General features: G+C 32.0%; 4 protein-coding genes across 6 annotated transcripts in view; 3 read left to right on the forward strand and 1 right to left on the reverse strand.

The window, feature by feature from the left end:
- Positions 1 to 1,086: 1,086 nt before the first annotated feature.
- Positions 1,087 to 37,264, reverse strand: LOC140449472 (uncharacterized). Of its 2 annotated transcripts, none has more exons than XM_072542653.1 (3): positions 36,882 to 37,264; positions 11,443 to 11,591; positions 1,087 to 2,846 (listed from the first exon to the last, which is right to left on the reverse strand). In XM_072542653.1, the coding sequence occupies exon 3, from the start codon at positions 2,841 to 2,843 to the stop codon at positions 1,281 to 1,283; it is 1,563 nt and encodes a 520-aa protein (XP_072398754.1). In that variant the 5' UTR covers positions 2,844 to 2,846; positions 11,443 to 11,591; positions 36,882 to 37,264; the 3' UTR covers positions 1,087 to 1,280. The 2 variants fall into 2 exon arrangements, with proteins under 2 accessions (XP_072398754.1, XP_072398753.1); XM_072542652.1 differs by lacking the exon at positions 36,882 to 37,264 and adding an exon at positions 18,145 to 18,350.
- On the forward strand, positions 20,714 to 40,898 carry LOC140449473 (uncharacterized). The gene is made up of 2 exons (XM_072542654.1): positions 20,714 to 20,963; positions 38,014 to 40,898. The coding sequence occupies exons 1-2, from the start codon at positions 20,804 to 20,806 to the stop codon at positions 39,237 to 39,239; spliced, it is 1,386 nt and encodes a 461-aa protein (XP_072398755.1). The 5' UTR covers positions 20,714 to 20,803; the 3' UTR covers positions 39,240 to 40,898.
- Positions 40,899 to 41,827: 929 nt separating this feature from the next.
- On the forward strand, positions 41,828 to 45,595 carry LOC140449471 (uncharacterized). The gene is made up of 2 exons (XM_072542651.1): positions 41,828 to 42,795; positions 43,693 to 45,595. The coding sequence occupies exons 1-2, from the start codon at positions 42,789 to 42,791 to the stop codon at positions 45,348 to 45,350; spliced, it is 1,665 nt and encodes a 554-aa protein (XP_072398752.1). The 5' UTR covers positions 41,828 to 42,788; the 3' UTR covers positions 45,351 to 45,595.
- Positions 45,596 to 51,175: 5,580 nt separating this feature from the next.
- The window catches only part of LOC140449481 (uncharacterized), a 21,372-nt gene continuing 458 nt past the window's right edge, over positions 51,176 to 72,089 (forward strand). Inside the window, exons 1-2 of one of the 2 annotated variants that reach the window (XM_072542662.1) lie at positions 51,176 to 51,476; positions 71,055 to 72,089. The exon at positions 71,055 to 72,089 is cut by the window's right edge and continues 458 nt beyond it. In XM_072542662.1, the coding sequence (XP_072398763.1) occupies positions 51,392 to 51,476; positions 71,055 to 72,089 (1,120 nt within the window). In that variant the 5' untranslated portion in view covers positions 51,176 to 51,391. Of the gene's footprint in view, positions 51,477 to 65,510; positions 68,674 to 71,054 lie in introns of those variants that run through there. The other variant, XM_072542661.1, reaches the window with a different exon arrangement.

Consider the following 72,089-nt stretch of genomic DNA (forward strand, 5'->3'; position numbering starts at 1 on the left):
TGTATATGGTTATTTTTGTTTTTTGGCTTAAGTTTCTGCTTCTCATATGTCTACTCAGTCCAAAATAGCATTTGTTTGCTAGGATTATTCTTCGCTTGATTTCTTTCGTCATGACGTTCTCCTTGGTGATCAGGGAGCCTAAGTATGTGAATTTGTCCACCACTTCAAAGGTAGAATTATCAACCGTGAGTTGGTGGCCGATGTTTCTGGCTCTATTGTTGGGTGTTGATGCCATTATCTTAGTTTTATTTTCATTTACTTGCAGGCCCATATTTTTTGAGGCGTGTGACAAGGTGGTATACATTTCTTCTAGCTTGCGTGTTGTGCGGGCAACTAGATCAACATCATCTGCATATGCCAAAATTTGGGATAATTTATTAAAAATGTTTCCTCTGCTGTCTATTTGGGCATCCCTGGTCGCCTTTTCCAAAGCTATGTTGAAAAGGAGACACGCCAGCGCATCTCCCTGTCGCAGCCCAACATGCGTTTCAAATGCCTGTGATTGTTCGCCCTGTATTTGGACTTTGCAAACAACTTTACGCATTGTAGCCTTAACCAATCTTCACTATCATAGGCCGATTTAAAATCTACGAAAAGATGGTATGTGTCGATATTAAATTCATTGGTTTTTTCCAGTATTTGCCTTAGCACAAAGATCTGGTCTGTTGTTGATCGACCAGGCCTAAAACCACTTTGATATTCGCCAAGAAGCTCCTCTGAATATTCACTCAGGCGACCATATAAAATACTCGAAAATATTTTGTATGCTGTATAATTGGTTATTCCCCTTAATACAGTTTCTACATTGATCGCCCTTTTTGTGTAGAGGGCAAACGATCCCAATACACCACTCTTCTGGGATTTGTTCCTCATTCCAGGCTCTCAGTATGATTTTATATATTTTATAAATTCCTCTGTACTTAGAGATATATTCAGAGATAAAGACGTTGGTAGTAAATTTCTTGATGTACAGTAGTGAAAGCATATTCAGGGTTTGTGAAGTTTTGACTTACCGTTATTTCTGTATGTCCTGCTAATTTCTTCGCGCGATTTCGGCTGGAGATAACAGGTTTTAATAATAAGACAAAAGTTTAAATAGTTCTTTATTTATAATGAATATTTTAAATTAGACACCATTAAAGTGGTACTATATAGTACGTTTGGAGTTACTCAAAATCACACTCTTTTAGAAAGAAATATATATCTAAATCAATCAGTACAACCAGATCATTTCATATAAAAATATATGCACTTTAGTACGGTAATATAAAGGAGCAAGTTCATGTCGTAAATGATAACGTAGGACTGATGTCCAAATTGAAATTATTGGAGCGTATATATTGTTTAAAAGTATCTAGCTGATCTAAAGTAATGCCCTGCCAACTTTCCAACTCCGATAAAACCTTCAAGTTCGTGCAACTGGCCATCAACAATTCTACGGTTCTCATATTCATGTCACTGCTGTAAAGCACTCTCAATTCTTCGAGCCACTTCATGGGGTTGGTATTCAGGACTTTCACCATCACCGCGTGCGTAATTCCTGTGGAAGAACCCAAATGAATGTAACGAATGTTGTATGCGTGATTCAAGATAAATTCCAGATGACTCACTGCGCTGTCTACGACCCAAAAGATTCTTTCCAAATCTAGGAACGGTTGTACTTTCAATTTGTGGTACGGTACCACGCTGTTACGGAAATCACAGTTATAACACACTAGATTTTTTAACTGGGGACAACACTGGCTTATATCAATCAATACTTTATAGTCCATCTCTTCTACATGCTCCAAATGAAGACTAGTTATATTAGTACCTCTAATTTCCAGGAGTTGCTTCAGGTAATCTCCGTAAAAAGCACAAGAAAGCAACTTCAGGTCTTTCAAATTATCCAACGATATCAAAACTGTCAAATCGGAAATTTGTACGTCGTGAAATAAACTAACATACTCAATTTTAGGAAACATATCGACCAACAATCTCAAGTTTTCAGTACTAATATCCCTCGTCTGTATCTTCCTCAATTCGAAAGGACCTTCACTGGGAAATTTATGATACAAATATTTTATCACTTTTCCGAAATCGTCGCATCGTCCGATATCTTGCAACTTTGGAAGTCCTACGATGAGCTGAGCCAAACCTTCAGTCGTCACTGAAGTTCTGTGCAGCTGTAACTCTTTTAAATGCCTACATTTCAATAAAAAAGGTATACATCTATCGGTTACGGAGCCAGAAGAAGTGAGATCGAGACACTGGATTTGCTGACAATTATCACCGACTGTTTGGACTATGATGTCCGTGCTGTCGAAGCACAAACACAGCGATTTTAAATGCTTCATCTTTGCTACACTTTCCAACAAACATTTATCAAACTCGGACGTTCGCCAGCCTCCGGAACACGAACCTAAATTCAAGTTTTCTAAGCCGGTAAGATTATGTAAATTTTTATATAAAATATATCGCATTATCTTGGGCCACTGCGAAAAATCGATACTCTTTAAATGACAATTCAAAACTACTTCCGTTAAACTAACAGCGACGTTCATTTCCGTGAGGAATGTAGCTATGGAAGTATGCGGAAAATACGTCTTCTTCGTATCCTCTATCAATACCTTCACAGCTAACAGTACTTCCACAGCCATTTGATCGTACAGGTAAAAAGGAACATGTGAGGATAAATGATCATTTAACCAAATGAGACTCATCTGCAGACTAGATATTACTTTCTGGGGTTCCTTGTATATACTTATTTTGGATAAAATAAGCGGAGCCACGTGTACAACTAGAGTACCTATGCTCTTTAGGCAAAGCGACTGAAGGCTGGGTACATCTCGATGTTTTGGCATTATCTAAAAATAAAAAAATGGTTAACTGCTAATATAGACCAGGACAGATATGTTTTGAGGTATAAGTGAGAGGTGGCATTCTGATTAATATTTTTTATATTATATTCGCCTAACAGAAAAGTAGAATATCATCACTACGGACGAGTGATATATTCATTCCCAAAATCTAGAGATGCTGAAGAGATATCTCCTTGTTACAAAATCACTTATACTGTAACTGATTATATACAAAAGCGTATCAAAAGTAACAAGTAGAAACTCACAAGTAACGACAATCTACACCTCTAAACAAAGACGCATAATTTGCAGTTTTAGCAGATATGGATTCAGTAATCCTTACTTTATGTCTGTTGAATATATAATGCAATTTTTACTTATATGTGTGTGTGTGTGTGTGTTGGTATAATTATAGTGTCGGTTTATAATTATAGTGTTATTTAAATAAACTTAGAACTGTGAACATTTTTAAGATGTTTGCTGTTTTCTCTCAACTGAAGTAAGTAAATTTAATATTATTTTGACTCTATTATAATAATTGTTATGATGATAAAAGGGTTGCAAGTGTCAGTCCATAATTGAAAAGATATATTAAAAAGGTCAATACTCACAATATAATATTTACTTTCAAAGTTTTTCAGAAGCGATCGGTTTCGAGGCTTTCAATATTTGCCTCATCCTCAGGCCCAGCAAAGAGATTGTTTTGTTAAAAACCAATAATGTAGATATCGCCAATAAGAAGTTTTCCGCTTACATCCAGGGTACTGTCTGTCTTCATCTATTCCTTATGACACTATCATTGTAGTGAGGTGATATGTTGATCATTATATACGTATGTAAATACAAGGTCTTACTAAGTAAAGAGCTTTAGGTCTTTGCCTTGTAAGAACCTGTGACAAAAACAACAAAAAAAGGACATCATACTGCATAATATGTGATTTTCCATCTTCCATAAGTTTTTAAACTATATAAAGTCCGGATGTGGCAGCTTATACTGTATGTGTATTTGTCTTTAACTACTTTTAATTTTATTACAAACCAGAAGATAATCCTACCTTTTTAATAATAAAAAAACTTTGACAACAACATAAATAATGATCAACATATCAGCTCACTACAATAGATAGAGTCATAAAGGAAAAGATGAAGACAGACAGTACCCTGGACGTAAGCGGAAAACTTCTTATTGTCGATATCTATATTATTGTTTTTTAACAAAACAAACTTTTTGCTTTGCCTGAGGATTGTAAGCCTCGAAATCGGTCGCTTCTGTAACACCTTGAAAATAAAGATTTTGAGTATTGACCTTTTTAATATATCTGTTCAATTATCTGTTATCTATGTATTATCTATTATTTTATTAGAATATTAGCCTGTAAATAATATTTTGCAGGTTTTTATACACAGTCACTAAAACAAATTAATATGTCGGACACGGATTCTGCCGATGAACTCGTAAACATACCTTTAACTCCCCCCAAAAAGAGATTGAAAAAAGGCCATTTAAGCGTAAACGTTAAAGAAATAATTGTAAACGTGTATAAACACGAGTTACAAGAAAATCTGGCGTTAATATTGTCCGCTGTTGAGAAAAGAGTAGCCGATAAAGTTGGAGTATCGGATAGTTCTGTGTTTAAAGTTATTAGAGCGATAAGAAGAATAGTGCATCAATTCTTTTTTAGAAATGAAATTAGCACGATAGATACGAGTTCTACAACAGGTCAACGACGACCCAATCTACCTGATTTCAAACGTACTATAGTTGAGCCGCTGAAAAGAGAGAATGATCATGTGAATGGCACGTACTCTTAAATATTCCTCTTCCTATGTTACCGCCTTTCCCACGTTTACACCGCTCAACAAAAACGAACTAACAATATTGCTATAATATATTTATACCGTTTTTTAGAGGTTATTGATTTACATTAATTTTAAACATTTTCACAAAATTCACCAGCCAGCGAAAGTGAAACACAAATCATGATACATAAAGCATTAAAGTTATAGTATCATGACACAAATAATGACGGTGTAAACAGTTTCCCATAAGGTCTAGTTTCGAGCGCCTGTCGATGAGCGCCATTGAGTGATCATGCGACCTTGGATTCCATGTTTTAAGCGGCCAGGGTATACTTTTTACAAGCTTTTGAAAAAACTTCAATTCAAATTTGAAAAACGTGGCAGGAACAGTATGCTTACAGACAGAGATGACCTTGTAATCTGGAGAAGAGAATTTTTAAGGCAGATAAAAGATTATAGGAATGGCAATCGTAAAATATATTATTTAGATGAGCCTTGGATTAACGCCGGTCATACTAAATGAAAAACATGGATTGATAAGTCAGTCACCTCATCAAGACAAGCAATTTTGGATGGACTCTCGACAGGTCTGAAAAATCCATCATGTAATTCCTGGACCCCGTTGTCCAAATATTTTTCCTAGCAGGGTGGCTTATAGAAGGGCATATCTGGATTCATTTCGCATAATGTGTCCAAAGTACTGTAACTTTCGAGATTTTATGGTGGTCAGTACCTCTAGGTTCTTCTTCATTCTTCTGAGGACCTCCTCATTGGTGACTCGGTCAGTCCACGGGATTTTAAGTATTCTCCGATACAGCCACATCTCAAATGCTTCCAATTTTCTGCACATATCTTCGTTCAAGGTCCACGATTCAACGCCATAAAAAGAACAGATTAGACGTAGCATCGCAGCATTCTTACTTTGATAGCAAGGGAGAGGTTGTGGTTCTTGAAGAAGGCCCCCATCCGATTGAAGATGGATCTAGCTTTTGACGTGGAAATGAGTAGCAATGATAAATAAAAGATACGAAATTATTCGAAATTACATAAACAAAATGGAATATTTTAAAAATGAAAAACTGTAACCCATTTTACTCATTGTACCTATGTAGTTTCCCAGTACTTATTTTTCGTAATTGGGTATTGGATATGCAATATTGGGGACGATCTATCAATGGATTCATATATAGTTTTGTCTCCTGAATCAAAATCTGAAAACGGCATTTTGATATGTAGAACCATCTTCGACATAACCGGCATCAAAGTCAAAAATAGTGACGTCACAATTCTTCTAAATATACATTCGTTTCTGCTGACACAAATAAATGTTAAATCGAAATCGAAACGTCGACTTAATAAATTTTATTTTTTAATGTCTATCTACCCAATAATATATGTATAAGTATTTTCCCTAACTTTTACACAAGAAGAGGTCTCTTTTTTATATCATTAATGATAATATTATTACTTATTTCCAAATATTGGTCTTAAAGCGTAAAATGTATAAAAACAACTTTCTATTTTTTGCCTTTTGGTTAATACCACAATTATCTAATGATGTGTGAATGACAGTTTACAAAAACTAATATTAAAGTATACTTCTTTGGAAGATTAATCATTGATTACTATTATTTTAACAGTAATCCTAAAAATTATAAATTAATTCATTTCAAATTTAGATGTTATAGACTGCTAGAATCTTAATACAACCCTGTACAATTATATAAATATCAGGTTTCGCGTGTTCTGTACATGCATTTGTTGACGGCTATTTTTATGTTAAATGAATTTAGGTAGATGTGAGCGGTCGCATTCTGATTAATATTTTTTATATAATTATTTAACCCTTTACCGCATCATGTGCCATAAATGGCACAAACAAAAAAAAATATTTTAATGTTTTAACTCAATTTTTGTCATAGCTGCATGGCAGCCCATATCTGGCACGTACTAATAGTGTACGCGAGAGATATGCGGCATAGTTCTGACGGCGAGATAGGCAGCCGTGCGCAGGTTCAAGTTCATTCTTGTTGAAATTCTGAACCACGTGAAACAGTGCTCGAAGTTAGAGGTTATTTTTCATAGTAAAAACGTTTTTTACGACGAAAAAACATTGAAATTTATTGTATTGTGATATTAGATATCTGCTAAGGTAAGTACTAAAAATTAAGAATGTTGAAAGTCACTCGAAAACGCCGAATTCGGATTGTAACAGTTTATGGTCTGCTGGTTTTGTCTTTACGTTGACTACTGAACTTTTCCATCGTTTGCTGACAAGAATATAATCTATTTGATTTTTATATCTTCCCCCGGTGAAGTCCAAGTTGATAGTCTTCGGTAGGATTTCTAATTTCCAATAAATATGTAATTCAATTTATAAAACATAAAGTAGAGCAATTCGTAGGAATATCTGAAAGAATTGCAATGATTAGGCTAAATGTAAACGACATTTAAACATCTGCCTGAAAATTATTCAAGTATACGCTCCAACCGCAGCACATCCCGATGAAGAGATAGACGAATTTTATGAGAAAATTGCAGAAACTAGCACGAATTATCCCCAGACGGAAAAACTCGGAACGAAATAGATTACATACTGTGTAACAAAACAGATATCATACAGGACGTAACAGTAATAAATACTGCGTCAGTAAGTAGCGATCACCGAATGGTTAGAGCTAAATTAGAGATAAAAAACAATAAAAATATAAATAAATTTAGAAAAACTTGGAATATAGACACAGATAAACTAAAATCTTAAAATCATTTTCATGGTAATTTCTACCCTAAAGAAATTCGTGAATTAATAAAAGAAAAAAGAAAACTAAGAAGAAAATGGCAGCAAACGAGAGCCCCTCGAGACAAAACTAACCTAAACAATGCCAGCCAGCAACTTACAAGAGAAATCCAGAAAATTAAGAATGAATCTATTAAATCTTATCTGGAAGAGTTAACAAACGACTGCAGCACAGAGTATTCGCTTTGGAAAGCTACAAAAAGAATTAAAAGGCCAATATTACATTCTCCTCCAATAAAACTGGAAGACGGTAGTTGGGCCAGAAATAATCAGCAGAAGGCAGAGAGATTTGCCACTCATCTAGAGAACACATTTAAGTTGCAAGATGACCAAGACGATGACCAGGATTGGCCTGAACGAAAGCAAATAGATGAGAATATCAAGCCAACTTCCCCAAAAGAAGTAGCTGAGTTAATTAAAGAACAAATCGACCCAAATAAAGCACCAGGTTATGACCTCATTACCGGAAGACTGCTAAAAAATCTACCAAGAAAAGCTATCGTAAAATTAACAAATTTAATAAATGCTGCCTTTAGACTACAATATGTTCCAGATTTATGGAAGATAGCTGAGGTGATCATGATACCAAAGCCTGGGAAACCCCCCAATGAGGTGACATCATATAGACCAATATCACTCCTACCTGTGATGTCCAAGGTGTTTGAAAAACTCCTACTGCGAAGAATCCTACCAATAATTGAAGAAAAGAAAATAATTCCAGATCATCAATTTGGATTTAGAAATAAGCATTCGACAATTGACCAGGTGCATAGAATAACTGCTATAATTGAAAGATCATTAGAGAAAAGAAAAGTCTGTTCTGCAACCTTCCTAGATGTGGCACAGGCGTTTGATAAAGTCTGGCATAAGGGTTTGATACATAAACTTAAATCATTCATGCCTAAACAATATTCAAATATATTACAATCATATCTAGTGAACAGACATTTTAGAGTTAAACAAGAAGATGCATACACTGATCTCAAGGATATTGAAGCAGGTGTTCCACAAGGGAGTGTATTGGGTCCAGTCCTATATCTAATATACACGTGTGATATACCTGAACTAGAAGACGACACCATAGCTACCTTCGCAGATGACACTGCTGTCTTAGCGGTAAGTGACACCGTCGAAGAAGCTACAGAAAAACTACAAAATTCAATAAACAAAATCCATGAATGGACCAAAAAATGGAAAATTAAACTGAATGAGAATAAATCAGTCCATATAAATTTTACCAATAAGAGAATTAATAATATTCCTATTAGAATAAATGATGTCCAAGTACCTATTGCAACATCAGCAAAGTACTTGGGGATCACTCTTGATGCGAAACTTCGCTGGAAAGCTCACGTGAAGAAGAAAAGAGAAGAACTAGGCATCCGCTACAAGAAAATGTATTGGTTAATGGGAAGACATTCCTCTCTATCCATAAATAATAAACTCCTAATCTATAAACAAATACTGAGACCAGTATGGACCTATGGCTGCCAACTCTGGGGCTGTGCCAAGCCTAGTAACATCAAAGTAATCCAGATATTCCAGAATAAAGTACTGAGGAACATCGTAGATGCGCCTTGGTACGTTAGGAACAACGACCTTCACCGGGACCTCAAGATGGAAAACGTCAATCAAATAATCAAGAAATTTGCAGGGAGCCATGAACAACGACTCCATCATCATGTAAACGTCGAGGCTATCCAGCTCCTCGACAATACGAACCTAGAAAGAAGGCGCAAAAGAACAAAGCCTTTTGAACTGGTATAATAAGTGAGTGAAAAGCAGAGTAAAGTGTTGTGCGAGTATGCATGCTAAATTTAATGCTAGTTATTAGAAATAATAGGAAAGATACTAGTGAGTAGACACCTAATTTTAAGATTTCATTAGTAATTTAAGTTAGAAACAAATTGATAATTGGTCTTACTGACCAGATTTTAATGTAAGTACACTTCTGTGTCTTTAGTAAAAAAAAAAATGGTAATTTCAATGGTAAAATAGGTCAAATGCTTCCTAGATCTGTTATCTGGTGGCCAAACTTGCAACCAGAAATTGAGGTTCTGGTGAATATTCATGTCATGTTTGCCAGGTAAATAGAAAAAGCATGAAAAATATTTAATATCATGGTCTAAGACTCAAAATGTGTTCTCACGTGTTCACATTGATTTTTATAAGAAAAATGGAGTCATGTTTTTGCTCATAGCGGATAGTAAATCAAGATGGCCTGACATTCACATAATGTCAAAAGGCACTAAGTTAACTCAAACTGTTGAAAAGTTGAAACTAACATTTTCAGTTATAGGTTTACCTGATGTAATTGTGTGTAATGGTGATCCACCTTTTAACTCATTAGATTTTGATAAATTTTGTGACATAAATGGTATTACTCTCTTAAAGGCACCAGATTACCACCTACAATCCAATTGAAGTGCGGAAAGGCATGTTGAGATTGTCAAAGAGGCATTGGATATGTATGTTTGTAGCCAATCAACTTTGTCAGTAGAACAACAACTTGTAAATTTTTTGTTTAGTTATAGGAGTCCGCCAACAAGCTCAGATATTAGCCCAAACGAAATGATTTTTAAAGTTAAGCCGAAAACAAGGTTAGATTTGTTAAAACTTAAGGTGCCGTGCATTTCTGCGTAGGCGTCCACCGTACATCGTCTTGTCAGGTGAGATGTTAAATAGTCAGGATTAAATAATTCTGTTTTTAGCAGCATTGCGAAGCATTTCATAGCTGTGGATTCCTGTCCATTGTCGAATATTGCACAGCCATGACATTTTTTTACGTCCCAGACCTCTCCTACCCTCTATCTTCCCTTCGACTATCAGTTGCTCGTTGCAAGTATATCTTTGTCCTCCTAATCTAGTTAAGTAATCTTAAGTAATACTTAAGTAATAATTAAGTAATCTAGCGTGTACAATTTCAGCTTTCAAAATACTTGGGCCATACAAATGGTCTCCCAGTTGTGGTGGTTTTTTCATTCTATCATCATTGAACAAATTGGCTGTGTACAATTTCCATTAAGTATATCAGAGATAAGTATATCAAAGAAAAACAGTCAAACAAAATTGTCAAATGTGCAGGTACTTTGTTTTCGGCTGGCGATAATGTGTTAGTGGGGGGTTTAGGCCCATTGTGTCGTGAAAAGTGGAAAGTCGAAGAAATTTTGGAACACATAAGCGCCGTGACATATTTAGTTAAGGTGGAAGATAAAACGTTATATAAACATGTTGATAGTTTAAGAAAATATGTTGAGAACAATGAAAATGTTATAGATAGAAAATCCTATTCACATATAACTGATGACGCTACTAATAATAAAAGTGTATTACCTGAGAAGGTTGATTGGCCCACACAGTACAATACATCATTAGATAATAATGTACCACAAACGGTAGTTACAGACATAGGTAACCAAAATGCAAATGACAGTCCTACTGTGCAAAACCAACCAGAGGTGCTTGTACGACGTAGCCGTCGTATAAGGCAAATACCTCAAAGGTGGGATTTGTAAACATAGGTTTAGATTTTTATGCGAATATAAATTCTTTTATGAAAGGAGAAAATGTTATGTATTTTGGTACCCATGCTAGTGTCAGATATTCCTTGGGTTGGTAATACATATGTGAAGAAGGGTTGTTGTGACATGGCGGCCAGCAGACTTAGAAGTTTAGTTGTTACTGTTAGTTGTACGGTTTCAATTTAATACTGATTAAATGGTGTTCTCGTCAACTAGTCAACAGTTTTTTTATAGAGAGCAATTAAATGGGCAAAAATACGTAGATTTGTTGCGAAATAAAGTAATGTCTGCGAGAAGTAATACTGTTGGTAACACTTTTCATAACGATTTACCATCATTAGACTATTTTTTTGCGGGTGTATCTTTAAAATGTATACAAAACAAAAATGATCATCTGGATGATCTTAGTAACAGAATAGTGACCACACCCAGTCAAATAACAAAAGAATTTATGAAAATTATGTTTAACTTTGATTATACTTACTGTATATATTTTTTTAACCTCTTGCCACAACTATCATGAATTTCTACTCCTAGGGACAGCTTCGTAGCTTATTTATATAAAGTGTACTGGTGTTATTTTTTCACAATTATCACAGACAACCTTCCATTTTTGTTAGTAAATAAGTTATTCTAAAATCAAACAAACAAAAATACATCAAAATGAATATATCCTAGCTGTAGAGACAAAAATAAATGAGTTTGAGCATTAATTAGTGAATGGGGAGAAAAATTTTACAAGAGAAAAAACCAAGTGTGGTAGAGAGGAACAGGAATCACCCAGACGTGAAAAGAGACTCACGACTTTAAAGCCTGCTGTATATGGAGCAATCTGATCTGTACCTAAATAGTAATCACCCAAAATTCTATTATGGAATTGTCAAGGATTTACTAATCTGTAGGAATTTGCTAAAGATTATAATGATTTTTCGATTTTATGTCTAAAAACTTGCTGTTGCTTAGACCTCCAGCGTTCCAGAAGATGACTTTGAGGTCTGCGTCGCTGCCCTGAGAAGGGCCGTTTCGAGTATGGATTCGTACACTCATGGATCAGCGCGCGTAACGACGAATCGCTGCTGCTCATTTAGCGTTACCCAGGGGACACGTGTGATCGTACCTTACTTATGAGCAAAAGTATAAACGACATCTGTTCAGAAGATTTCTCGATGTTGGAGCTGGAAGCGGCTCTCTCTGACACAAAAACGAAAAAGGCAGCAGGGATTGACGAGTTGTACCCGGAAATGCTTAAATATCTGGGAGCCGCAGCCAAAGGCACCATTCTGAATTTGATTAACCTAACATGGAATTCAAGAGTCACAAGTCAGTGGAGGAAGAGCGAGGTCATACCCACCTTAAAGAAAGGAAAAGACCCGAGCCTGACTGATAGCTACCGGCCAATATCCCTCACAAGCTCCTTATGCAAAGTAGCCGAAAAAATGGTTCTGGGCAGACTAAACCGAGCCTTAACCCATCTTGAACTGATTGACGACGCTAAAGCTGGCTTCAGGAAACACAGGAACACCATGGACCATGTAGTCGATTTTGCCCAAAAAGTCAAGGATGCTTTCCACCGTAAGATGTCAACAGTAGCAGTGCTAGTAGACCTCAAAGCTGCATACGACACAGTATGGAGAGGTTTGCTGTTACACAAGATAGCGAAGTCCGGAGTTGACGGCAAACTATTCAATTGGATAAAATCCTTTCTCGGGGAAAGGTATCAGAGAGTCAAATTTCACAACCACTGTTCCAAATTCAGACTGCAAAGACAAGGGCTGCCACAAGGAGCTGTCATCAGCTGTCAATTGTTCAACTTAATGATAAACGATGTGCTCGAAATGATTAGAAAGACACCTGGTGTGGAAGCCCTCCTGTATGCTGATGACCTCCTAATATGGGCATCAAGTAGCAGTCTGAGAGCGCTCGAGGGAGTAATGAACCAGGCTCTGAAAAATCTAGAGAAATGGGCGGATAAAAACTGCCTAACAGTCAGTACAACCAAAACCGTATATCAAGTACTTAGCCTTTCAACAAAACAGACTGCTGTCAAGCTGACGTACAAAGGAGTTGATCTGGAAAGACAGGACGTAACAAAATACTTGGGGGTGTACATAGATAAGAAAATGAAGTGGAAACCTCAAATCGACGACATTGCAGAGAAAGCCACAAAGAGATGTCGACTGCTCAAACGTCTCACAGCAACAAAGTGGGGCGCCACGCAAGATGTCTTGGTAGCAACATACAAAACCTATGTCCGGCCGATATTAGAATATGGGAGTGAAGCTACAATAACTGCGAGTACAAACACCACCTCCAAGCTTGAAGTCGCCCAGAGCACTTCCCTTCCCGTCATCACCGGTGCTCCAAAATCAACACCGATTACATCAATGGAAGCCCAGACCGGTATTAAACCAATACAATGCCGCAGAGAGCAACACGCGTTAACATTCTGGGAAAGGCAAAGACGAATACTACCACAAAAATGGGACGAGTATAGACAAGCAACCTCACGTCTTAAAACACAAACCACTCCGCTTACAGTAGCAAACCAAATCATGGAAAAATACCACATTGTCCTGTCGGAAGCCGCCCCCTTCCCAGCGCAAACCACACTGGCCCGCTGTCTACCAAACACAGAATTACTGCTTGAAAACCATAACGACCCGAAGCACTTATCGTCAGACATTGCCCTAAGGAAAGTCGCCCTAGAGACGATACACACCAAGTACCCAGCACATGAGTGGCTCCACATCTACTGCGATGGATCCTCGATGCCGGACTCGGGAAGAACAGGAGCAGGATATGTATCAACGTTCTTCAAAGGCTCTATTGCTGTGGGTGCCCCTCTCACCAACTGCGACGGCGAAATTGCTGCTATACACGAAGCTGCAAAAAATCTTGAGAATTTCCAACACCCCCAAAAAGTTGCCTTCTTCATCGACTGCCAAGCCGCAATCCTCGCCCTGTCGACAAATCGATACACCGACTGTGCCAAAACAATATCTTGCCGCGTCCAACTATCGAACTTGATGGAAAAAGGGTGGCTGATTACTATCGTACACATCAGCAAAGTCCACCATTAGAAGAGGAATCAAAGCGAAGATAAAAGAGCAGCAAATACAAGCCGGTGCTGGAAAATCTTGGGCCCACCTAATAGAGTCACCAATCCCTCGCAACTTGCCGAGACCCATTAGTGTAGCCGTGTTCAGAACAACTACGGGGCATGACTACCTGGCCTCCCATCTACATCGCATCGGCGTCCGCGAAAATGACAACTGTCCACTATGTGATCAGCCCCAGATGGATGCTGCTCACCTTCCAGAGTGCCCAGCCCTGAAAACAGACCCACCCGAGGAGGATGAAGATCGCCTACGAGAAACGGCTCGTCTATACTGGTCAGCGCGCCACCAAATGGCTAACATGCCAAGGGTGGGCGTTGGCTAGTAAGTAAGTAAGTAAGTAAGTCGATTTTATGTCTTCCTCAAACATGGCTACTTAATGAGTGTAATAATTCAATTGTTTTGTCATCCTATAATGTTATAAGTATTCCTGTTTGTAGGAGACGTCAGTGGGCAGAGCAAGCGATGGTATCTGCATATTCTATAAAAATATATACAACTGTGTAATTGTAGAAAAACCAACTGATGGTGACTATTCTATAAACTGTTTTCTCCTTCTTAAGAGTCTATTATTATTTGTAGTCTATTTTAAACCCTCCTTAGATATTGTGAACTAACTATGAGAATAAAAGTAAATGGCCGACGAATCAATAATATACGGTTTGTCGACGACACTATGTTATTAGCGGAATGTCTTGAGGATTTACAACAAACGGTTGGCAGAGTGGTAGAAGTCAGTGAAGAAAACGGACTGTCCCTAAACACAAAAAAGACACAATTTATGGTAATTACAAAAGCCCAACAGCGCCAAGAAAACATAACAATACATGGAGAACAAATTAAAAAAGTTAAAAAATATTATATAATTAATCAATTATACAAATAATTAACGAAAATAATGAGTACATAGAAGAGATTAAGGCAAGAATAGGACAGGCAAGAAATTCTTTCAACAAACTGAAAAAAGTACTCTGCAGCAGGGACATTTCAATTTCTTTAAAGATAAGACTTCTGAGATGCTACGTGTTCTCCGTATTATTTTATAGATTGGAGGCTTGGACATTAAAGAAAGATGTTTCGGACAGATTAGAAACCTTCGAGTTATGGGCCTACAGAAGGATATTAAGAATAAGTTGGGTGGATAGAGTCACGAATGTCGAGGTGTTGAGAAGAATTGGAAATGATAAAAAGTCAGAAAACTACAATATATGGGACGTCATGAGGGGCGAGCGTTATAACTTGCTGCAATTATTAATACAAGGAAGAATACAGGGTAGAAGGAGTCGCGGAAGAAGACGCATCTTCTGTTTAAACAATATGAGAGCTTGGTTTAACTGCACTTCTGCTGACCTCTTTAGAGCAGCAGTATCGAAAGTGCGAATTGACATGATGGTTGCCAACCTTCTTAGAGGAGATGGCACATGAAGATATTGTGAATATTTTAGAACTTTTTCAAGTATCTCTGTCGGAAATTCTAGAAAATCATTTGGATGTTCTGCTTCTTATCAGCAAAGACTTTCACTGTAGAGTATCAGGTATCAGAGAAGTTCCGCCAAAGATGCTCGAGGGCACAAATTTATATGAGACCAAACCAAGAAATGGCCTTGAAGTGCTTCTAAATGTTAAAGCTTTTTCTCTGTAAATTAAAGTATATCTACTAAAATCACAAGTATTTTTTCAGTTATCACAATAATTATCACAACAGTTTACTACAAATCCGTAAATTATACAATAAAGACAAATTCCCAACAAGCGCAAATGTTATTCATCACACGCGATTGATGAATCACACAATCTTACAAAGTCTACGAATATGGGTCCATCAGTTGCTGGACATGGACGAACCAAAATTGATCTATGGCCTGTGTGCGGGAAACCATGTCGTGAAGAACGGATGGTAGAATGTACAGAATGTAAAAAAATGGTGCTGTTTTGAATTCGTAAATGTACAGGATGATTCCGAAGTAATTGGTGACGACAGCTGGAAGTGCCCTCTTTGTGTAGACGCAGCCACTAACCCAAAAGGTTCCAAAACCAAGAAATCTTGTTCCTCATCAACAAGCAGCAAAACAAAAATGAAGTTTCAACTTCTTCAGGAAGAACGAGATCTATTACGTCAAGAAAGAGAGTTAACCAAGAAGTCTAGGAGAATTATAGAAGAAGATGAGTGCTCGAATGATAGTCAGGACATCGATGAAGTGGAAATAATTGAAACTAACCCTTTGGTCAATAAATTCCTTTCTTTAAATATAGAGAAGCCCTTTATCGACAACATTGCCCCTTTACCTCCAAAACTTGGTAAGCCTTTGCCAACTATAACGATAAAAGTTCAGGTATATTATATAAAAGAAGGTCAAAAATGACTATTAATGGCAAAAGTGTGCAGTAGTTTCATATATGCGAAAACTTAATAGTGTTATTGAAGATTATTATATTAATGATGATCGAGTTGAGAGAGTGAGTGTTATGAAGGATCTTGTGAGTTAAATTCCAAATCAACATGAAGTTCAACATACACTTTTATGAAATAACTAACAGAGCTTAGCGTGCTTTGGGTTTTGTCATTGGAAATAGCAACGATTTCAGAATAAGCACAATTATAAAACTCTATAATAACCTGGTGAGACTACATATGGAATATGCTTCAATCATCTGGTCTCCTACTGCACTTTCAAACTCAGAAATGATTGAAAAAGTGCAAAAACAATATTTACTTAGAGTACCCAAGAGTAGGTTAAGGATAACTAGCCTAGATCAATTCTTTACAAATTACTATAGAAATATATCACCAATAAACAATATGGTAAAAATTTGTAATGAAGTATTTAATAGACTGACTCATGTGGATATATTTAATGTAAAAAGCTGTGAACTTAAGACATTGCTTGCTCATCAGCATGTAATAAATAATGCTTCACTTATGGTATCGTGTGGTATATTTATTTAAAACACTAGATACCCATGATTTGGTTTATTAGTTATCAAGTACAATACTAGATGGTACTCAGTTGACGTTGACAATATTAACTTAGACCGTTCTCTTGATTCTTCATTCTTAACAATAATGATAATACCCATAATCCCATGATTTCCAGCTATTTAACACACGTGAGTTTGTTATCATAATATGTTTGTTATTTGTTAATTGATTCACGTTATTTAATAATCTTTCGACTACATTGCAAAATTTCACTAGGTCAGAGTGTGTCCTCGTTACAACGATATTGTCAATGTCGTAAACAAACAATCATCCGTTTAGCAATAAGCAATAAACTGAATTGGGTTACTTAGATCTGATACTTAATTAAATCCCGGTACAAGCACTAGGTTTAAGAGGTTTAATGTATTTTTTTCTTATTGTATTATTAATGTTCATTTATTGTATTTTTTCTCTTGAACACTTTACATGTAATTACTACTAGACTATATTGTTTGTAAGGTGTCTAAATAAATAAATAAATAAATAATAAATAAGTTGAAGAAAACAGTGTGTGGACTAGACAAGATTTATCGAAAAATGGTATGGTATGGTATGGTATGTGGGGTTGCTTGGTTGAGGAGAATATTTAAGATCTGAGTTTAAAAACCATTAAGATCCAAAACACTTGACAAGTAACAAAGAACCTGTAACTCAAGGTAATAGAATGTTTATACATTATAATGTACTCAATATATTTCTTTTCCCCTTTAATTCTTAATGGATTTATTTATGGCTACTCAATCCTCAATCTCTGGATATATTTACAGGTAACATCTCCATGCCAGTCACAAGAGAACAACCCTATGGTAACAATTTTAGAGAAGACAGCAATAGAAAGACAGAACAAGGAAATAAACAAGATACTTTGTGCATTCATTATAGACTACCTTTTAGATAGCTTAATTTGATATAGAAATCAAATGAACAGAAGTGATCTCTTTCCACTTTTATGCCAAATATATCACCATAAAATATACAACCAACTTGTTGACAATGAAATTAGTAGTTACATAAAACTCATTTGAAGTATACTATTTTTTAATATTAGGGAAACTTGGCTGTAATCACATAATTCTATAATTATACTTACCACATAGGATTAGAAATAAACTTGGAATAATTAAAACACTTCGTAAGTAACTAAGGGATGGAAATTGACGAACTTCAGTATTTTGTATCTTACATATTAGCATGTTTTTGTTTATATTTTTATCGTAAGTTTACATCCTTAATACGCAATATAAAACATTTTAACCAAACGTCATGAGGGTACAGGATATAAAAATATTTTGACAGTTGTAGTAATAGACAAACAAAACATCGAGCACATATGTTTCTTCTTCCGGTTTTACTGTCTTTTACAGCATATTACATCAACCATTTGTCATTTACCACGTTATCGAGGGATGACAAGTATTTTCGCGTACGTAAAGAGTACAAAACCACGAAAAGTACCACACTGTACTGTATGGGAAAAGCACTGTAAATTTAGGATGTCGTGAAGACTAAAGTACAAACCAACAGTCATCTATATAAGTTGAGTACCTACATAATTAACGTTTTAATGACGATTAAGGCAATACCACACATTCATATAGTGTCCAAAAGAATATTCGCGATGTTTACATCTGCGGAGCAAAAATATTTTTCCATATTAAAGGGGATTCAGATAGACCCATTGGTCAGACAAGAAGAACAAGGTTCCTTGATAACATGACAAAATGGTTCTTGTTAATATAAAACCTAATAACAGTTTGCAGTATAAATATATTTGCTCCGTACGTAACATTACTGTATCTCATAGTTTTCTATGAAATAATTTAAATACGTGATAACAAAAGCTCAGCAAAAAAAATATTTTAGAATTCTATAGTAGGTATCACAAAATTGCATCAAATGTAAATAACCTACAGTTTCTTTTTGCAGTACCAGTTTTATTTTTTCAACGGAATGTGGTTGGATGTTAATAAGTTAAAAGACACGAGGCCATTGGCAAAGATTCCATTCCAAGATGTATGACTTGCATCTCGGGACAGCCAGTGCGGAGACTTGAAATTTTTTATTAAGTAATATTGATTTATATTAATATTAATTAATAATTATCTATTAATTCAAAATATTCAAAAATTTGGACAAAAGACAATAAGTTTCAATACGTCCGAACAAACTGAATTTTGTTTTACTAGCCAAAAATTCTAAACATTGTTACATTTTAAACACAGAATATTTATTCTGTGTTTTAAACTTGTTCAAAATAAACAACTAAACTGATCCAGTTTTCATTCGAGACGGTGAAATATTCAAAACATGGAAGGGATATTCAAAACTCCGATTAGCTGCACTGGCTATATATAAATGTCAATGTCATCTGTGGTTTGGTTTGGTTTGGTTATAGTGATGTGCTTAGAAGTTATTTTTAAATAACCGTTATAACCGTGGAAGTTATTTTCGGATAACTGTTATTTTAAACAGTTATCAGTTATTTAAGTTATTCAAGTCAAAATCTGACCAAGTTCTTCTTGGAAGTCCCAATATTTATATAACCGGCTTAGAGTTTGTCCTTGAATAAGGGTTATAAAACAAAATTTGTCTATTTTTATACCTCTAGGTAAAAATATTTATAAAATTTTAGATATAACTAAAATTGAATCCTTGAACACGTGTTTACGTGTTATTTTAAATAACACATTTTAAATAATTAAATGGTTTTTTAAATAATTACAGAGTGGTACAAACAAAAATTACTAATCCATTTATCCATTGCCTGTTATTCTCCTTATTTCTATTATTGACATCATATAACAATACAATGAATTTGCATTGTTTGTTGACATTAATTTTGATTTCGAAATAAGAAAAGGATAATAAAATACTTCCTTGAATTACATTCCGAATCCGGAAATTGTTTAGAATTCTACCTTTTGCAATGTATCTTTGCAATTGATAACGAAAAAAATTTTTAATGTTTTTTATTTATGTCTAAATATTAAAATTTCAATAATGTTAAAAAGTGCAGAATAATTTAAATTCTGCTGTCTTAAGATCATCAATTTTTTTTTGCTCGATGCTTAAGATTAATATATACCTATTTTAGTTTGATATTAACAGTATTCAGGTTAGGTACATACATACTCCCAAAAAGATAAATAAGTGGTCACTAAATAATTACTACGTATTATGTCGTAGGTATCTACATCTACGGATATTTCTTACTCTCGCTTCTAAAACGTAATACGTGATTTCGCATTTTAACTGTCTGAATAACCGTGTACCAGAATAACCGTCTATCAGAATAACTGGCTATTTTTTTAATGCTAACGCTAATCTTTCCAGTAACTTACTTAGTAGTTACTCCAGTAACGTACATTAGCGTTAAAATATTGACTGTTATTCTCTGGTATACGGTTATTCACTGGTAGACGGTTATTCAGGCAGTTAAAATGCGGAAAGTAGGCATAAGAAGCGAGTAATACCGGACTGAGCTCGGTATGTTGCAATACTATTAACAGAATAATCGTTTACTCAAGTAACTGACTTGATATAAAAAATAACTGAATAACTGGTAACTTATTTATTGGATAACTATTAGTCACTGTTATTTGTCAGTAACCAGTTATTAATAACAGTTCCTGTTATATCGTCACTTCTCTATTTGGTTAAGTTGTTAAGTTTAAGCAAAGAATATACACGATTCTTTGGTTTAAGTTTAAAACAAAGTTGTTTTGATTAGCAGGTGACTATAATTAATAATGGATAATAAGGTAGAAATTAAAAAAGAACTTGAGGGCTATGATAATGGATTTAGTAGTGCAGACGTACAATATATGAAGAGTGAGTTATCCACAGAAGTAGATGTAGATATAAAAGATGTTAAAGATGTTAAAAAGGAAGCACATGAAGATGATTCAGGTGAGACATTAAATTAAAGATGAGAAATGTAACGCCAAATATAAACAAGATGAAATAAACATATATTAAAAGGAAGTTATACACTACTGCCCAAAATTAACACACCACCTTAAATGTACCATGAGTTTGAAGCTATTTCTCTTTTGAAGGGATGATTGGATTTTGATGACTGTTTGCTCACAGTATGGGTTTATTTCTAAATAATCACTGTACTAATGTTTCCTAAAAAATATCAATGTTTTACCTGTATATGGGGTGTAAAAATAAAGTTGTGTTCTTTTATCAAATTTTTCAATACCCTGCGGAATTTACTAGAAAGAAACACTACATATTATTAATATTTCAAGATAGTCTCATCCTTTCTCAAGATTTTGGTAAAAAAAGTATCTCTATTATAAAATATACAGAACTTTAAAAGAAAACAAGTTTTTATTAACATTTAAAGAAAAGAAAACACTGTTTACATAAGCTTGATTGACATATACAACTAGAGCCTAAAAAACATAACCTGAGTATTCTTTAACAATTTCTCCTGACAAAAAGAATTAATAACGAGTATCTCCACCTCTGCATCTATTTTTTTGTTTACAGCAAGAAGGCATACTTAGAATCAATTGGCATATTTGCTCTTGTTCAACTGCATTCCAAACTTCTCTCACCATTACTTCTATCTAGTTAAGAGAGACAGGTGGTCGTTGTCAGCTACCAAGTTGGCAATCAATAATATCCACAAATTCTCTATGGGATTCAAATCAAGGTTGCAGGGTGGCCAGTTCATATTTTGGATTCCAACCTCGTCCAAATAATTACGGACTGCACCTGCAGCATGGGCATCATGCATTAAAAGAAAATTATTTACCATGTAAAGAGCATAGACAAAAAATCTGTAATATACCTTTCACTTGTTAAGGAATCTCTTCCTCTTCATTGACAATGCCGGGTCGTATGGTTGTATTCATGATAACTTCATCCTACATAAGTCAAAGTAATTGCCTGCACACATTCATCTTGGCTCAGATTTTTTAAAATTGGATCCATGTCAACTTAACTAACATACGCAAAACAGCAAAACAATTTATTGAATTGTAAACAATATTGACAGTCTAAAACTGTTCTGTCAAATTGTTTGAATTTTCATGGCTAACGAACTGCTTCCATTAATGAGTATTACAATTCAATAAAATCACATTATGCTTTGAACTTACTTTTCTTTTTTGATAATAAAGATATGAATGATTTTTTTTTACGAAAATGTTAAAAAAATGAAACTGTCTGGAAATATTAATAAGATGTAGTGTTTGGTTCTAATAAATACCACAGGGTACAATAAAATGAAAAATCAGCTTTATTTGTACACCCCGTGTATGGATAAATGTTGCATTTCCCAGAAAACATTCTTACAGTAATTACTTAAAAAAATAGACTGGCAATGTAAAAGAAAATTATGGAAATCCAATTAAGGAGTCAAAAGAAAAATAGATTAAAAATTATGGTACAGTTGAGGTGGTGCATTAATTTTGGAGAATAGAAATTCACATCATGCTTAGAACGCTCTTTTCTTTTTTGGTAATAGAGATATTGAGATGATTGTTTTAAGAAAATGTTGAGAAAAGATCAAACTCTTTCGAAATATTAATAAGATGTAACATTTATTTCTAATACATTCCACAGGGTGTTGCAAAATTAAGTAATAACAAATTTATATTTTAAATAAAAAATATGATTAATGAACTCAAAAATATTGTAAAAAGCTTGGAAATGGTTTATTAGTATCTTTATATTCTGTGTATTCATTATTTCTATTTTATTGGAAGTGGATGTTTTAAGTGCTATTTTGTAAACTTTTTAAAATATTCAATAATGACTGAAAAATAATCAAGAAACTGATCTACGTTACTTATAAGATTTTTTATGAATACTATTAATTAATTTCTTTTTTACATTTCTTTGTTTACATGTTTGTATACTTACCTATCCAACGTTATTCCTGAAGATTTTTTATCAACATTGCTACTTCAACTGCAACTATGTTGAGAACAAGAAACTATTATTATGCACTGTCACGATATAATATTACAGTTACTATAAAAGTATTGAAACTAAAAAATATTCTAAAAACAGCTAACGTAAACAATCACACACGATCTGACACAGCGATCATAACAACATGGCCGAAGTGTGGTCGTTTTAGTCCATAGATTCTAACTCGATGATTATCTAGTGAATATGAATACACAGAATATAAAGATACTAATAACTAGACTTCGGCAAATATGCAAATAAAAATGTAGAAAATATGCGCATAAATATGCACGTGTTTACCCGAAAATATGCAAATATTTTACAAAATATGCATACAAATAAATAAAAAAATCGTAAAATAGTAACAATTTTATTTAAAAAAAAAGTGTACATAACTAAATATTTCCTACTATTCATTAAGATTTACATTTATTTTAAGTAACTACATCATTTTTAAGTATGAATAAACTTATTTAGAATTATGGTAACAATAAATGACCAAGTGGTGTTCAAAATTTTCTAACAAAAACTTGTGGCTTCTGTCTGAGTACATATATTTATATATGGAAAAACTTCGTTCAACATCAACTGATGTAACGGGAGCATTTTTCAAACTAACCAAAACATTTGGTTCTAAATTAATTGTTTCCGAAATATTTCCAGCTAGAACACTGACTACTTCAGAAAGAATATGGTAACCTTTATTTTTTTCCATAGTAGCTTCAAATTTTTTTAAAATATCTTTTCCAATATTACCTCTAACGTTCCGACAACATGACGCAAATTCTTTTATTAATGCTGTACTTTCGAACAATGACAGTTTTGGTGATTCTAACTGAGTAATTGTTTTTTGAACAAAACTAAAATTTGATTTTATAAATGAAAGTTCTTGTTGAAGCAAGTTACTCTGAAAAGTTTGTTTAGAATCCAAAAGAGATTGGGAACTTTCATCTGTTAACGTATCAATTATGTTCTTTATTTTAACAAAATGATCTGCATAAAAATTAGCTGCTTCTAACCATGTTCCCCATCGCGTTAAAATAGGTTGTGGTGGAAGAGGAATGTTAGGTAGCATTTCTTTATAAAGTTGAATTCTTATAGGAGATTTAAGAAATACTTTTTTGACACTGGATATCATGGTATTTACAAGAGGAAACTTTTTTCGTATTTCCTCTGGCAACTCTGTTTAATCCATGCGCTACACAAGTAACATGTATTAAATCTGGGAAAAATATTTTTAAATTTTGTCCTGCTTTCACCATATAAGGAGCAGCATCCGATAAAATAAGCGGTAATTTATTAGAAGGAATAGTTGTCGGAAGAAAAAAAGTTGCTAATGTTTCTTGTATAAAACGCGAAATTGTTAAAGCATTTGTTTTCTCAAGTTGCTGGCATGAAATAAGATCAGATTTTGGTAAGGTATCTTCTTTAAGAACACCAATCAATAAATGAGCAATATTCTTTCCTGAGGAATCAGTGGTTTCGTCTACAGATATGTAAAAATAATTATCTGCAATTTCTTCCTTAATATTAATTAACACCGACGAGTATAGCCCGTTCACATTATTTCTTCTTAGAGACCGATCACTTGGAACATTAACTTTGCAATATTTTTTTAGAAACGAACTAAAATTTACATTTGCTAATTTTGAAAGCGGTATGTTTGCAGACACTAATGCGCGACACAAGTCTTCATTAAAAGTTTCTTGCTCATCTAATTTTTTTGAAGTAGATTGGAAACATTTAGCCATTGAAGTTTGATGTTTTCCTCTTATTTTTCCTTTTTTTGCAATGTGTGAAGCAGTTCTCACATGTTGGTCTATCTGAAATTTCTTCTCACATGCTATCTATAAATAAAAATAAAAACCTTTATTTTAACCCAACCTTTAAAATATAAAAATATACAAGGTGTTTTTGGTTAATCAAATAACTGGTTTGGAAAAAAAAACACTCGCTAAGTGTTTTAAATGCAGTATTAATCCACAAATTAGTTTTTGTTACTAACCATTAGTACATCATATAACTTATTTTAAAATTCAACAAAAATTTTTTTTTGTTAATTCAATTACAATAAAAATAATTGTGTTTTACAATAGCTGACTTCATAAAAAAAAGTAAAGGTGAAAAATTTTTCTAAATACACACCATTGTATTGTACCATGGACAATTTTTTCTCACTAAAGGAAGCTATTTTTCATTTAAAAACAACCTACGAGTACTAAATTTCAAGTAAATACGTTTATTGGTTTTAAAGTTATTGTTGTTATTAACTAAAAGAATTTAATTTTTTTTAATTTTAACACCCTGTATCTCGAAAAGTAAATAAGTTTGACCCCTCATTAACTATATCGTTTTGTTCAATTTTTCGAGAAGTATCTACAGTCAAACGTTGTAAGTGTCATTTGGAAACACCCTGTATGTATGAAATATTAGATATTTAATAGAAAATATTAGATACTTACAATTTTGCCACAGACTGAACAGTAGATTTTTCCCATATCCATAGACAGCTCTTTATAAGGTTTAATCCAAGTTGAAGCACTGGTTGTTTTAGGCATTATAAAATCACAATCTTCCTTTTTGTTACGCACAACGAGTGTTTACGCTTTGAATATCAAAACAAAAATGATTTACAAATCTGAGCATCAAATTAGAAATGTTTAGGTACCTAATTCAATAAACTGGGAGATTTTGGAAAATCCCTAAATTAGGAACAAAACTATTATCCGTTTACCTGCTGTTAAGATACAATAAATTGTAGATAGATTTGGGGATTAGATCATAAAATGCAAATGAGCGAACCCTTAGCGATTATCCAATAACTGAATGCCTCAGTGACCGAGACTTTGCACAATATGCAAAATATGCAATATGCATATTTGCCGAAGTCTACTAATAACAATTTCTTATGGGGTGTGAATCTGTCCTTTGAGTTTACTCCTCCTAGTTTAAAAACAGAGCATATCTTTTTATTACACAGCACATGCAATAAATCATTATATGATTTGTTTGTATAAAATCCAGTGAACATAACATTTATTTCAACTTCAATTTCCAGGAATATTTGGCTTTAGTATATATTTAATGATAATAAAAATCGATATTTACTGAAGTAACATGATATGTAACATAATGTGGTAGACTCTTTGTAGATACATATCACCATTTGGACAGCGAAGTTGATAGTCATAGTCATACTTTATTGATCCTTTAAGACATTCAAAATAATGTATAGGGTGCGACACTACAGAATTCAGTATAAAAAAACATTAATGTGTATAGTACATACAATATTCACAGTGTAACAAAATTCACAAAACATAAAATATATAAAATAACAATTTTACAAGTAAAATATGAAGCTACTGCAGTTTGTCCCCAAGATATTCATTTATAGAATAATAAGCCTTTCTTAAGAGTAAATCTTTAAAATTTTTCTTAAATGTAGAAGAAAGTGGTATTTCTTTCAAGGTTGTTGTCAAATGATTGTATAAGGTCTGTCCCATATATATGAAGCAATTTTGAAATTTTGATAATCTGTGTTTAGGAACTCGTAAAGATTCAGTACTTCTTGTATTATAATAGTGATTGTCTGAATTTACTGGAAATGTATTGATTTCCTCTTTTACACACAATAAACATTTGTAGATATACAGTGATGAGTGTCTTACCACCCGGCAAAATAGCGGAAAGGATAGAAGACAGATTAAGTTGTGAGATAGTATGAGATAAAGCTAGTTCTTGACGTGGCTATTTCACTTTAGTCATAATTATACGGATGACCTCGAAAATATTTTATTTTAATAATTTCTGATGTTAGAATAAATGATTGAATAAATTAAGATATATTATAGTAAAAAACATTAATTATTAGCAATTTTAAATTATTAATTTTTAAGTTTATTTAATAATAAAAATAACTTAACTGAAATATTTGATTAAACTAAAGGTAGGTATGTTCTATCCTAAAACAATTGTGTGTGGAATTGGCGTAATAGTTAGAGACGTGATCTAGTGACAAGAAGATTGGAGGTTCAATTCACACCAAGGATAAAATTTTTGTTTTAGTCAATCAAAAAATAATAGAAAATATGATACATATTAGGTAAAAAGTTTTCGAAAAACTCATTATTTACAATTTATTCTTATTCCAATGTTAAAAAATAGAAATACAAAATAATTCAATTTCAGTTTTACAGTCTTCAGTTATGATTGCAAAATAATCAGGTTAAGACTGTTTAATGCCAAATCCATCACTAAACTCTCAGTGTTAATATCAATTCCTCTGTACAGGTAATGATTTTCAAAACAATTAACAACATTGTAATGGATGCGCGCGAACAGCTGCCTACTTTACAGCTAAAAAAATCATCAAGCCATCAAAAATAATAACATACCGAGAAGTGTTTTTGCACGGTAAACAGAAACTTTTTATTGAAAAAACAATTCGTGAAAATGGTTTTAACGGTCGAGGAAAAAGTGCAAATTGTTGTCTGGCATGTGAATGGATTATCAGACAACATGATTAGACAACAATTTGTAAATATGTTTCCAAATAGGCCGGCTCCAGCACGATCAACAATTCAGTCTATTATACGTAATTTTTTTACTTATGGATCCGTGGTCACTCCAAGAGGAGTTAGTAGACGAAGGGAGGTAAATCCAGATTTGGAACTAAGGGACACTTTGATTTGTGCAAGTATTGAGCAAAATCCTACCCAATCAACATCTCGTCTCGGAGAACAATATGGAATTTCAAGATTTAGAGTAGGTAAATTTTTTGAAAAGATATGGATACCGTCCCTATAAACTTCATAAATCCAACGAACAATTCCCTGGGGATCAATATAGACGTTTAGAATTTTGTCAAACTGCAATGGAAATGTCACATCAAGATGAACATTTTTTAGAGAACGTTTTGTTCACCGATGAATGTACGTTTTCATTGCAGAGCCGTCACAATTCAATGAATGCTCGGTATTGGTCTCAAGGAAATCCTCGTCAGAATTATGTCGCTCGTACCCAGCGTCCTCGAAAAGTAAATGTTTGGGGAGGCATAATAGGGAATCATGTCATTGGTCCATTTTTTATAGACGGTATGTTGACTGGGCGGAAATACTTGGAACTTCTGCAAAATCAAATTGTCCCAGCCCTTCGTAATTTACCAATACCTTTCGATTCCATATGATTTCAACACGATGGTTGTCCCGCACATAATTCTCGCATCGTCAGTGAATATCTCAGTGCGACTTTTCCTAATCGATTGATTAGTGGCCACGGAGATATTTTTTGGCCTGCAAGATCACCTGATCTTGCACCTTGTGATTTTTTTATGTGGGGATATATCAAGTCCAAGCTATATGGAATTGAAGACGATAGGCCTAATTCTCTCCAAGAATTAAGAGAAAAGATCTCTGATTCAATGAGAGGTATTAGTCCAGAAACATTAACTAATGTTAGACGAAACTTTTATAATAGATTGGGTTATTGTTCTGCTGCTAATGGAGGCTTATTCGAACATTTATTGTAAATACATTTCATTAGAATAATTTTTTTTTATTTTTATAGAATTTCTACCTATTTAAATATTTTTGGAAGTACATTTATTTAGAACGTTCTTTTATGTTTGAAGAATTATTACTTTATTTTCGAAAGTACGACATTGTTTTTTCAATAAGATTTTCATGTTTTACTATAAACACTTCTAATAAAAACTGAAATAAATGTCTAGTGATTTAAAGCAAAACGATATAATGTCTGCATAATTTCAAATTTTTAAAAAAGTAAAACCTTCATGTGTGATTTGAACCCTGAGCGCCTGCATGAGAATATCGTGACTTGAACTCTGATCCATCAAACTTTTATATTTCTTCAGTGACAGTTTGGGATATTGTTCTGCTGCTAATGAAGGCTTCTTTGAACATATTGTAAATACGTTTATTTACAATATTTTTTTTATTTTTGTAGAATTTTTACTTATTTAAACATTCTTTAAACGTTCTTTTAATTTTGAAGAATTTTTACTTTATTTTCGAAAGTACGGCTATACTTTTTTTTTCAATAAAATATTTGTGTTTAAGTTTAAACACTTCTAATACTAGTAACGACTGACATAAATGTTTAACGATTCAAAGCAAAACGATCTCTGCATAATTTCAAGTTATTAAAAAAAAAAAAAAAAGAAAACCACATGTGGGTTTTGAACTCTAATCGTCTGCGACGTCTTTGTCGAATTCTTACCACTAATCCACGAAGGATAGTGATTATTCCGCGACAAGAGTGTATGAAACTCCTCACATCATAATAGAAATTATTCTTGGTTAATAATTTAAAACTTTAGATTAAATAATTACTATTAATAAAATATATTTTATTCACATTTTTGCTTTATTGTGGTCAATCAGTTTTTACTTTATGTGAAATTAAAAAATGGAAATACGTCACACATACGTTACACATAATAATTATGACCGAGGTGATTTAGCTCGAAGCTAACGTCTAAAGGTTTGAGACTATCGATTTATAATGTTAATTATAGGTTTCTACCGATTATTTCCCACCTCTACTACTTTCATCTCTTTTTATTTCACAACGTATTATATTTTCTATCTTTTGCGTTATTTTGCCGGTTCTTAAGGCACTCATCACTGTATAGGCAGTAGAAAGCTAAAATGTGATGTTTAATAAAAATTGTTTTACAAGATTGTTGATAATCCAAATTAAAAATTTTACGGATAATTTTTTTTGGGTTAAGAACACTTTGTTACTATCTACTGAGTTCCCCACAAAATTACATTATAGCACATGAAGCTGTAAGCAAGGCTATAATAAACGTTCATTAATGCCGACATGGGTAGTGTATTTTTAATTCTAGATATAGCATAAAAAGCTTTATTCAATTTCATGTTCACTGAATTCACTTCACAATATTGTTTCTATCGTGGATGGTTAGGATATAGTCATAGGTAGATAAGTTGTAGTATGAATGAAAATAAATAATTTCCGTTTTGTGTATAAAGCAGTCAAGAACAGTCTTCATTGTCATTTTTAATTCCTCAAGTGTACATGCAGAGACTATTAACAAGGTATCATCAGCAAGCATTGATATTATAAGTGCCCTTATGTGATCTGGTAGGTCGTTAATAAAAATTAGGAATAATTATGGTCCCACGGATCCCTGTGGTACTCCATTTTTTTGTCGTGTATGGTTCTGATCTTGATTCTTTCATTTTAACAACACTCTTCCTGTCACTTAAGAAATTTATTACTCATTCTAGAAATATCCCTCTAAAACCAACGTTATATAATTTATTGCGAATAAATGTTATGTCTAAGCGGTCAAAAGCTCGTGATAGATCAAAAAATATTCCTGCCACGTGGTTTCTACTATCTAATTCATCATAAATACGCTCAAACAAGCTGCATGCAGCCGTGAGTGTTGACTTTTTTAATCCAAAGCCGTGTTGGTTTGGAGTTAATAAATTCTTCTATAAAATTTAACATTCTGTTGTGTACAACCTTCTCTATTACTTTGGACATTATGCTAAGGACAGATACTGGTCTATAATTTGAAATATCATGAGGGTCATTCTTTTTGAAGATTGGAATAACTTCTGCCATTTTAAATATGGATGGAAATTCACCATTTCTTCACTAAAGTTAGAGACAGCTAATGTTTTGAATTTAATATCAGCTTTGATGTAGATGCTGGATCCTCCATGGATATGGCACTTTCGACAAAAATATGAGGCGATGTTGTATCCATTCAGGGTCATTAATTGGATGTTTTCTTCAGTACACCAATGTTCTGATAGACAAATTATATCAGGTGTTTCTTGCAATATTGTTAACACTTCAAGTTTGAGTAAATTATTTGTCAAAGATTGAGCATTTAGTTACAATATTTTTAAACAACCGTTTGGTGGTGATAAAAGTAACGATTCTCTTGGATTTACTTGACTAAAAACGAGTTTGGTCTATCTTCTCCAGTTGACACTCCTCTATTGTGATGCTCTCGATCTAAAAATCTTCTTTCTAATCTAAAGTTTAATCGGTCAATCCCAATTTTTTTCGGCCAAAAAGCAGGATTGTAAATTTCTTCCCTTAAGTCAGGTAGTACACCTATCATAAAACATTTATTATCCCTTCTTTTATGGTCAGTTGGTAACGATTTTACTTGTATATCCTCACAGTTTGTCTTAGTTATTATGAAACTCTTAATGTGGTCCGCATTTACCCTATCCGGAACTTTTGAGGTGAATAGCCTCAATTTTTTGTCTGGTTTTTCGGATTTTCCATGAAAATCCTTATCACCGATTCCAGTTCCCAATATTTTCCTGCGTCTTTTTGTCACAATCTGATATCCTTCATTGTTCGTTTTATTCTCTGAACTCCTCGTTGTGATATGATTAAAATTCATTTGTGCTTTCCTTATTCTCAACAGTTAAATTTGTAATGTAGTCACATATTTGATTGGTTTGAATTTCCATTAATTGTGCATTTAATTGGTTTGTATTAATTCTTGAAATGCCCTGTATATTGGAATTCCTTTCAACATGTTTGGTGTTTTTATCATTACAATTTTTATTTGATTTTTATTATTTGTTTTGTATTTAGAATTCGTTAACTGGACACTGTGCTACGTCCCCTACTCTGTTTAAAATATTCTTGGAAAAGACACTCAAACCATGGAGGAGAAAGTGCGAAGGAATGGGCATACCAGTAAGAGACTAATACCTATACACCTTAAGTTTTGCTGACGATCAAGTAGTCATCGCACAAGATGAAGAAGATCTCAGCTTTATGCTCAGAAAACTAGAAGAAGAACATAAAAACAACGGAATGGAAATAAACTTAGAGAAAACCGAATACCCAACAACAGAAAACAAGGATATGAGAAACCTAGAGATAGACGAGGGAAGACAAATAAATGGAACAGATAAATTCAAGTATTTAGGAACCATAATATCGAACCAGGGAACAACAGAAGAAGATATAAACAACAGACTGAGACAAACAAGAAACTGTATAAGACAACTAAACTCAGTGTTGTGGGATAAGAACATTACGATAAAGACAAAAAAGAGAATATATAATACCATGACAAGAAGTATCCTGACATATGGGTCCGAAAACTGGACAATAAACAAGAGAAATAGAGGTAGAATAAGAGCAGTAGAAATGGAGTTCCTGAGGAGAAGCTGTAGACTTACAAAAAGAGACAGAATTGAAAACGCAGAGATTAAGCGGAGAATGGGAGTGCAATCAGACATAATGGACTATATAGAGGAGAAGAGACTATCCTGGTACGGCCACGTCAGAAGAGCGGACAGAGGACGCTGGATAAACAAAATCACAGAATGGAGCCCGATTGGAAGAAGAAAGAGAGGAAGACCCTGAAGGTCATTCAGAGATGAAATCGACGAGGCTATGGAGAAAAGAACCCTGCGAGATGGAGACTGGAATGACAGGGAAAATTGGAGAAAACGGTTGAGTGAAGGAAGACAGTGAAAACTGTGGAAATCCTTAGTAGTAGTAGTAGTAACTGGACACTGCCCGTCTTATCTTCATTACCTTGAGTTTTTATTAAACCCTCATTAACGGTTGTGTTAAGTTTTTGTGTGATTCTGGTTCTGGTTATTTCTGATTTCAACAAATTTAATTTTTCTAGCAAATGTTCATTATTTGATTTTAACAGATTATTGTTATTTAATAATAAATTGTACTTGTCATCTTTTTCAGCTAACAACCTTTTTAACCACTGAATTTCGATGATTCGATAAATCATTCGATGGGTTGTCCATCACTATTTTGGCGACAAATTACACGTGAATCCCCTATTTCACTTTGTTATAATTCACTTTGTTTTTCACAGCACATGAGATGTGATAACTATTTCCACATATTATACAAACGAGTGTTTTATTAGGCTTAGTTTGACAACATTTTATTGTATTCTCTTCAAAATCTACCTCTCTTACTGCAGAAAGAGGTGACGGCACATTTTTACTTTCCGTCATCTTGAATGTCTTCCCCGTAAGTAAATCTTGTCTTGATAAAATAGTAAGTTGCAAAAGGTAAATTTGTTTCTTTTAGATTGGTTATTACTACATTTATTTCTTATCGACTTATTTATTTTTATTCTTGATGTTGAGTTTATGCAATTTTTATCTTGCATTACAAAAAAAAACAAATTTTTATAGTTACATTTTTATTTTACGTTTTTCCGAAACCAACAATAAAATGGAAGCCAATAATACATCACCTAAGCATTCATACCACAAACAACAACAAATAAGTCAACATGCTGAAGCAATCATATTAAACAAAAGTGAAATAGTTCAGATTGAACAAAAACCTTACAAGTGTGAAACTTCCGCTATAATTTTTACTGTAGCACATAGTTTAACAAAACATTTGCGAACACATACTGGAGACAGTGGCGCACCCAGGGGGGTTTTGGGTGTTAAACACCCCCCCCCCCCCCGCAGGACCCTATTCCGACACTGTTACTCACACATTTTAAGGGCTCAAAATGGAGGTAGCACCATAAAAAAATTTCGATGACCAACCAAAAACCCCCCTCCCCCAGAGGAAAATTCTAGGTGCGCTACTGACTGGAGAAAACCATTACGAGTGTGAAATTTGCTTTAAAAGATTTACTGTAGCAAGTTATTTTAAAATAATGTAACGAATACATACTGGGGAGAGACCTTACAAGTGTCAAATTTGTTTTAACCTTTTCACTGTGGGAACCGGATATACACGTAAAATAATTTCGTGCCCGTACAACGGGAACCGGCTAAATACGCGTACCCTTTTTCGGCATTCGCTGCGGAAACCGTATGCATCAGATACTGCTTACGTATTGTATATTGCCTATAGAAAAGAGTTACGCATATTGTATCAGAATTTACAATACATTTAAAAATCTTATGCTTCACTGCGGGAGCCGTACAAATCCGCACCTTTTTACACAGGCACGCACTACAGGGATTTACTTATAAAATCTTAGGATTCCCTTTCGCCGTATTTATGTACGATAGTTTTTAGCAGCGTATTTTAATTTATTTTCTTTAAAAATTGAATTGTGTGAATTACAGCTGCTGTTAAACCTATTTGAAAAATAGGAGAAAAACTGTCGAATTATGAGTTTTAGTAAACACAATAGAATTGTTATCATATTTCACAGAATGGTTAACAAGTAAGAAATATTCAAATTGACATAATTTTATTACCTATTGCATTAATTAGCTAATAGTAAAGACGGTTCGAGACAGCTTGTCATATTGTAGGGTATTTTTAAACGATTTTTATTAACTACCTGAAATTTAAGATATAAATATTTTAATATTATTCAAGTTGGACCGGAATGAAAGACTTATTGTTGTCAAAACATATTTTTTGGATTAGTTCTATAATAAAAAGAATTCATAATACTTGACCATTTGAAAAACCTTTTCGGATAATAATATTTTATGAATATTCAAAGAAGACGTAAACTACAGACTTGATAATGTTAAGATTATTTCTTTTAAGCCACAAATGAATTCTGCATCTCTCCTCCGGTTTGCGTGCAGCGTCTATTTCTATTATGATTATAGTGTTGTACACCATTCTGTACTAGTAGTGTATTTTTTTTACAAAAATAAGTGGGTGCTTCTTGAATTTAGATTTCTTATACATTCTTGGCTAATAAAAGCAATTGCTGAGTGAAGTGGCTCGTATACGCAAAATCTTAGCGAAAGTGAACTATATGAAATTTTAATGGAAAGTGACAATGAGAATGAGTGTATTCTTGAAGAATCTGATGCAGAAAGTGATGAATCTGGAGAAGAAAATGATAATGAAGAGACTCTACCATCATCAACACAGGTTAGTGAAAATAGTGCTTTAACTTTGGAATCTACTTCTCTTCAACAAGCTAAACGTCGTAAATGTGAAAAGATTCCGTTATATAAATGGGAAAAGGGAGATCTACAACCAACAGTTCATAATTTTAATGACAATACATCATAGTGTTTGAGTGTTTCGTAGTTTCAAAACATTTTTTTCTTTGACTTTTATGAAAGCAATGGTTGTTGAAATTAACAATTTTTACAAATTCGTTGTGGAACATAGTGATATTGAACAAAATTCTAGTTGTCGCAACAAATTGGAAAGACACTGATGTGGATGAAGAGTATTGTGTTCTAGCTTTGTCGTTCCTTACATTGTCGTTGTTACGTTTTTCAGATAACAATAACGTTGACAAAGAAAACTCCCTTTTTAAGCTGCGAATCGTTATAGACCATTTAAAGACCGTTTTTCGTAGATTTCTTTATCCATTCAGAAACATTTGTATAGACGAAAGTTTGATGCTTTATAAGGGAAGGCTAGCATTTAAACAGTATATACCCTCTAAAAGGCACAGATTTGGAATTAAATTCCACGTTTTATGTGACTGTGAGACAGGCTACAATTTGGACTTTATCATTTATACTGGGTCTAATACTGACATTAAAATCTCTGATAAAGACCTAAAAAAAAGGCATAGTCTGTAATGTGCCTCTGTACATTACGCCATGTTTTGAAAAATACCATTGTATAACAAATTTTACATTTTCTTTTTAATATAGTCAAAACTTTTATTTATATTTTGCATTTGAATGTTTTGTGTACCATTTTTTTGTAGTTTTTTACCTTGTTGCTACAATTACTAATAATAAATAAAATAATGATAATTTTTCAGTATATTTAATTTTTTTTATTTTTCAAAAATCTAACAGCAACAAATTTATAGTTACTTGTTACTTCTACTAAATTGTAAATACAGTCCTGAATACACTGTATTGATACACTGCGTGAACCGTATTTATACGCCATAGTACTTCATCGACTGACTTCGGCAACCGTGTTGATCAGCACGGGCATGAAACAGCCGTACCAGAAACCATACTACTTTTATAACTAGCCGCAGTGAAAAGGTTGCATTTTTCGCAGAACTATAATTTGATAAGACATAAAAAATGATGAAAAGTGTGAAATTTGCTTTAAAAGATTTGGTGTAGCATATTATTCAAAAAAGCATTTGCGGACACATACTGTGGAAAACTCTTACGAGTGCGAAATTTGCTTTAAAACATTTACTATACTAAATTCACTTAAAAGAAAAGTAGCGTGTCAACAAATACATGCACAGAACACGTGAAACCTGATGTTTATATAATCGTACAGGGTTGTATTAAGATTATAGCAGTCTATACTATCTGAATTTGAAATGAATTAATTTATAATTTTTAGGATTACTGTTAAAATAATAGTAATCAATGATTAATCTTCCAAAGAAGTATACTTAAATATTAGTTTTTGAAAACTGTCATTCACAAATCATTAGTTAATTGTGATATTAATTAAAAGGCAAAAAACAGAAAGTTGTTTTTATACATTTTACGCTTTAAGACCAATATTTGGAAATAAGTAATAATATTATCATTAATGATATAAAAAAGACCTATTCTTGTGTAAAAGTTAGAGAAAATACTTATACATATATTATTGGATAGATTACATTATCATTACCTAATGAATAAATTTAAATTTCAATTTACTAACGTTTGTATTTTGAGAACGACTTCTAAAGTGGAAATTGAAACGTCAATAAGCTAATTTTAACCCTAAATTGTGGTTTATTCCAATTTAAATATTAATTACTTTAAAATGCCACAAGAAAATAGCTTCAGAACAAAACTTAGTTTAGTAAAATACGTATTTAGTTATTAGAAAAACATTATATCTGTAAGGAAAATATTTTAAATTATTGTATGACAAATATTTAAATTCATTGAAAATAAAGGGAGAATTTAACAACTTCTCAGTATTACACATGATCTGATAAACATGTTGAAAAATGAATACTTGCTACATGTAAGTGTATTTTTAACATTCGTCTTAAATCGTGGGTCCAATAATGTAACCAAATCTAATAAACTGCACTGCTCAATTGGATCTAATCTGGTAAATTCTTTAAGATCTTTGACTTTTAGTTTATGGCAAATGGGTAACTTGCCATCTGGACTTTTTATGAAACACTTGCATGTAGTTGTCTTATTACGATTGACTCCAGTTTTTGGGCAACGGCTGCGAACAGGATTTAACTCTAGGAATTGCTGTATAAAGGTGTCTTGTTGAACTTTCTCTTCATTTTTATGAAAAGCTTTATAAAATGCCATCACATCCGCAATATTGAGTTTTGTGCACTGGTAGGCTCTCCCGTCGTGCTGGCATTTTAGGCGTCTTCGTTTCACCATACCTATAAATAAATTAAATTCACATTCTATTTTAGATATCTAGTAATTATACGTAAATCATTTTTTGAATATAAAAAACAATGAAAATTATACATGTTCCCTGCATTTTAACAAAACTGCCTAGCATGTTGCACTCACGACGGATGACATGTTTTCTTCCATGTAGATCTAAAAATATACTAACCTCAGCTCTTTTCTCACATTTCTCGCCCATTTCTCTGAATGTGCGACTCTTTTTCTACACTTTGTAGGCGTTAATAATTCTGATGTTCCTCGATTTATTACTAAATTGCATAAACTTTAGAAAATAATGTTCCTTTTCTCAGTTTTAACACTAGTATGACCGCCAGCTTAAAAATCACCGACCCCATGATACAATCTAGCGCTTTGATTGGTGCATAGGGTGCACCAATTGGTGGTAGGGATATTGGTTGTTTTGAAACCTACACGACCGTGGAGAATGGTCGTTTTGAAATAAACAACCAATTTTCTCCATTTAATTTCAATGTGAGTTTGGTAGTTATTTTACGAAATTTATGCATAGCTGGATGCGTCTTTTTACAAGGAATCCAGTGGCATATTCAGATCAGATTGTTCAAAAAGTGGAGATTAGTCGTTTTGCATGTAGAGGTCTTATTTGTTTCTTATAGACCTATTTATTTTTATTCCTGTTGTTGAATTTATGCATTTATTTAATTGCAGTAAAAATACACATTTTTATAATCTCATTTATATTTTAGGTTGTTCTCTAATCAACAATAAAATGGAAAATACAAACACATCACCTAAACATCCATACCACAAACAACAACAAATAAGCCAACATGATGAAGAAACCATATTAAACAAAAGAGTAAAAGTTCAGATTGGACAAAAACATTACAAGTGTGAAGTTTGCTTTAAAACATTTACTTCATTAACTAAATTGAAAGTACATTTTCGAATACATACAGGGGAAAACCCTTACAAGTGTGAAATTTGCTTTAAAACATTTACTGTATCAGTGAATTTGAAAGTACATTTGCGAACACATACTGGAGAAAAACCTTACAGATGTGAAATTTGCTTTAAAACATTTACTTCATCAACTAAATTGAAATTACATTTTCGAATACATACGGGGGAAAAGCCTTACAAGTGTAAAATTTGCTTTAAGGCATTTACTATATCAAATGACTTGAAAAAGCATTTGCGGACACATACTGGGGAAAAACCTTACAAGTGTGAAATTTGCTTTAAAATGTTTACTACAGCAAATAATTTGAAAATGCATTTACGAACACATACTGGGGAAAAACCTTTTAAGTGTGAAATTTGCTTGAAGACATTTACTACAGCAGCTAATTTGAAAAAGCATTTGCGAACACATACTGGGGAAAAGCCTTTTAAGTGTGAAATTTGCTTTAAGAGATTTACTACAGCAGATACTTTGAAAAAGCATTTGTGTATACATACTGGGGAAAAACCTTACAAGTGTGAAATTTGCTTTAAGGCATTTACTAAATCAAATGACTTGAAAAAGCATTTGCGGACACATACTGGGGAAAAACCTTACAAGTGTGAAATTTGCTTTAAAATGTTTACTACAGCAAATAATTTGAAAATGCATTTACGAACACATACTGGGGAAAAACCTTACAAGTGTGAAATTTGCTTGAAGACATTTACTACAGCAGCTAATTTGAAAAAGCATTTGCGAACACATACTGGGGAAAAACCTTACAAGTGTGAAATTTGCTTGAAGACATGTACTAGAGCAGATACTTTGAAAATGCATTTACGAACACATACTGGGGAAAAACCTTACAAGTGTGAAATTTGCTTGAAGACATTTACTACAGCAGCTAATTTGAAAAAGCATTTGCGAACACATACTGGGGAAAAGCCTTTTAAGTGTGAAATTTGTCTTTTGCCGTTTTCCCAACGAGGCCATTTGATAACGCATAAGAAAGTGCATACTGGGTAAAAATCTTACAAGTGTGATATTTGCTTTAAAACGTTTACTGCATCAGATAGTTTGAAAGTACATTTGCGAACACATACTGGAAAGGAATACTGAAAGGAATAAGAAGTGACGTGCGGGAGTGTATATTTTAGATAGAATAGAACTTAGTTTAGTAAATAACGTATTTAGTTATTAGAAAAACATTATATCTGTAAGGATAAATATTTTAAATTATTGTATGACAAATATTTAAATTCATTGAAATGCTGTATACAAAGAAAAAGAGAGAATTTAAAAACTTCTCAGTATTACACATGATATGATAAATGTGTTGAAAAATGAATACTTACTTGCTACATGTAAGTGTATTTTTAACGTACTTTTTAAATTGTGAGTCCAATTATGTAACGAAATCAAATAAACTGCACTGCTTAATTGGATCTAATAAATCTTTAAGATACTGGGCCCAATTGCGTAGGATACTGGGCCCAATAAATTAAAACAAAAACTGGCGAATTAGGTGTAATAGAGAAATATACGAGCAATATAGCGAACCAACTCTAGCACAATACACTAAACTGCAGAGATTACGGTGGGCAGGGCACGTGGTCCGCATTTATGAGAATAGAATCCCCAGAAAATTACTAGATGCAAGAATGCAGGGAAAAAGACCTGTTGGAAGACCTAAAAAGAGATGGGAAGACGAAGTCGATGAGGATGCCAGGAACTGCCTGGGAACGAGTTCATGGAAAAGAACAGCGGTGAATCGAAATGATTGAAGAAGCTTGTTGAAGGATGCCAAAGCCCGATTTGGGCTGTAGTGCCATTGGATGGATGTATGGATGGTAATCTTTAAGACCTTTGACTTTTAGTTTATGGCAAATAGATAACTTGCCATCTGGACCTTTGGTGAAACACTTGTATGTAGTTGTCTTATTACGATTGACTCTAGTTTTTGGGCGACGTCTGCGAACTGGTAGGCTCTCCCGTCGTGCTGGTATTTTAAGCGCCTTCGTTTCCCCATACCTACAAATAAATTAAATTCACATTCTATTTAAATATCTAGTAATTAAATGTAAATCATTTTTTGAATATAAAAAACAATGAAAATTATACATGTTCCCTGCATTTTAACAAAACTGCCAAGCATGTTGCACACACGACAGATGACATGTTTTCTTCTATATAGATCTAAAAAATATACTAACCTGAGCCGTTTTCTCACATTTCTCGCCCATTTCTCTGGCTGTGCGACTCTTTTTCTACACTTTGTAGGCGTTAATACTTCTGGAGGTGCTTCGATTTGTTACTAAATTGCAAAAACTTTAGAAAATAATTTTCCTTTTCTCAGTTTTAACACTAGTATGACCGCCAGCACAAAAATCACCGACCACATGTTACAATCTAGCGCTCTGATTGGTGCAGAGGGATATTGTTTGTTTTGAAACCTTCACGACCGTGGAGAATGGTGATTTTGAAATAAACAACCAATTTTCTCCATTTAATTTCAATGGGGATTTGGTAGTTATGTTACGAAATTTATGCATAGCTGGATGCGTCTTTTTACAAGGAATCCAGTGTAGAGGTCTTATTTGTTTCTTATAGACCTATTTATTTTTATTCCTGTTGTTGAATTTATGCATTTATTTGATTGCAGTAAAAATACACATTTTTATAATCTCATTTATATTTTAGGTTGTTCTCTAATCAACAATAAAATGGAAACTACAAACACATCACCTAAACATCCATACCACAAACAACAACAAATAAGTCAACATGATGAAGAAACCATATTAAACAAAAGAGTAAAAGTTCAGATTGGACAAAAACATTACAAGTGTGAAGTTTGCTTTAAAACATTTACTTCATTAACTAAATTGAAAGTACATTTTCGAATACATACGGGGGAAAAGCCTTACAAGTGTGAAATTTGCTTTAAAATGTTTACTACAACAAATAATTTGAAAAAGCATTTGCGAACACATACTGGGGAAAAACCTTACAAGTGTGAAATTTGCTTTAAGACATATACTTCATCATCTACATTGAAAGTACATTTTCGAATACATACGGGGGAAAAGCCTTACAAGTGTGAAATTTGCTTTAAAACGTTTACTGCATCAGATAGTTTGAAAGTACATATGCGAACACATACTGGGGAAAAACCTTATAGGTGTGAAATTTGCTTTAAGACATTTACTACAGCAGATACTTTGAAAAAGCATTTGCGAACACATACTGGGGAAAAACCTTATAAGTGTGAAATTTGCATTAAGACATGTACTAGAGCAGATACTTTGAAAATGCATTTACGAACACATACTGGGGAAAAACCTTACAAGTGTGAAATTTGTTTTAAGGCATTTACTATATCAAATGACTTGAAAAAGCATTTGCGAACACATACTGGGGAAAAACCTTACAAGTGTGAAGTTTGCTTTAAAATGTTTACTACAGCAAATAATTTGAAAAAGCATTTGCGAACACATACTGGGGAAAAACCTTACAAGTGTGAAATTTGCTTTAAGACATTTACTACAGCAGATACTTTGAAAAAGCATTTGTGTACACATACTGTGGAAAAACCGTACAAGTGTGAAATTTGCTTGAAGACATTTACTACAGCAGCTAATTTGAAAAAGCATTTGCGAACACATACTGGGGAAAAGCCTTTTAAGTGTGAAATTTGTCTTTTGCCGTTTTCCCAACGAGGCCATTTGATATCGCATAAGAAAGTGCATACTGGGTAAAAATCTTACAAGTGTGATATTTGCTTTAAAACGTTTACTGCATCAGATAGTTTGAAAGTACATTTGCGAACACATTCTGGAAAGGAATACTGAAAGGAATAAGAAGTGAGGTGCGGGAGTGTATATTTTAGATAGAATAGAACTTAGTTTAGTAAATAACGTATTTAGTTATTAGAAAAACATTATATCTGTAAGGATAAATATTTTAAATTATTGTATGACAAATATTTAAATTCATTGAAATGCTGTATACAAAGAAAAAGAGAGAATTTAAAAACTTCTCAGTATTACACATGATATGATAAATGTGTTGAATAATGAATACTTACTTGCTACATGTAAGTGTATTTTTAACGTACTTTTTAAATTGTGGGTCCAATTATGTAACGAAATCAAATAAACTGCACTGCTTAATTGGATCTAATAAATCTTTAAGATACTGGGCCCAATTGCGTAGGATACTGGGCCCAATAAATTAAAACAAAAACTGGCTAATTAGTTATAATAGAGAAATATACGAGCAATATAGCGAACCAACTCTAGCACAATACACTAAACTGCAGAGATTACGGTGGGCAGGGCACGTGGTCCGCATTTATGAGAATAGAATCCCCAGAAAATTACTAGATGCAAGAATGCAGGGAAAAAGACCTGTTGGAAGACCTAAAAAGAGATGGGAAGACGAAGTCGATGAGGATGCCAGGAACTGCCTGGGAACGAGTTCATGGAAAAGAACAGCGGTGAATCGAAATGATTGGAGAAGCTTGTTGAAGGATGCCAAAGCCCGATTTGGGCTGTAGTGCCATTGGATGGATGTATGGATGGTAATCTTTAAGACCTTTGACTTTTAGTTTATGGCAAATAGATAACTTGCCATCTGGACCTTTGATGAAACACTTGTATGTAGTTGTCTTATTACGATTGACTCTAGTTTTTGGGCGACGTCTGCGAACTGGTAGGCTCTCCCGTCGTGCTGGTATTTTAAGCGCCTTCGTTTCCCCATACCTACAAATAAATTAAATTCACATTCTATTTAAATATCTAGTCATTAAATGTAAATCATTTTTTGAATATAAAAAACAATGAAAATTATACATGTTCCCTGCATTTTAACAAAACTGCCAAGCATGTTGCACACACGACAGATGACATGTTTTCTTCTATATAGATCTAAAAAATATACTAACCTGAGCCGTTTTCTCACATTTCTCGCCCATTTCTCTGGCTGTGCGACTCTTTTTCTACACTTTGTAGGCGTTAATACTACTGGAGGTGCTTCGATTTGTTACTAAATTGCAAAAACTTTAGAAAATAATTTTCCTTTTCTCAGTTTTAACACTAGTATGACCGCCAGCACAAAAATCACCGACCACATGTTAAAATCTAGCGCTCTGATTGGTGCAGAGGGATATTGTTTGTTTTGAAACCTTCACGACCGTGGAGAATGGTGATTTTGAAATAAACAACCAATTTTCTCCATTTAGTTTCAATGGGAGTTTGGTAGTTATGTTACGAAATTTATGCATAGCTGGATGCGTCTTTTTACAAGGAATCCAGTGGCGTATTCAGGTCAGATTGTGGAAGTGGAGATTAGTCGTTTTGCATGTATAGGTCTTATTTGTTTCTTATAGACCTATTTATTTTTATTCCTGTTGTTGAATTTATGCATTTATTTGATTGCAGTAAAAATACACATTTTTATAATCTCATTTATATTTTAGGTTGTTCTCTAATCAACAATAAAATGGAAACTACAAACACATCACCTAAACATCCATACCACAAACTACAACAAATAAGTCAACATGATGAAGAAACCATATTAAACAAAAGAGTAAAAGTTCAGATTGGACAAAAACATTACAAGTGTGAAGTTTGCTTTAAAACATTTACTTCATTAACTAAATTGAAAGTACATTTTCGAATACATACGGGGGAAAAACCTTACAAGTGTGAAATTTGCTTGAAGACATTTACTACAGCAGATAATTTGAAAAAGCATTTGCGAACACATACTGGGGAAAAACCTTACAAGTGTGAAATTTGCTTGAAGACATTTACTACAGCAGATAATTTGAAAAAGCATTTGCGAACACATACTGGGGAAAAACCTTACAAGTGTGAAATTTGCTTTAAGACATGTACTAGAGCAGATACTTTGAAAATGCATTTACGAACACATACTGGGGAAAAACCTTACAAGTGTGAAATTTGCTTTAAGGCATTTACTATATCAAATGACTTGAAAAAGCATTTGCGAACACATACTGGGGAAAAACCTTACAAGTGTGAAGTTTGCTTTAAAATGTTTACTACAGCAAATAATTTGAAAAAGCATTTGCGAACACATACTGGGGAAAAACCTTACAAGTGTGAAATTTGCTTTAAGACATTTACTACAGCAGATACTTTGAAAAAGCATTTGTGTACACATACTGGGGAAAAACCGTACAAGTGTGAAATTTGCTTTAAAATGTTTACTACAGCAAATCATTTGAAAATGCATTTACGAACACATACTGGGGAAAAACCTTACAAGTGTGAAATTTGCTTTAAAACATTTACTTCATCAACTAAATTGAAAGTACATTTTCGAATACATACTGGGGAAAAACCTTACAAGTGTGAAATTTGCTTTAAAACATTTACTTCATCAACTAAATTGAAAGTACATTCTCGAATACATACGGGGGAAGAACCTTACAAGTGTGAAATTTGCTTTAAGGTATTTACTATATCAAATGACTTGAAAAAGCATTTGCGAACACATACTGGGGAAAAACCTTACAAGTGTGAAGTTTGCTTTAAAATGTTTACTACAGCAAATAATTTGAAAAAGCATTTACGAACACATACTGGGGAAAAACCTTATAAGTGTGAAATTTGCTTTAAAACGTTTACTGCATCAGATAGTTTGAAAGTACATTTGCGAACACATACTGGGGAAAAACCGTATAGGTGTGAAATTTGTTTTAAAACATTTACTTCATCAACTAAATTGAAAGTACATTTTCGAATACATACGGGGGAAAAGCCTTATAAGTGTGAAATTTGCTTTAAGGCATTTACTATATCAACTGAATTGAAAAAGCATTTGCGAACACATACTGGGGAAAAACCTTACATGTGTGAAATTTGCTTTAAAACATATACTTCATCATCTACATTGAAAGTACATTTTCGAATACATACGGGGGAAAAGCCTTACAAGTGCGAAATTTGCTTTAAAACGTTTACTGCATCAGATAGTTTGAAAGTACATTTTCGAATACATACGGGGGAAAAGCCTTACAAGTGTGAAATTTGCTTTAAAACGTTTACTGCATCAGATAGTTTGAAAGTACATTTGCGAACACATACTGGGGAAAAAACCTTATAGGTGTGAAATTTGTTTTAAAACATTTACTTCATCAACTAAATTGAAAGTACATTTTCGAACACATATGGGGGAAAAGCCTACAAGTGTGAAATTTGCTTTAAAACATTTACTGCATCAGTGAGTTTGAAAGTACATTTTCGAATACATACTGGGGAAAAACCTTACAAGTGTGAAATTTGTCTTTTGCCGTTTTCCCAACCAGGAAATTTGATAACGCATAAGAAAGTGCATACTGGGTAAAAACCTTACAAGTGTGAAATTTGCTTTGAAACACATACTGGAAAGGAATAAGAAGTGAAGTGCGGGAGTGTATATTTTAGATAGAATAGAGCTTAGTTTAGTAAATAACGTATTTAGTTATTAGAAAAACAGTATATCTATAAGGATAAATATTTTAAATTATTGTATGACAAATATTTAAATTCATTGAAATGCTGTATACAAAGAAAAAGAGAGAATTTAAAAACTTCTCAGTATTACACATGATCTGATAAATATGTTGAAAAATGAATACTTACTTGCTACATGTAAGTGTATTTTTAACATACATCTTGAATTGTGGGTCCAATAATGTAGCCAAATCCAATAAACTGTACTGCTCAATTTTATCTTTAAGCCCTTTGACTTTTAGTTTATGGTTCAAGTCCTTGTCTATAGTTACGACCAGTCTTTTTCTTGCATTTCTTGCTACGGGGATGCACAAACTGCCTGTTATAAGTTTCTTTAATTATTTCCTTAATTGCCGTATGTAATCGCTTGAGGATGTTTCACACTTCCGATGAGATCTCGACCTCAGCTGCAGTTAACAGAATCGGTTCCGAAGGATATACATATTAATTATATCATTTATGATTGGTCGCAGTTATAAACATCTTTCGATCGTGTTAAATGTCGAGTTCCATCTAGTCGTAACTGACTGAATTGCCTTTTTATTTGATGAAGCACTTATTAGTTTGTCACTAGTTAGTACACTTTGCTTAAACTAAGTGACAATTCTTTTCACTTTATCCAGAAGCTCGAGAAATGTCTGGACAATTTTGCATAGAATTCTGACAGACTAAACTGAGTTTGTGTATATATCAAGAAATATGGCTTTTGGGTCCTAGAAAAAAATTGGTATTCTTCACTATATTAGCCACATTATCTACTTATTTATTTATTATTATACAGGATTATTTCCATTACATAAAAATATATGTTAACATACAGCATAAAAATCAGCAATCTCTGTAATTGCTTACAAATTAAGTGGAATTAAAATCTTAATTATAAATAAAACAAAATATTAATTATACATATATGAAACAAGATGAATTAAAATAAACAAAAAAGTAGCTCTAACTCGTCAGTCTTTTTATCCAATTTTTAAATGAAGCCAAGGAGACGCCATATATTCCTAAATTATTCCTATTTGTAATTTTCAGTGTTCGCTCAATGGGTGATTGCATACCATAATTAATATGGAAGGAAATATAAACTAATTGGAGAAGTTCAGGACAACAAATTAAATCATTTATTAATTTAAACACAAATACCATGTAATATCAATTTACAGTTGAATGTTTTTAGAATATCTATAGTATCATGATTAATAATACATATGTTTAATTTATATGCCCAATATCTTAAATATTTGTTCTGCAATCTCTCCGATGTAGTAGAATGAATATTTTGTTACATATGAAAAATCTCGTTAAACAATAATTATATCTTGAACTGCCGCCGTCAAATTGTATTGTAGAGTCTATGACGCCTGGTGGTTGATTTCAAAAGCATCCACTTCGGGAAAACCTTGCAATTGTCATTATTTTGTATACATATTAGCGACCGGTTTATATTGTAATTAACAATGACTTCGGCTTCAAAAAACTATTGCAGTGTTCCTCCTATTATAATTCACAAAAACATTCCATACAAAGTTTCCGCTGGACGAGAATATGAGAAAAGTTTGGCAATGTATTTTGCGAATTGGCAACCATGCCCCGGAAACTTATATGAATGACCTTGGATCGTTCCCCCATCACTTTAACCCCAGCGAGTTAATAAAGAGAAATGACAGCCTATCTCTCTCACGAGGACTTTGACCAATCATTTACCTATTTTAACACAATCTCGGGCTGTCACAAATAATATAATCAAACGAAGCTTAATTCCACAATGTCAATGGACAGTGGAAGTGTGACGTCACAACTGTCAATTACTTTCCAAACAAAAGTTTAAATGGCCAATCTCAAGACTTTTTAATTTCTATAAAGTTAGCATTTTGCTTCCTCTGCTGCTTTTTCTTTTAAGTATAGTGTTTTTTACGATAATACCATTATAATTCAGTGTTCTATTTCTATGAAATAAAGTTTAAATTAAAGACATTCTAACCTTACTTTATTGATACATGCATTTTATTGCTATTTTTATAAAACAACATGCTTTATTATTCACACAACCTTGTAAAATTGTTGTAGTAACTATTAGAATACTGAGATATTGCAAAAACGGAAAGATTCTGTAAAAAAAATGAAAAAATAACGAAAAATACAAATCATCCACACTAAACACGATTTGTTTGGAAAGTGAAACTGACATATGTCAATAAAATCTACGTCATCTACGATCTACGAGTGATTTGCATGGATGGGCCCCTGCCATTCGTAATGGCGGCGGCGCTACTAGTCACGTTAGGTGGGGGATATGACATAACAAAAGACTTGTGACGTTAATGTAAGGGCTGTTGCCATAGTTTCACTAGTTTTGCATATATACCCAAATAATGATTATACTATACAATGTTTTCGAAAAAAAAATAATGTAGCAAATTCTACTAAAATCACCACTTAAATTTACAATAACTTATTTCTATAGAATTATGAGTATCTACCAATAAAAATGTGTTAGTGGCAACATTGTAATTCAATGTCAGTTTTCGTTCGAGACGGCGAAATATTCAAAACATGGAACGGGTATTCAAAACTCCGATTAGCTACACGGTTCGTAGACTTACTACGGTTGCCTTTTCCGACTATGGTGGGGATGCTTAAATTACGTCACCAGAGTACACAAGAATACAAAACCCATTTATTATCACAGTTTGTTCGTGGTAATTATCTTTCAGTTTATTATTTGCTTTATTTATCGTTTCTTAAATATCTCAGTTTACTTTATATTTTTGTATTTGAAATTTTGGTGTTGTTTTCTATAAAAACTTATTTTGAATTATCGAAGAAACGTTATTTATTGTAGTTGTACATCGTACCTATTGTCTTCGTATCTTTTTATAAGGTAGGGTAAAAATTTAAAATTTCATTGTGTATTAACGTAATAATAATGTTGATGAAATTTTAGAATGCCAGGCACGGATTGTAATGTGACCAATTGTAAAAATAATTTTAAATATTAAAAAAATGAAAAAAATAGTTATGTAATTCGGTAATTTATTCAATAGTTATTCCAGTATTGATGGAAATTCAGTATACGCGACAAATTTTCAGTGTAAAATGGAGATTGAATTCCTAGATTTACGTAAATCTGGGACTTTATTCTGTTTAATTTTAAGTACCAAACTACCTACATATCAAGAGTTTTCCATAATTAGGTATTATAATCCACTAGACATCTTTATTTCATAACTATCTTTACTATTTTCCACAGATCAAAAACATAAAAACGACAATTAACAATACGCTTCAAATTACTGTACTCTCGTTACGTAAGTTCGGGCTTAATGTTCATTGGTTAGTCGGAAGAGGTAACCGTAGTAATTCTACGAACCGTGGATTAGCTACACTTGGGTATGGGTACTGTCACTAGTGTCTATTTTCCTGTGACAAGCTATGACGAGCCGCATGACAGTGCTGTGACAAAATCATATGACAAATCACACAGTATAAACATGTAAATTTCACTTATGACCACCTTATGACCAAATCATATGATAAATCATGTAGTGTAAACATCGAGTTAGAATCTATGGAGAGGGCATCACGTGACTAAAAACTACCTCACTTCGGCCATATTGTTTTGCCACTTTTGACAGATCGTATATGTTTATTTACGTTTGTTATTTTTCGAATATTTTTAGTTTTATAATACTTTTATAGAAACTGTAATAATATATTGTGATAGTGCATAATAATGGTTTCTTGTTTTCAACGTAGTTGCAGTGGCAGAAGCAATATTAATAAAAAATCTTCAGGAATAACGTTCTACAGGTTAGTATACAAATATGTAAACAAAGGAATGGCCCGTACTTCAGAGAATAAATTAATAGTATTTGACTGTATTAATTTATCTTTATGTATAATATATCGTGTTTTTTGTGTTTACCGCGGGATAAATAAATCATAGTTTATTAAAAATGTATTGCACTTTGTAGATTATGATTAAATCTCCTGAATAATTACTCATATTTTTATAGTAGTTTTAATATTATTGAGTCCGGCCATGATCCCACCGCCATATTGGTTTCACAGTTAGCCACGCCTACCTACGCCGTTTTTAATACACACGTTAATATGCTCATAGCTTCTCCATAGATTTTAACTCGATGAGTGTAAAGTACATTTAACAAATCTCGGACGATTTTCACATTTGGTCCCATTGAAGATAGCTATAATTGAGCTGTCAATTAAAGTTCATAGAACGAAATGTTGGCGCTTGACTGTGTTGCCATGTTTGTTTAATAAATAGGGAAATAGCATGTGATTTATAATTAATAAAAATCCAATAGAACGTTAACAAACTAATAGTAAAAAAGAAATTCTTTCAAAAAATAATAAAAATAGTATTCAGGTACTTTCCACAGACATCTGGCAACTGGTGGTTTGAGGATTGCCAAATCTATTAGCTTATTATCAATCAAAGGCAAATGCCAAAAAAATGTTGTAATAATTAACTGCAATTAATATGAGAAGAAACGAGTATTTATTCGTTCGTGTTGTATATAAAAAAATAAAAAAATTGCATAATTTATATAAATAATATAATAAAAATGTATTTTTGAAAGCTTCTTTATTTGTAATTGAAGCCTACAATATATATGTCGTAGGCAAGTATGAAATGCAGGCATTCTCGCAAAAGCCTAGTCATTTTCGTAATGACTTGGCAGTTTGTATAACGTTTTCATTTTTACGAAATGACTTCAACCTTTTAGGCATTTGCGAAACTACCGGAACCGATAATTTCATGATATCATGGGTAATAATTCTATTTTGAAACAGTGTTGCAAGTTAGGCACAGATCATATAATATAAAAAAGGGAAGAGAAAATTAATTAAATTATTATTATATACTTGTATTTTTGCATAATTAATTCTGCATTTTTATTGTTTTAGGCCTCTTTATGAAAATCACCCAAAGCATTGTTTCGATGGTTTTTAAAAGGTGCCAAATATTCTCTAGAATCAAGGACATTTGCACTGACTTTAAATTTTTATTCACCAAAAGAATATGATTTTGGAAGAGCTTTTAATAATTCATTTAGGAAAGGAAAAAATTTTTTTATATTATATGATCTGTGCCTAAATTGCAACACTGTTTCAAAATAGAATTACCGTTTCCGGTAGTTTCGCAAATGCCTAAAAGGTTGAAGTCATTTCGTAAAAATGAAAACGTTATACAAACTGCCAAGTCATTACGAAAATGACTAGGCTTTTGCGAGAATGCCTGCATTTCATACTTGCCTACGACATATACATTATAAAGATGTGACAACACAGTCAAACGTCAAAAATTTGTTTTGTGAATTTAATTCACAGCTCCTTTGTAGCTATCTTCAATGGGACCAAATGTGAAAATCGTCCCAAATCTCATATGATAAAATCACGTATAAAGTAGTGTAGTGTAAAGTTAGTCTACATTATAAATATCAATGACAGTCAATGTCATATATGTGGTTTCGTCATCGTCACCTCGTGGTTTGGTTTGGTTAAGTTTAAAACAAAGTTGTTTTGGTTAGCACATGACTATAATTAATAATGGATATTAAGATAGAAATTAAAAACTAACTTGAGGGCTATGATAATGGATTTAGTAGTGCAGACGTACAATATATGAAGAGTGAGTTATCCACAGAAGTAGATGTAGATATAAAAGATGTTGAAGATGTTAAAAAGGATGCACATAAAGATGATTCAGGTGAGACATCAAATTAAAGATGAAAAATGTAACGCCAAATATAAACAAGATGAAATAAACATATATTAAAATTAAATTATACACTACTGCCCAAAATTAACGCACCACCTTAAATGTACCATGAGTTTGAAGCTATTTTTCTTTTGAAGGGATGATTGGATTTTGATGACTTTTTGCTCACAGTGTGAGTTTATTTCTAATTACTAATTAATCACTGTACTAATGTTTTCTAAAAAATATCAACGTTTTACCCGTATACGGGGTGTAAAGATAAAGTTGTGTTTTTTTATCAAATTTATCAAATATCCTGCGGAATTTACTAGAAAGAAACACTACATATTATTAATATTTCAAGATAGTCTCATCCTGTCTCAAGATTTTGGTAAAAAAAATATTTCGATATCTATTATAAAATATTATACAGAACTTTAAATGGAACAAGTTTTTATTAACATTTAAAGAAAAGAAAACATTATTTACAAAAACTTGATTGACATATACATATACAACTAGAGCCTAAGAAAACATAACCTGAATATTCTTTAACAATTTGTTCGGCCAAAAACAATTAATAACGAGTATCTCCACCTCTGCATCTAATTACTTGTTCACAGCGAGAAGGCATACTTAGAATAAAGCAGTGTATTTGCTCTTGATCAACTGGATTCCAAACTTCCTTCACCATTACTTCTATCTTGTTAAGAGACACAGGTGGTGGTTGTCGGCTACCAAGTTAACAATCAATAATATCCACAAATTCTCTATGGGATTCAAATCAGTGTTGCAGGGTGGCCAGTTCATAGTTTGGATTCCAACCTCGTCCAAATAATTACTGATTACAGATGCAGCATGTGCATCATGCATTAAAAGGAAATTATTTCTCATGTAAAGAACAAATGGAACTACATAGTTAGACAAAAAATCTGTAATATACCTTTCACTTGTTAAGGAATCTCTTCCTCTTCCTTGACCACGCCAGCTCGTTGGTTGTATTCACAATAACTTAATCCTATATAAGCTAAAGTAATGGCCAGCACACATTCATCTCGGCTCAGATTTTTTAAAATTCGATCCATGTCAACTAACTAACATATGCAAAACAGCAAAACAATTTATTGAATTGTAAACAATATTGACAGTCTAAAACTGTTCTGTCAAATTGTTTGAATTTTCATAGCTAACGAACTGCTTCCATTAATGAGTATTACAATTCAGTAAAATAACATTATGCTTTAAATATACTTTTCTTTTTTATAAAATAGATATCAATGATTTTTTTTAGGAAAATGTTAAAACAATGAAACTTTCTGGAAATATTAATAAGGTGTAGCGTTTGCTTCTAATAGATACCACAGGGTACAATAAAATGAAAAAATAGCTTTATTTGTACACCCTGTGTATGGGTAAAACATTGATATTTCCCAGAAAACATTCTTACAGTAATTACTTAAAAATAGACTGGCAATGTAAAAGATAATCATCGAAATCCAATTAAGGATTCAAAAGAAAAATAGATTAAAAATTATGGTACAGTTGAGGTGGTGCGTTAATTTTGGAGAATAGAAAATCACGTAATGCTTTGAATGCTCTTTTCTCTTTTGATAATAAAGATATTTATATGATTTTTTTAGGAAAATGTTGAGAAATGATCAAACTATTAATATTAATAAGATGTAACATTTATTTTTAATACATTCAACAGGGGGTTGCAAAATTAAGCAATAACAAATTTATATTTTAAATAAAAAATATGATTAATGAACTCAAAAATATTGTAAAAAGCTTGGAAATGGTTTATTGGTATCTTAATATTCTGTGTATTCATTATTTCTATTTTATTGGAAATGGATTTTTTAAGTGCTATTTTGTACACTTTTTAAAATATTCAAACTAAAATATTGAACTAAAACATTACAAGTGTGAAATTTGTATTAGTCAGTTTTCTCAGCAAATCTCTTTAATAACGCATAAGCAAGTACACACTGGAGAAAAACCCTACGAGTGTAAAATTTGCTCAAAGTCATTTCCTAGAGCACCTAAATTGAAAATTCATTTACGAATACATACTGGGGAAAAACCTTACAAGTGTGAAATTTGTCTTATGCCTGTATTTATAGTCGGTACTCAGGCTCGTGCTTGAGCACGTGCTCCGCCAAGTCGAACTTACGTCAAAGTCATGCTCAAGTATTTGTTGTGTTCTATAAACGATACTTCGGGTATTCTCGTACAAGATTGATCTCAAGCACGAAAATTAGGGATTTTGATTTTAAGTAAATCCAACAAAAAGAAGATTCTGTCAATTATTATCATTGTCACTAAACTTTATTTAAAGATTTTTAGCGCCAAATTTAGCTTTATAGAAGAAGAGGCATATTGTGTATTAAAAAAAATTAATTTTTAATACATTATTTTAAGGTATGTAATATATATATATATATATATATATATATATATATATATATATATATATATATATATATATATATACGAGCAATATAGCGAACCAACTCTAGCACAACATACTAAACAGCAGAGATTACGATGGGCAGGGCACGTGGTCCGCATGCATGAGAATAGAATCCCCAGAAAATTATTAAATGCAAGAATGCAGGGAAAAAGACCTGTTGGAAGACCTAAGAAGCCTGTTGAAGGAGGCCAAGGCCCGATTTGGGCTGTAGCGCCATTGGATGGATGGATGGAATATATTATAAAAAATATGCATTCGAGGGAATAAATTTCAATTATGTGCATTTTTAGATGAGCGGAAATTGTAGTAAATATGCAGTTTATTCAACAAAAGGAAAGGTGTTTATAATCCAGCTGGTAAAGAAAATAATACTGTAGAGAATAAAAGGATAGACAGTGCTTCCTTAATGAAAAAATAAGGGTTGGGAGTACAAATACAGCCTATTATATAACTGCCAGCCTGAGGTAGACATAGTAAGGACTTCAGAACAGCTACGAAAATTGTAAAACAAATTGAAACAGAGGTAAAATACTTTTATTTATTTAAGCAAAGTATTTATCGTAGAAAATGCAGAGAAACAACAGCATGCTGGCTACAGGTGATGGCCCTTTGAAAAAACCAAATCCTGATGTAGTGCTGGAGTTTGTGAAAGTGCTGTTCCCGACATATAGGTATGTAAGCATCGACTGTCCTTGAGACAGCACAGAAGTATTTGTAAGAGGTAAATTTACTATTTACTCATACTTAGTATAATTGCAGGACAAAAGGATGCCCACCAGCTAGGAGGACATGTTAATTTAATTACCGTAACATCAGAAGTATCTGACTTTCTCCATTGCTTTTCCAGTTCAAAATAAAGAGTTGTTATGTATGATAATTTTGAGAAATCTTACCTGTACATATAATAAGAATTTCAAGTAATACTTGTAATATGACACCTGTTGTTCCTATAGAATATGTCAATGTGCTTCAAATGGTAAGTAATCTTAAATATACTTAATACTCAATATATAACAGTAACAACAAACACTACTACTAATGGAGTAGTAGCTATTATAATTGCAAATAAAAAACATTCGCCAAAATAAGGTTTGAATGATTCCAAAGTTTAATAGTAATCTATAGTTATGGATTTTTAAAACAATCATTTATATAATAACTATTCTTATTTTGTACTTAATGTATTATATTGAAAACTGTTAAAAATTCTAAATGTAAATACTAGTTTTGGTTATTTTTTTTTGTGATTTTGTTTTTAATGTATACTATGGTGGTTGTAAAGTGATTATTATATTATTTTATATTTAACAAGCCTGATATTATTCCATTTTTTAGTTTTATAAATTGTTACTTTCAAATTTACTTATCGTGAAGGTTTATAAATATATTTTTAAATAAAGAATACTAATATTTTAAATGTGTAATTAATTTTATATTTGATAAGACAAGGTTTTGTGAAAGGAATAAACACTTATTTAAAAGGAGAGAGACAACTCGAACTCAATAAAGATATACTTGCTTTAGTTGTCTGAGTATAGTATAACCCTCATTTATTTTAAATTAAAATATAAAAAATACATTTCGACATATAAAATAAAAAAAAATTACATTAAAATTTAACATAGGTATTCAATAATATATTCACATTCTCATACATAACATTGTTGAATAAAATGTCTCCTAAAATTTAAACCTTATTCCACATCATTAACATTTCTATTTACTGGCACATCAGTATTTTCTAGAAAATCATCATCACTATTTATAATTATTTTCCTGTAAACACATATTGCAGAGTACTGCTGTAGCACTTATTATTGCAATATATGTATTAAATTTGATTTGTAGACTTCATTGCAGATAGGGAAACCATATTTTCCAGGTTCTAAATAGCCTTTTGGCAACATTTCTTACATGTGCACTATTATATCTATTTTGTTGATCATTACCTAAAACGATATATCTATCAAATAACCTATTTTTTGTTTAGCCCATTATCAATAAATACCTTGCTTTAATGCTGGAGTAAGTAGATAGTGCCTATGCTGCATGCATATTCACTATTCATAATAATTCACCTATTAATAAATCTGGAATTTGTCCTCTTTCCTTTCTAACTCTTAATCAACTTTGATCAAATATTAAGCTGCCATGACTTAATCCTGGATGTTGAACAAAAATATCCATAATCTCAAAAAACAAAAAAAAATATATTGTATTGAAGCGAATTGGAAAAAAATATAAATATTAAATATAAACAAACAAGTAGGTTAGGATCCCTTGCTCAAGGCAGGTCGATCCCAAGGTTAGTAGATGTTAAGTAGGTTGTCTCGTAACTATAGACCAATCAAATGCTCGCTTTTTAAAGGCGGGAATACGTCACCCATACGACACTTTTAAAATTGCCATAAGCTTTAATGCTAATAAAAGGTTCAAGAACTTAGGTTTTGCAATATATTTTGGGATTTTCTTGGGTATAGGGATGTTAAGTGGTTCTTATATTAGTAATTATATCAATTTTTTTTTCTAAAATCAATAGTCTGATGACAAAAAATAGAATTGATTATATTGATAATATTGTGTGTTTTAAATGGAGATAACAGTTTATTTCGCACAAAAATCCAAAAAAACAGTAGAAAAAGTTCAAAAGCAAAAATAATAAATATGTAGGAACTTACTTATTATGTTTTTCCTGGAACTTGCAGCATTCTTATCATATCTAGTGGTAGGCAAAAAAACAAATAGGTAATATAAATAATTTATTATTAGATTAAAATACAAAAAATGATTATTCCTTCAAGCACAAATCTTCAAGCTATATATACTTATCTCATCTAAAAAATATATCATTATTATAACGTACAAAACTGCATATAATTGTTAGACAAACCTTGATATCACGGCTACGAAAACACACTTCACAAGTGTTTATGTATCTACACAAATGGTAATTATTTAGTAAGCCGGAACGCCTCAAAAATGCCAAATTTTTTGTGGACTTAGCCGAAAAAGTGAAAAAAACCTCAAATTTTAATGTTTTCTTTGCTTTAAACTAGTAAAAGTGCCCAAATAATCAAAAATACAGAAAAAATAAAAAAAGTAGCATGAATCAAAAAAAATTTATATAAAAAGCAAAGAAAAGTATATATACATGTCTTAATAAAAAAAAACGTAACTAAAACATATTAAATATCACTGTTTTTTACTGTTAAATTATGAAAAAATGGGTAAAATTGTTTAAAATAATCAAGATTTTTAATATTTCAAAACAATATGGCGGCCATGCGCAAGAAGTTAAATTTTATGTACTTTTGACATTGTTGCCAGTTTTAACCTTTAAAAGATCTAAACATTTCATGAAAATTACCTTAATTAAAACAGGTGGATAAAATCTTAATAACCACGTGCAAAACGAGTACCCGTTAACCATCGTCTTATTTTATTATTAAAAATGTAAACCAATAAACCAAATCTAACCTAACACTGGTAAAAAAAAGCAGTAATAAGAATAAAAAATGTTATAATATAATTAAAAATCAACATTTTTATATTTCATAAGAAAACATGAAATTAAAACTAAACCAACGTAACCAAATCTAACCTAACACTGGTAAAAAAAAGCAGTAATATAAATAAATAAAATGTTATAATTAAAAATCAAAATTTTTATATTTCATAAGAAAACATGAAATTAAAACTAAACCAACGTAACCAAATCTAACCTAACGCTGGTAAAAAAGCAGTAATAAGAATAAAATTTTGTATAATTAAAAATCAAAATTTTTATTTTTCATAAGAAAACGTGATAATAAACGTATAGTAACGTAACCAAATCTAAAATGACCCTTGTAAAAAAGCTATAATTTTCAGTTAAAAGTAGGTAATAATTTATAAACTAAGTTTTAGGTAAATTTTTATTTTTCATTAGAAAACAATTTTGAATAACTATGGCAACACTGGTTAAAATTACCCTTCTTGATTATAAGAAACAGTTGTCATTCCTGTCATTTCTTGTTGTTTCATGGTAAATAATGGCGAATAATGGCGGTGGCTTTTAAAAATCGGGCATATTTTAAGTCGAAATTACATAAAAAAGAAAGCTTTGCACCGAATAAAAATCATTGCACAATCATTAGTAAGTGAAGGAGAATTCATTGATATAAATTTCATCTCCGTAGACACGGTTCCGGTTTATTAAATTAGTACCACACAAATAACTAAATAATAAGTCTCTATAAATAATATTGTCCTTATATCTATACTTAAAAATAAAAACTAAACAAATAAACGAACTAATGACACTATAGAGACAACAACAAACGTGAACGTGAACTTAAACTCAGACGTGCAGACAACTGTCCATCAACTGTCAAATTTGACTTTGTCGTATGAGTGACGTAAGCATTATGCCTTCCCCTCGCTTCGCCCACATAGTTATGAGACAACCTACTTAACATCTACTAACCTTGGGTCGATCCGATGCTTGAGCACGAGCTGTCATTTTGTATACTCAAGCTCGATTTCGTGCTTGAGATTCGTTTATAAAATACAAAAACGACTCAAGGTCGACCTCAAGCATCGATCGATAACTTGAGTACCGACTATAAATATGGGCCTTAGTCAGTTTTCTCAGCAAAGCTCCTTAATAGCGCATAAGCAAGTACACACTGGAGAAAAACCTTGTGAGTGTGAAATTTGCTCATGCTTGTGAGTGTGAAGTCATTTCCTATAGAGCGTTCCAAGTTAAGAAAATAACATTGCGGAGATAGGGCCATGTATTTCTTATGGACGATAGAAGCGCAGCGATGCCACGATGAACATAAGCACGATTCAGGGTCGTATAATTATTTGTATTTTCGTTTTCACAGACATGAATTAAATTAATGCTTTTTAACGCAATTGGCCAAAAGTTCCCATTCGAAACAAGAGATGAAAAGTAGGGAAAATGATTTTAATTAAATAAATAGTATTTACAAAAGATAATTTTATTTTATCTTATTTTAATTATAGTAACGACAGTTTATTTGTTTTTCGGTAAGAATATCATATACCATGAATCATAGAAATCAGTAGAAAATATTGCTTAGTTAAATCATACACTTTGCCGGCCATTAAAGATTTAAAAGCAAATAAACGGACCGCTTGGAATGCATATATCTAATTACTAATTGCAACTTAAAATAATACGGTGTACGTATGTCAGCGATTTTATGTCGTTCTCTGAGACTACATAATGATAATAAGGCTTTGTGGTTCTTCAGTTGTTATTCTGACTTTACAGTTAAATGTTAATTGAAAATGGAAATTCGAAAAATATATCGACAATCTAGTAAACCGCATGCCTGAGAGTTTTGGCAACACTGATCTCCATAAGCCTAATGTTATTTTCTTAACGTGGAACGCTGTATAGAGCACATAAATTGAAAATTCATTTACGAATACATACTGGGGAGAGACCTTACAAGTGTGAAATTTGCTTTAAAACATTTACTAGAACAGATAATTTGAAAATGCATTTGCGAACACTTACTGGGGAAAAAACCTTATAATTGTGCAATTTTCTTTAAAACTTTTACTTCATCACATAATTTGAAAAGTCATTTGCGAACACATACTGGGAAGAGACCTTACAATTATGAAATTTGTCTTAAGCATTATTCGCAGCAAAGTTATTTGATAACACAAAAAAGAACACAGTGAGAAAGAAAACTTTACAAGTGTGAAATGTGCTTTAAGAGATTTAGTACAGCATGGAATTTGAAAAGGCATTTGCGAGTACATACTGGCGAAAAACCTTATAAATGAAAAATTTCTTATAAGCAATATTCACGGCAAGATAATCTGAAAAGACATTTGAAAATACATATTTGAAAACTAGTGTAAAGATTGGTTCAAACAATTAACTAAATGCATATTAGGCATGACCATCGAAGTAAAAAAATATTTTTACTATTGAAGAAGATGTCTCCATAAATGATATTGTCACCAGACCTCTGATAACCAAAGAAATTTTGTCCATATTTTAAAAACGTTTTGTCACTTTTATTCAAGTCTCGAGATAGTATGGTAAAGAAATTGTATTGAATTAAAAGGAATAAGATGTGAAGTGCGGGAGTGCATATTTTAGATAGAATAAAACTTAGTTTAATGTTTAAATGGGAATAAGCCACAATTAAAAGTTAAAATTAGTTTATTGACGTTTCAATTTCCACTTTGGAAATCGTTCTCAAAATACAAACAGTAAATTTCAATTTACTATTTGTTTGCATTTTGAAAACGATTTTTGAAGTAGAAATTGAAACGTCAATAAACTAATTTTAACCTTTAATTGTGGCTTATTCCCATTTAAATATTAATTACTTTAAATGCCACAAGAAAATAGCTTCAGAACAAAACTTAGTTTAGTAAAAAACGTATTTAGTTATTAGAAAAACAGTATATTTGTAAGGAACAATATTTTAAATTATTTTATGACAAATATTTAAATTCCTTGAAATGCTGTATGCAAAGAAATAAAGAGAGAATTTAAAAACTTCTCAGTATTACACATGATATGATAAACATGTTGAAAAATGAATACTTACTTGCTACATGTAAGTGTATTTTTAACGTACTTCTTAAATTGTGGGTCCAATAATGTAACCAAATCCAATAAACTGCACTGCTCAATTGGATCTAATAAACCTTTAAGATACTGGGCCCAATTGCGTAGGATACTGGGCCCAATAAATGAAATAGCCCAGGGAAATAAGCATTTTTTCATGACACTCGTCCGGCCAGGCAAACGACAGTTGTTTTGAGTAGTATGGTGCTCTGTAACAAAAACCTATATGTTTCCTGCAGTCGATTTTTTGGACTTAATTAGTTATTAACAAATTAAGGTCAAAAAACGGAAAATTTTGTTGATTTTTTCGTTCATCAGCAAAAAGTGAAGCATTTTAGACAAATTTTAGAAGAGAAGAAACTTATGTCATATAAAAACCTTTAAAATGGCGTTTTCTAAATGTTTCTATCCTTATTTGTTGCTTGGAAAGTTGCAAAATAAGTCAAAAATTTCGGTTTTTTATAAATGTTAATAACTTTTTTGAAAATAAACTTATAACATTTATATTTCATGGAATGCTGTGCCTTGTAGTGCTTAAAATATGGTTAAAATTTCAAAGTGATCAGTCAAATAGTTTAAAAGTTATTTTATTTGTTTATCCCAAATTAATTTTTTTTGCAACAATATAAGTCAGAAAATTATATAGTTTTAGAAATTATAAGGGTAGTTTCTGGAAGAAGAAGACTTGTTCTATTATTAACATTAAAAAAAAATTAAGAAAATTAATTTTAAATATTGCAAAATAATTTTGCAAAAACATGTCGCTTTTTTGCTTATAAACAATTAGAATAACTTTTTAACCATTGTCTGCAAGAATATTATTTTTTTTATATTTAAGAAGCATGAATTTTTTCACAAATTTAAAAGAAAAAAAATTGGTCCTAAAATAATTTGGAACAAAGTTAGCCTCTTTTTTTATTTTATTCATAGCAGCTTTGTTTATAATAATTAATAAATCTTATTAGCGTTATTTAAAAGAAAATACTTTATAGTTTTAACGTAGCAAATTCTAAAAAGATTGCCCTTCAACGAAATCGTCCACAAAGCTTCAAAGTGTGGTCCTTAAAATCGGCTGACTTCGAAATTCACGGAAGCCGAAGGGAGGGGGAAGGAGCTGTTAGCTGTATCTCTGGTTCTTATTTATGAATTTCAACGTTCCTTTTTTAATTTGTATGTACTGTTTGCGTACATTACGAATATGCATTATTTCAATAAATTGTTAAATAAACTATCTAATTTGCTTCACTTTTTTTTTCATTTTTTATTATAATATTTGAGATCATTTTTATTTGAAATCATAAATATTTATAATTAATTTATATCTCTAATAAAATTGTAAATAATTTATTTATAATAGATTTTATGAAAACAACAAATTGTCCTATTCAATTTTTTCTAATAATAGTATTGCTTTGGAAATATTAATTAAAATAATTTTTCTAATGTCTATTCTTTATTATTTTATTATTATTCTTTTTAAGTTAGAATTATTTTCATGTTATCAAATGAACTATCCTACAATAAAGTCGTCCCAAAAATTCAACTCAGTAATATTGGCAATATAATTTTAAAGTCATCTACGTTAAAATATATGTTTAGATATATACAGGGTGATTGATTAGTGTAAGGAAGCTCAGTAGAAGTTTTATTATATTATACCGGGGATTTTAAAAAGTTAATTACTGAATTACTAAATAATAATTGTTGCTAATTTACGGTGTATCCCAATACTGAATTAATAAACAATAATGTCACACTGTCAGTTTCTGACAAATTAATCATGGCCGATTCAAAATAATTATTGGTAAACGTTAAAATATCTACAAAATTAATACTTTGATAGAAAAATAAAAATATCTAGAAAACTGATAACTTTAGGTATAGGGACTACTTTATAAAATTTGAAGTACGATATTAGTACTTTTTGATGGTGATATAAAATACAGGGTGTTCTATTTAAAATTACCAAGAAAATAATGTACTTGCATTTTTACTTACCCTGTATTTGATTTAACGAATATTATAAAAAGGAATATGTTTTATAAGTTTTAACAATTATAAAAAAACTATGGTTGCAATAGATCAATGTTCCTGTACTTCTTTTTAATTATACAGGGAGTTAAACTTCATACGATTTTCAGATAATATTGCTTATAACTTTTTAAATACCTGGTATAACATAATAAAACTTTACATTTTTGTGATCTGGAAGTAAAGCAGATTTCAAATTTAAAGTAAAATACAGGGTGTTCCATTTAAAAAAACATAAGTTTGGTCTGCCACCATCTTATGGAACACCATTATTGTTTATAAGCAAAAAATCGACATGTTTTTGCAAAATTATTTTGCAATATTTAAAATTAATTTTCTTAATTTTTTTTTAATGTTAATAATAGAAGAAGTCTCCTTCTTCAAGAAACTATCATTACAATTACTAAAACTATATAATTTTCTGACTTATATTGTTGCAAAAAAAATTAATTTGGGATAAACAAATAAAATAACTCTTAAACTATTAGACCGATCACTTTGAAATTTTAACAATATTTTAAGCACTCATAGACACAGCATTCTATGAAATATAAATGTTATAAGTTTATTTTCAAAAAAGTTATTAACATTTAAAAAAAATCGAAAATTTTGACCTATTTTGCAATTTCCTAAGCAACAAATAAGGATAGAAACATTTAGTAAACGCCATTTTGAAGGTTTTTACATGACTTAAAAGTTTGTTCTCTTGTAAAATTTGTTTGAAATGCTTCATTTTTTGCCGATAGACGAAAAAAGCAAAATTTTTCCGTTTTTTGACCTTAATTTGTTAATAACTAATTAAGTCCAAAAAATCGACTGCAGGAAACATATAGGTTTTTGTTACAGAGGTCCATACTACTAAAAACAACTATCGTTTGCCTGGCCGGACGAGTGTCAAAAACAGGGTACTTTTTTTGCTTATTTCCCTGGCCTAAAAACAAAAACTGGCGAATTAGGTATAATAGAGAAATATACGAGCAATATAGCGAACCAACTCTAGCACAATACACTAAACTGCAGAGATTCCGGTGGGCAGGGCACGTGGTCCGCATGCATGAGAATAGAATCCCCAGAAAATTACTAAATGCAAGAATGCAGGGAAAAAGACCTGTTAGAAGACCTAAAAAGAGATGGGAAGACGAAGTCGATGAGGATGCCAGGAACTGCCTGGGAACGAGTTCATGGAAAAGAACAGCGGTGAATCGAAATGATTGGAGAAGCTTGTTGAAGGATGCCAAAGCCCGATTTGGGCTGTAGTGCCATTGGATGGATGTATGGATGGTAATCTTTAAGACCTTTGACTTTTAGTTTATGGCAAATAGATAACTTGCCATCTGGACCTTTGATGAAACACTTGTATGTAGTTGTCTTATTACGATTGACTCTAGTTTTTGGGCGACGTCTGCGAACTGGTAGGCTCTCCCGTCGTGCTGGCATTTTAGGCGCCTTCGTTTATACCTACAAATTAATTAAATTCACATTCTATTTTAGATTTAATTAAATGTAAAACATTTTTTGAATATAAAAAACAATGAAAATTATACATGTTCCCTGCATTTTAACAAAACTGCCAAGCATGTTGCACTCACGACAGATGACATGTTTTCTTCTATATAGAACTAAAAATATACTAACCTCAGCCGTTTTCTCACATTTCCTGCCCATTTCTCTGGCTGAGCGACTCTATTTCTACACTTTGTAGGCGTTAATACTTCTGGTGGTGCTTCGATTCATTACTAAATTGCAAAAACTTTAGAGAATAATGTTCCTTTTCTCATTTTTAACACTAGTATGACCGCCAACTTAAAAATCACCGACCACATGATACAATCTAACGCTCTGATTGGTGCAGAGGAATATTGGTTGTTTTGAAACCTACACGACCTTGGAGAATGGTCGTTTTCAAACAAACAACCAATTTTCTCCATTTAATTTTAATGGGAGTTTGGTAGTTATGTTACGAAATTTATGCATAGCTGGATGCGTCTTTTTACAAGGAATCCAGTGGCGTATTCAGGTCAGATTGTGGAAGTGGAGATTAGCCCCTTAACGTACGTGCCCGTCTCAGACACGCGCTGGTAATTTTGTACGCGCTCGTCTGGGACACGGGCGCCGGTTAAATTTTATGCATAAAATTTTTCAAGCCTTGCAAAGCGGATATTTGTATAAAGAGACATATGTAAGCATATATCTAAATTATTTTTCTATTATAAAATAGATGACTCAGTCAGTATTGAGTTACTTTAAAATATATTTATTATCTCATAATTTGCAATCATCATCATTTATAACCGATATTATTGTCGAACTTTTGTTTTGATACAAGCCTTCTGTCTAGCCGGTGTAAAGTCGTCTGAAGTCGATATTTATTGTTTTTTGCATTTGAACTAATTTGTGCGTTATTTTCAACATATTATTATATTGTTTGGTAAGTAAATTTTTGCATATAATATTCGGTAGGTTAGAGTAATGTGTATATTTTTTTGTTTTACTAAATTTCATTATAATTCATCTAAAATACAATATTGTGTGTGTGTGTCAATAAAATATGTTGGAATATTTGTATTGTTCATATAAATCATACTACTATTTACCTATTCAAAGTATTTCGTCTGAACAAAATTTTTAAATTTCAACGGATTTGCATACACCCCCCCCCCCCCCCCCACGAAAAGTAATGGTTTTACGTCACTGAAAATATTTTTTTTATTCAATTATAACCAAAACAAAACATTTTTACTAAAAAAAAAAATCGATCATTTTTTGACCATAACTTCAAAATTAATGTGTACGTTAAGGGGTTAGTCGTTTTGCATGTAGAGTTCTTATTTGTTTCTTATATATCTATTTATTTTTATTCCTGTTGTTGAATTTAACCATTTATTTAATTGCAGTAAAAAAACAAATTTTTGTAATCTCATTTATATTTTAGGTTTTTCTCTAATCAACAATAAAATGGAAACTGCAAACACATCACCTAAACATCCATACTACAAACAACAACAATTAAGTCAACATGATGAAGAAACCATATTAAACAAAAGAGTAAAAGTTCAGATTGGACAAAACCCAAATAAGTGTGAAATTTGCTTGAAGGCATTTGTTACAGCACATAAGTTGAAAATGCATTTGCGAACACATACGGGGGAAAAACCTTACAAGTGTGACATTTGCTTTAAGGCATTTACTTTATCAGATAAATTGAAAGTACATTTGCGAATACATACGGGGGAAAAACCTTACAAGTGTGAAATTTGCTTTAAGGCATTTGTTACAGCACATAAGTTGAAAATGCATTTGCGAACACATACGGGGGAAAAACCTTACAAGTGTGAAATTTGCTTTAAGGCATTTACTATAGGAAATGATTTGAAAAATCATTTGCGAACACATACTGGGGAAAAACCTTATAAATGTGAAATTTGCTTTAAGGCATTTACTTCATCAAACAATTTGAAAGTTCATTTGCGAACACATACTGGGGAAAAACCTTACAAGTGTGAAATTTGCTTTAAGGCATTTTCTGCAGTAGGTAGTTTGAAAGCGCATTTACGAATACATACTGGGGATAGACCTTACAAGTGTGAAGTTTGTTTTAAAGCATTTACTATATCAAATGACTTGAAAAAGCATTTGCGAACACATACTGGGGAAAAACCTTACAAGTGTGAAATTTGCTTTAAAACATTTACTTCATCAACTAAATTGAAAGTACATTTTCGAATACATACTGGGGAAAAACCTTACAAGTGTGAAATTTGCTTTAAAACATTTACTTCATCAACTAAATTGAAAGTACATTCTCGAATACATACGGGGGAAGAACCTTACAAGTGTGAAATTTGCTTTAAGGCATTTACTTCATCAAACAATTTGAAAGTTCATTTGCGAATACATACTGGGGAAAAACCTTACAAGTGTGAAATTTGCTTTAAGGCATTTTCTGCAGTAGGTAGTTTGAAAGCGCATTTACGAATACATACTGGGGATAGACCTTACAAGTGTGAAGTTTGTTTTAAAGCATTTACTATATCAAATGACTTAAAAAAGCATTTGCGAACACATACTGGGGAAAAACCTTACAAGTGTGAAATTTGCTTTAAAACATTTACTTCATCAACTAAATTGAAAGTACATTTTCGAATACATACTGGGGAAAAACCTTACAAGTGTGAAATTTGCTTTAAAACATTTACTTTATCAACTAAATTGAAAGTACATATTCGAATACATACGGGGGAAAAACCTTACAAGTGTGAAATTTGCTTTAAGGCATTTACTTCATCAAACAATTTGAAAGTTCATTTGCGAATACACACTGGGGAAAAACCTTACAACTGTAAAATTTGCTTTAAGACATTTACTACATTAAGTACTTGGAAAGGGCATTTGCAAGTACATACTGGTGAAAAACCTTATAAATGTAAAATTTGTTGTAAGCAATATTCACAGCAAGCTAATCTGAAAAAACATTTGGAAATACATATTTGATAATTAGTGTAAATATTGTTTTAAACAATTAACTAAATGAGTATTAGGCATAACTATCGAAATAAAAAAATAATTTTACTATTTTAAAAGATGTCTCTATAAATCATTGTACCACCAGACCTCTGTATAGCAAAAGAAATTTTGTCCATATTTAAAAAACGTTCGATCACTTTTATTCATGTCTCGAAATAGTATGGTAGAAGTGAAGTGCGGGAGTGTATATTTAAGATAGAATAGAACTTAGTTTAGTAAATAATGTATTTAATTATTAGAAAAACTATATCTCTAAGGAAAAATATTTTAAATTATTGTATGACATACTTAAATTCATTGAAATGCTGTATACAAAGAAATAAAGAAAGAATTTAAAAACTTCTCAGTATTACACATGATATGATAAACATGTTGAAAAATGAATACTTACTTGCTACATGTAAGAGTGTATTTTTAACATACATCTTAAATTGTGGGTCCAATAATGTAGCCAAATCCAATAAACTGCACTGCTCAATTGGATTTTTAAGCCCTTTGACTTTTAGTTTATGGGTCAAGTCCTTGTATATAGTTACGACCAGTCTCATCAAAGCTGATAATGTAACATCACACAATGCTTTATTATGGGTGCTAAATGTCTTATTGGAGAAAAGAATCTTCATCTTTAGGTGCCGTGTTCGTATTCAGACGTTGGCCGTCATCATGTTTACAATTCCCCTTTTCTATCGCTTCTTAACTTTCTATAATGGCGTTGTATTACTTTTTCTCTATTGTAAAATGCTGAAAACCCAAAATATGTGGTTTATGCAAGATGGTCCCCCACCACATTCTAGAGAGAAGGCAGTTAGAGCATACGTAAATACAACTTTTCTGAACGTTGGATTGGTCGTATTAGTCATATTCCTTGGCAATGTAGTAAGATATTAATATAATTATTTAATCCATAAAAAATCAGAAAAGATTACTTATTGTTCTTTACGTAAATTATTTACCCATTTTTATTAGGACAAATAGAAACTAGAGCACAGGTATTGAATAACACATATGTGTCTTGTTGCATAATACTTTTGCTACAAATCTAACTCAGCATTTTTACAAAAACATCATCGTTGGCCTAATAACCCATATTTTTTATAAATATTTTATACCAAAATTCAGAAGTATTAATGTTTTTGTCTATTTTTTCTTCGTTGCCTGAAGTAATTGCCTTAAATCAGAATCATGCAGCTGATTTGTAAAATGCGATTATCTCGAAAACTGTTGAGTTTTGAAGTTATTAACAGGTATACTTTTTTTTTTGTTAAAATAATATGTCTTTAATATTTTCTGTCCCAAATATAGGTAACTTAAAGAGCAAAAAAGTTAAGTGCAAATTCATACCACATATGTGGCGCCCTCTGTCAGTTACATCAAAGTGTGCATCAAATTATAATTTCTTATATTTAAAAGTACCCAGTTGTAAATTTTTATACATAAATGTTTACAAACATGAAAGCAATAACGAAAAATAATATTTTATATTTGCACTTTAACACCCTGTATCTTTCTTAATATCAACATTTTATTAAAGAAATGTGGCTTAATTAAATCGTAATATTTTAAAGTGTAGAATTTACTGTACAAAAATTATATATATATATATATATATATATATATATATATATATATATATATATATATATATATAATATATATATATATATTAATATTATTATTTATGCGATATGTTTTGTATTATTAGTAAATGTTCACAATTATTTTAGGCTTTTGTATTTCAAAATAATAATTACAATAAATCACTGTATGACCGAGAGCTGTCAATTTTGAAATAATTTAGTGTCATGTCTAATTGACAAATTTCTTACGTGTTTGGTTTATACGCTGGTACATGTGAGTTCGAATCCTAATATGAATTTCCTTTTTTATTTTTGAAATATTTAAAAACTCCACGTTAGTCTCATTAAATATATGTAATATAGGCAAAAATGCTAAATTTTAAAATAAAATGAAAATTTGCAACATAATCCGAGTTGTTTGTTTTTTATTTTTATCTTCCACAAACATTTTTTGAAGTTATACTTCTATACGCGCGTTCGACGTTGGAAATTTGTGTGTATTCGTATATATTGAGTGAATCGGCAAAATCATTACATATGTAAGATATAGGTAAGAGAGAGACAGAAGATATATTTTCTCTCTCGAGAATAAAAATGTTCCTTTTGTAAACATATTTAATATTTATTAATATTATTATCATGGTAAATTAAACATATGTGTAGGTTATGTATATTATCGTTTTTATATACTTATGATTATTGCATTTTAATTTGTATTGTATTATTGTAATATTGAATTATGTGGCAGTGTATTGTATTGTATTTTTATATTAATAACAAAATTAACAATGAATTTTACTGCAGAGTATGTGTAAAAAAATTTTTTGCATTTAACTCCTTTTATACTTATATAAAATTAAAAATATATATTTTCATTAAAATATTGATACAATCCTTCATTAACTTATTATACTCCTATTACAGGTCAAATGTTTACATACAGCAAACGATGCACCACATACCTGTATACCTAATTCTTTTTCTCTTTGTGCTCTCTCTTACCTATAACATTACATATGTAATGATTGTGCAGATTGACTCCCATATAAATTTGTAACGACGAACGCGTGTATAGAATTATAACTTCTACCGGTAGTCCCACTGGACTGCCACACCCGTTTTTTGAATATAAAAAACAATGAAAATTATACATGTTCCCTGCATTTTAACAAAACGCCAAGCATGTTGCACTCACGACAGATGACATGTTTTCTTCTATATAGATCTAAAAATATACTAACCTCAGCCGTTTTCTCACATTTCTCTGGCTGTGCGACTCTTTTTCTACACTTTGTAGGAGTTAATACTTCTGGTGTTGCTTCGATTTATTACTAAATTGCAAAAACTTTAGAGAATAATGTTCCTTTTCTCAGTTTTAACACTGGTATGACCGCCAGCTCAAAAATCACCGACCACATGATACGACCTAGCGCTCTGATTGGTGCAGAAGGATATTGTTTGTTTTGAAACCTACACGACCGTGGAGAATGGTCGTTTAAAAAAAATCCACAAGGAAAATAGTTCCTGCAGCTGGCTGTATACCACGTATCACAAAAAAGAGGTTAAATCTTTGTAAATGGGTATATTTAAAAAACCCTTAAAAGGGCTACATCAAATAACACGAACGTTTTCGGAACAACAGTTCCATCATCAGGTTAAATAATACCTAAAATAAGTATAAACCATTTAATTAAAGCTAACGTGGTTTAAAATTTTGACTACGGTTAAAAAAGCAAAATGGTTATACTTACAGGTTAACATGCCTGAGCCACCAAAATATTAGGGTAAAAACCCTTTAAAATATATAAAGTTAACAAAGATTGTACATAATGTTATTATTATTATTTGATGTTTAATATTTTAATTAAATTTTACTTCAGGTAACATACACCCATGCTTTAAGTGAGTTCCAGCGTCCGGAGAGTAAACCTCTTCAAACGGACTTCAGCTGGTAACTGATTGACAAGATACCCATGAACGGTGTCGAAAACAAAATGTCAATGTACCATGAAACAATATTCGTTAAACATAGCATTACTACAGCCAAAAGATTCAAAACTTTGATGATGTTAAAAATAATGATGAAGAGAATAATGATGTCGTTTTGAAATAAACAAACAATTTTCTCCATTTAGTTTCAATGGGAGTTTGGTAGTTATGTTACGAAATTTATGCATAGCTGGATGCGTCTTTTTACAAGGAATCCAGTGGCGTATTCAGGTCAGATTGTGGAAGTGGAGATTAGTCGTTTTGCATGTAGAGGTCTTATTTGTTTCTTATATACCTATTTATTTTTATTCCTGTTGTTGAATTTATCCATTTATTTAATTGCAGTAAAAAAACAAATTTTTGTAATAGTTTTATTTATATTTTAGGTTTTTCTCTAATCAACAATAAAATGGAAACTACAAACACATCACCTAAACATCCATACTACAAACAACAACAAATAAGTCAACATGATGAAGAAACCATATTAAACAAAAGAGTAAAACTTCAGATTGGACAAAAACATTACAAGTGTGAAATTTGCTTTAAAACATTTACTTCATCAACTAAATTGAAAGTACATTTTCAAATACATACGGGGGAAAAGCCTTACAAGTGTGAAATTTGCTTTAAGGGATTTACTAAAACAAATGATTTGAAAAAGCATTTGCGAATACATACTGGGGAAAAACCTTATAAGTGTGAAATTTGCTTTAAAACATTTACTTCATCAAACAATTTGAAAGTTCATTTGCGAACACATACTGGGGAAAAACCTTACAAGTGTGAAATTTGCTTTAAGGCATTTACTGCAGTAAGTAGTGTGAAAGCGCATTTACGAACACATACTGGGGATAGACCTTACAAGTGTGAAATTTGTCTTAAGCATTATTCGCAGCGAGGTTATTTGATAACACATCAAAAAGAACACAGTGGTGAAAAACCTTACAAGTGTGAAATTTGTCTTATGAAATTTAGTGTAGCAGGCCGTTTGAAAAGTCATTTGCGAGCACATACTGGGGAAAAACCTTATAAGTGTGAAATTTGCTTTAAAACGTTTACTGCATCAAATAGTTTGAAAGTACATTTGCGAACACATACTGGGGAAAAACCTTACAGGTGTGAAATTTGCTTTAAAACATTTATTTCATCATCTAAATTGAAAGGACATTTTCGAGTACATACGGGGGAAAAGCCTTACAAGTGTGAAATTTGCTTTAAGGCATTTACTAAAACAAATGATTTGAAAAAGCATTTCCGAATACATACTGGGGAAAAACCTTATAAGTGTGAAATTTGCTTTAAAACGTTTACTGCATCATATAGTTTGAAATTACATTTTCAAATACATACGGGGGAAAAGTCTTACAAGTGTGAAATTTGCTTTAAGGCATTTACTATGTCAAATAATTTGAAAAAGC

The sequence above is a fragment of the Diabrotica undecimpunctata genome, chromosome 9, assembly GCF_040954645.1.
Source record: "Diabrotica undecimpunctata isolate CICGRU chromosome 9, icDiaUnde3, whole genome shotgun sequence".
In the NCBI taxonomy this organism is placed as follows: domain Eukaryota; kingdom Metazoa; phylum Arthropoda; class Insecta; order Coleoptera; family Chrysomelidae; genus Diabrotica; species Diabrotica undecimpunctata.

Coding starts and splice junctions, on each gene's coding strand:
- LOC140449472 (XM_072542653.1), bottom strand. CDS start 2,843: ATGCCAAAACATCGAGATGTACCCAGCCTTCAGTCGCTTTGCCTAAAG.
- LOC140449473 (XM_072542654.1), top strand. CDS start 20,804: ATGGATAATAAGGTAGAAATTAAAAAAGAACTTGAGGGCTATGATAAT. Junction 20,964..38,013: donor AGCACATGAAGATGATTCAG/GTGAGACATTAA, acceptor TTTATATTTTAG/GTTGTTCTCTAATCAACAAT.